This window comes from Chiloscyllium punctatum, chromosome 25, assembly GCF_047496795.1.
Source record: "Chiloscyllium punctatum isolate Juve2018m chromosome 25, sChiPun1.3, whole genome shotgun sequence".
Taxonomy (NCBI): Eukaryota; Metazoa; Chordata; class Chondrichthyes; order Orectolobiformes; family Hemiscylliidae; genus Chiloscyllium; species Chiloscyllium punctatum.
Window position 1 is genome coordinate 3589234 of NC_092763.1, and position 72089 is coordinate 3661322.

The window sequence follows — 72089 nt, forward strand, 5'->3', positions numbered from 1 at the left end:
CTCTGTGTAAGGGAAATCATGTCTCACAAACTTGATTGAGTTTTTTGAATAAGTAACAAAGGGGATTGATGAGGGCAGAGCAGTGGACATGATCTATATGGACTTCAGTAAGGCGTTCAACAAGGTTCCTCATGGTAGACTGGTTAGCAAGGTTAGATCTCATTGAATACAGGAACAACTAGCCATTTGAATACAGAACTGGCTTGAAGGTAATAGACAGAGGGTGGTGGTGGAGGGTTGCTTTTCAGACTGGTGCCCTGTGACCAGTGGTGTGCCACAAGGATCAGTGTTGCCAGGGTTAGAGGATTTGAACTATAGGGTGAGGCTGAATAGGTTGGAGCTGTTATCCCTGAAGCGTCGGAGGTTGAGGGGTGACCTTGTAGAGGCTTATAAAATCATGAGGGGCATGGATAGGATAAATAGACAAGGTATTTTCCCTGGGGTGGGCAAGTCCACCCTAGAGGGCATAGGTTTAGGGTGGGAGTGGAAAAGTTTAAGAGGGTCCTCAGGGGCAATTATTTCATGGAGAGTGTGTTGCATGTATGGAATGAGCTGCCAAAGGAAGTGGTGGAGGCTGGTATAATTGCAACATTTTAAATGCACCTGGATGGGCTTACGAATAGGAAGGGTTTCAAAAGGATATGAGCCAAGTGCTGGCAAATGGGACTAGATGAGGTTAGGATATCTGGTTGGCATTGACAAGTTGGACCAAAGGTTTTGTTTCCATGCTATACATCTTTACAACTTGAATACAACCATAGCTTATTCAATCTTTCCTCAGCTGTAGTTTTTAAACCCTGGCAACATGTTACAAATACCTTCTTATGCTCTCTGAATCAATTCTCTCCTTTCTTAATGTTGTCAATAGAAATGTCCACAAAATGCCAGCTCTCGCCTAACTAATGTCATATTTAGAAAGTTCCAGCATTACAATTTATCAACTCACATTGTTGTTTTTCCAAATGTTGGCAGAGATGACAGAACCTTAAAGGTGACTGAACAAAATGATCAAGATGGCAGGGGAATAAAGCTCCTAGTCTGGGGATCATCTAGTCTGACCACTTTTCTTTTTCTTTTCTCATTTCTTTCTTTTTATTCACTTCTTTCCCAAGTATAGATGGCATCAGCAAGGAACCCCAGCATGGACTCAAGTGGAGAGAGTGAGGACTGCAGATGTTGGAGATCAGAGTCAAAACTTGTGGTGCTGGAAAAGCACAGCATCTGAGGAGCAGGAGAAGTAAGATTGGGGGCATAAGCCCTTCATCAGGAAATGGGCTCAGTGTGGGCTCGAGTGGGCCCCTACTTATTTTTCTGGGGCGAGTATGGGACCTAGCATTGGAATTGGTGACTGCTACATTGGCAGAGACGACATGGGCCCAATGGAGCAAGATGGAGCCTGCGGATCAGCAATGTTGGTAGGGTCCGGAACTAAGGCTGGTGAAGCAATGGCGAAAGGGAATCATAATGACATCGATGAGGTGGGCCGAGTCGAGAGAGATGTGACTCTGATATTGGTGGTGCCGGTGTAGGTGGTAGTGAGACAGTGGTAGAGGAGAATGGTGGTGAGGTAGTGGAGGAGGGATAGCAGTGCAGGCATAGTTGATGGTGAGGTGGCTCAAGACTGATGGATTCTCTTTAAGCTATGCCTTTTTTTCCTTATTCTTAAAACTATTCAGATCATGGCAACAATGAAAGAAAGCTTTTCACTGTATTTTTACTGTGTTTTCACTGTAAAAGACTTGTGACAATAAAATCACTCAGAATGCAATGAGTTTAATCTTGAACGATATTTGATGTTATCACCATCAAATCAATCATGACTGATTACAAACATTATGCCAGGCCCTATTAAATTTAATTAGAGATTTAAGGCAGAGTATAGCTTAGAAGTTACATAGCAAAAACATATGACTGTGACAGGTAGTCAATGTCTTTTCAGGTCAGGGACAAAGTACATGCCAGTCAAATAGCTGAAACAAGCACAGGGAATGTTGGGGAAACTCAGTAGGTCTGGCAGTATCTATGGATAGAGAAAGAGGGTTAATGTTTCAAGCCTGATATGCCTCTTGCTCCAAAGGTGGCTCATACCAAACTCAAAATATTAACTTTGTTTTTCTCTCCACAGATGCTGCCAGACCTATTCAGTTTCTCCAATATTATTTGTGCTTGTTTCAGATTTCCAGAACCCACAATGTTTTGGTTTTAGATGTACAGATTGCTTCCACTTCTTACTTTCTCTTCATCTCAGTGCCACATTTCTTTATATTTTTCTCAAATTACCTTAGTTTTGACATGAATATGAGAGCTTTTCTCAATCAACTACTACACCAAGGTCTCTCACAGTCTCTTACTTTCTACTTTTTTTCAAGGGCAGATACCTGGATGGATTATTGACAGATCTAACATTCCTATACTTAAAAAAAACACTATTATGAATTACCCTTCTGACGATACCATGGCTTGAAAAGGTTATTTTGTCTTTTTTTTTGTGGAGAGGTTTTAAGGCAGAGATGTAGAACAGTCTACTAAAACTACTAGACTAAACAGCATGTGAGGCCTTTTTTTTTTAAACGGTTGGAACAATAGAGACAGCCTGATTGGGTGGGATAGAGTTCTCACAGAAACAGGATTTTTAGTTTTTCAGCAGTTATTGTTGTTGGTGCCTCAGAGGGTTGGAAGCTGCAGTGAATCTCTTCCAGCTGCTAACTGTCTCTCTCTCTCTGACTTTTCTTTGGGTAGTATCGCCTCTGATCTGCTGGAGTTGCATGTGAGAAAATTCTGTTTACTGAATTTGCCTTTTGCTAAGCTTGTGTTTATGGGATTTAACTGTATTGAAGCAGTTAATTAGTAATAGTTACTGTCTTTATTATTTCCAGTAGAATTAGGTAATTCCAATTCCTTCTTTCTTTTGTTGCATTTTAACTGTAGTGGATGAATAAAGTACTTTGCTTTGAATCTGATAGTTTGACCAATTGAATTGCATCTGGAATGCAAGACCCTACATTTACCGTTTAAAATAAGAAAAAAAGTTAGAGTCTAGACTAGCTTCTGAATATATTTAGGAAGTCTGGTCTTAACCCTTCATAAAATTGAGTTTTTAATATCTAAATTTGTGTTGGAAAGGCTGCCCTTAATGTCATTGATCTGGTATTAGCTTCAAGCCTATACTTAACATCTTCTCACTCTCATCAGTTTAACATGGCTAGTTCCAAAACTCCTTTCAGGACTATCCTTACAAACTTCATTCTTTACATTGGCTACTAATGAATGGTTCATAACACTGATCTAGTCTATCCTAAATCCTATTGAAACTGAAAACCATTGAAATATGGAATAATCCACTAAAGTAACTTCTATTTTACTTTCACAAATTAAATAAAGTACATATCTCTGCAAGTAATCTAGTTAAACAAGACTGATTGAAAATTCCAATACATTTTTGTAGAATGGTTATTTATTTTAAGTATCTATAAATTGTTCTCTCACTATTAATGCCATTTTTTCTGATGGTGAAACAGAATCTTGGGATGAAGAATCAAGCAGTCTTTCATGAGGCCCTGATGGAGATGGTCATGTCACCTGACTCCTGATCATTGTAATTATGCCCAGTTAATTAAATGCTACAGTGACTATTGCTATGATGCAATGGATTATAACGATCAGTCTATCGTTTACCACTAATACTTAGACAGTGCCTTGGACTCCACGTTGAAAGGAGGACTGGTGAAAATAAATCATAAGCATCATTGGTTCACATCCAGAAATGAACATAACAACCTTCTCTGACCAAGGGTTCCACTTTGGGTAAGCTACCGTTGTCACCATCAAAGAATACTTATTCCTTTGGTATATTTCTGCAGAAAAGATGTTAAGCGGTTCCCAGAAAATGAAACTTACAGCTCAACCTGTTTCATGATTTGGAGATGCCGGTGTTGGACTGGGTTGTACAAAGTTAAAAATCACACAACACCAGGTTATAGTCCAACAGGTTTAATTGGAAGCACACTAGCTTTTGGAGCGACGCTCCTTCATCAGGTGATAGTACCTGATGAAGGAGCATCGCTCCGAAAGCTAATGTGCTTCCAATTAAACCTGTTGGACTATAACCTGGTGTTGTGTGATTTTTAACTTTGTACAACCTGTTTCAAGTTGATAATATATATACACTAGATGTATAGGTTTTTATGAAGCATGTTTCTCATTAGTTACTCAGCACAATAGAATTTGAATATTGCTGAAAAGCATGATAACATCCTTTTTCAGTAATACTTATATTTATCATTCCTGAAAGGAAGGAGGCTTTTTTTGCCAACATATTCCTGTCTGTTTGTTGTCCAAACAATTCAGGACTAATCTCACTTTCTTTTTTTTTGCTCTTTGCCTTTAAATATTTTTTTAACCAGGTTTTTCTTCATTGATACATAGTTACTGGCAGCAAAGTTGAAGGATTGGGGGAACCTGATTGCTACTGGCATTGTGTTCCTTTGGCCCAAATTGTCCTGCAGATGACACATTCCTGTCACTTGCTAAAATACAGCCAATTCCCCTTCATCAGTGACAGTACATAAGTCAAAGCCTGCAGATAAAGATTGCGGCAGCACATTAGGTATGGAAATCTAGTTCTGATGCCTATTGATCTCACTGGACTGTCATCTTTCATCTTGTACTAACTTTAACTATTAACTACCATACATCAAAACTGCACCCATAAATATGTTATGTCCGTATTTTTTCATGTATCTCTATACTATTAAAGTATTCAATAACAGTTGGACCAAATCTTCCTTGCTGTCACACAACATAAATATTGTACTAAGAACAAAATAATAAACATGAAAGAAATAAATAGCTAAGAATGATTAAAAATTATTAAGCAATCATGACATAATAGGCAAAATGTTTTTTGCCCTTTAAAGAGAATTATTATACATCCTTTGAGTCAGGCCAGATGTGTTCAGAAAGCAAACTGAAAGCAACTTAGCAAGAAAAGCAGGAAATCACACCTTTGGTATATTTAAATAATTTTACATAAGTTTATATCCCTTAATGAGGCTTTCACACATTTTGTGCTCACTCAATCTATGCCTGCACAACTGGCAAAGCAGATTGTGAAATGTATCCTTTTGGGTTCAAATTAAAACAAAAGTACTTTTAAAATAATGGATGGTACAAATATGTAAAGTTGCAAAGGCATCTTCCTTCTTGCAAATGATGATCTTCTGCATCCTATGGTTACTTTATTGCTGGTAATATGCAAAGTAAAAAATACAGTAGCTTTAAAAATATTGTTAATATACTTATCTTCATCAGTGGTCTGAACCTGTTGTATATCCTTAATTTTCCTGGTTATCTACTGGTTGCTATGATGTTGGGATGAATTTAAACACTGAACTTGAATTCACTTAACCACAGTTTTCATAATCAGTGTAACATAAAACCACTCTGTACCAATACTGCATCTTAAAATGCACCTTAGGAAGCTGGGCTGGTAGGTTGATCCCACTAGACTTAGTTGGTCATATAGTTGGCCACAAAATTCCACTTCATCTCGTACTGCTGATGCCAATGCTGCACAAGCCCAAAATGGTTTCTGAACTGCATTCCTGAAGAAGGGCTCATGCCCGAAATGTCGATTCTCCTGCTCCTTGGATGCTGCCTGACCTGCTGCACTTTTCCAGCAACACATTTTCAGCTCTGATCTCCAGCATCTGCAGTCCTCACTTTCTCCTCTGAACTGCATCTGGCAGCCATTTGACATGGGCATATTGTGCATGTAATGGAAATATGGACAGCAGCAGATGTGATGTCAAATAAATATTAATGCTGAACTGGTGAAGATATGCAATTTGGAACCATTTGGTCACTTTAACACCCTGTCTTAACCACTCCTCGCTTAAGACTGTTAGATGTTGGGATCCCTTTAAAATGGATTTTGTCCAGTATTTCCTTTTTAGCCTGGGACCTCATGTAATTGCTGCTATAGCAGTCACTTCTATTCCACAAACTAGAACAATGTGTTAAACATGGATAAAAGGCAAATTAAATATAATGACTACAAAGGCTATCAGGTCTCTGACGCCTAGTACCCGAAGCTGTGCAGAAGAAACAAAATGCATTCTTGTTAGGAAAAAGTGAAACTGACCTTAACAATGGTGGTGGACAAGGGGGATAATAGTTATTTGGACTTTGTGAGTAGCTGCTCTGTGCCCTTGGCCTAAAACAAAATAAGAAAATTTTAAGAAGTGCAGGAGTAGGCCATTCAGCTCTTTGTCACATTCAATAAGATCATGGCTGATCCTTCCGAGGCCTCAACTCCTTTTGTTTGCCAGCTCAGTGTGAGTGTATGTAATTTTCTTCCCTTCAGAGTGATTAGTCCTGATGAAACGTTCCAACCTGAAATGTTGAATCCCCTGCTCCTCAGATGCTGCGTGACCTAGAGTGCTTTTTCCAGCTCATTACTTTATTGACTCCAATTTAAATAAACCAGCAGTAAGCTTTTGTGTATTTAAATAAAATTTATTTAGTTTAGGCTTTAGACAATTTGAATGAGTGGGCAAACACGTGGCAGGCACTGGACAATGTGGCTAAATGTGAATAATAGAAAGGAAGGGTATTATTTAAATGACAAAATATTGGGAAACGAGGATGTTCAAAGGGTGTCCTTTTACACCAGTCAATGAAAGCAGACAGGCAGGTGTAGTGAGCAAGGCAAATGGTTTATTGAATTCATAGAACATAGAACATAGAAAAATACAGCGCAGTACAGGCCCTTCAGCCCTCGATGTTGCGCCGACCGAAGCCTACCTAACCTACACTAGCCCAATAACCTCCATATGCTTGTCCAATGCCCGCTTAAATGACCATAAAGAGGCAGAGTCCACCACTGCTACTGGCAGGGCACTCCATGAACTCACAACCCGCTGAGTAAAAAATCTACCCCTAACATCTGTCCTATACCTACCACCCCTTAATTTACAGCTGTGTCCCCTAGTAACAGCTGACTCCATGCGTGGAAAAAGGTTCTCACTGTCAACCCTATCTAAACCCCTAATCATCTTGTACACCTCTATCAAATCTCCCCTAAACCTTCTTTTCTCCAATGAGAAAAGTCCCAAGTGCCTCAGCCTTTCCTCATACGATCTTCCTACCATGCCAGGCAACATTCTGGTAAACCTCCTCTGCACTCGTTCCAATGCCTCCACATCCTTCCTATAGTATGGCGACCAAAACTGTACACAATACTCCAGATGAGGCCGCACCAGAGTCTTATACAACTGCAACATGACCTCAGGACTCTGGAACTCAATTCCTCTACCAATAAAGCCCAGTACACCATATGCCTTCTTCACAGCACTATTTACCTGGGTGGCAACTTTCAAAGATCTGTGTACATGGACACCAAGATCCCTCTGCTCATCCACACTACTAAGTAGTCTACCATTAGCCCAGTAATCCATCTTCTTGTTACTCCTACCAAAGTGAATGACTTCACACTTAGCTACATTGAATTCCATTTGCCACCTTACTGCCCAGCTCTGCAACTTATCTATATCGTGCTGTAACCTGCCACATCCTCCTTCGCTGTCCACAACTCCACCAACTTTCGTGTCATCTGCAAACTTGCTCACCCAGCCTTCAAGCCCCTCCTCCAGGTCATTTATAAAAATGACAAACAGCAATGGTCCCAAAACAGATCCTTGTGGAACACTGCTAGTAACTGCGCTCCAAGATGAACCTATACCATCAACTACTACCCTCTGTCTCCTTCCAGCCAGCCAATTCCTAATCCAAACCTCTAATGCATCCTCAATGCCATACCTCCGTAGTTTTTGCATTAGCCTGCCATGGGGTACCTTATCGAATGCCTTGCTAAAATCCATATACACCACATCTACTGCTTTACCCTCGTCCACTTCCTTGGTCACCTTCTCAAAGAATTCAATAAGGTTTGTGAGGCACGACCTGCCCTTCACAAAACCATGCTGACTATCCTTGATCACATTATTCCTATCCAGATGTTCATAAATCCTATCCCTTACAATTCTCTCTAAGACTTTGCCCACAACAGAAGTGAGACTCACTGGCCTATAGAAGTATTCAGAAGTAGGCATTACAGTATTACAGGGTTTTCATGAGACTACAACTGGATTATTACATGCAGTTCCTACGTAAGAAAGGATATGCCTGTAACAAAGTGCAGGGGTTCACTACACTGGCACCAGGGATCGGGGACATTGTTCTATGAGGAGAAATTAGTTCAGCTGGGTCTGAATTCACTACAGTTGAGAAGGATGAGACGGCATATGATCTAAACACATTACATTTTTCACAGGGCTGGACAGACAAGATGCAGGACCGATTTTTTTTTTTCCCTGGTTAGGGAGTCGAGAACCAAGTGACACAGTCTCAATAGATAGCATAGACCATTTCGGACTAAGATGAGGAAACATTTCTTCATTGAAAGGGTGGTGAACCTGTGGAATTTTTGTCACCACAGAAAACTCTGGAGGCCAAGTCATTGAATGTATTCAAGGAAGAGGTAAATTTCTAGGTTTGAAAGGCATCAAGGGATTTGGGGAGAATTCCAGAATATGGAATTGAGATGCAGGATGAGCCTTGATTCTATTGAAAGGTACAGCAGGCTCAAAGGGCCAAATAGTCTATTTCTCATCCTAGCTTATGTGTTTCTATGACCTTGTAAAAGATCACTCGTCATTAACTAACTAAGGAGATACATGAGTTAATAGGCATTTTGTGATTGTGAATGTTCACACCTTGAAATTTTCAACATCTGATTTGTGGTTTTGTTTGGAGGAAGGCCATCATAGTATAATGAAAAGTCAATGAAATTCATTTACATTTGCCAAACCACACATTAAGTTCTGTTGCATCTTTTGTGTCTGAATAATGTTTTTAAAATTAGTTTCAGGAAGAACACTGAATCAACATCAGTCAACAATGTTCCCCATGTTTCCTCTTGAAATAACATTGTTTGTTAACTCACTAAAGATGTCTACTGGTTCAAGGTATCCATGTTGATTTTCAGTCTTTGTTGCCTTTAGAACATAGCTTTAAAGATTTATAATATCGTCATGCTGATATTTGGTGCGACAATATATTTGCTTTGGTATGTTTATGTTGCCCATTTGTAAATGTGCTGGCTGGCATAAATCTCTTTAGGTGGCCTTTCTAAAACACGATCTAGTTATAGATATTATATATTATTTTGCCGTGAGTACCCTCAGGGAAATTTCACTTGACCTGTCTGTTTGCACAGCAGATCAAGGAACAGGAAGCATAACTGTCGGTGCATTTTCTAACTACTTTCATAAAATACATCCATTCCACAAAATAAAATGAAAATATTAATCTATAAAGCTTGATCTAAAATAAAACATTAATAAAAACTCACTGTTAGTCAGTATGAGTTACTGGGAGAAATGATTGGCAGACAGAATGTGAGAATGCATAAAATGAAAGTGTGATGCAATGGATGACCTTTTCAACTTTGCGCAGTTACCTTTTCAATATCATAAATTATGAAGTGCTCTCATCCTGTGAGCTATAAATTAAAGCCAACATGACAGTTGTGCAAGGTGTGCCATTTGCAGGAATAAAAGAGTAATAAGCTTCATTGGTCCTTATGAAGAGCTTAACATTTTCCTGATAATTGTGTGCTTATTAAAACATTAAGGAAACATTAGAGGGAAGCTTTCTATGTGGCTGAAAATAAGTAAGTGACAGAGTAGCAACAAGGGTGCATGAAGCGTGACATTTCATTTTCAAGAAATAACAGGTTGTTGAATGGACTCTGATATTGATGGAAAGGAGATCACTTTCAGACTTCCATGTCGTCACATTTTGTATTGGGAAAGCACAAACGTTTACATAGAAATGCTGGTAGCAGCCCTAAATGCAATACTTGCATTTTGATATTTTATTTTTAAAACTAACAATATTTATATGGTTCTGCCCTATATGGCAATGCCATACAGTCAGTTCTGCTTTAATGCTGTATTTCTGTTCTCATGCAATCCTGTGTTATAAGAAAATCGCCGAATAGCAGTATCATTTAAACTAATGGGTTCAGAATTATGTAATAAGCAATACACACTTTAAAAGTTCGCTCTGTCAGAAAGTGTCCCCAATTCATCAATTGCGTGATAGCGAATTTGCATGATCGAAATTTGTGTTAGAGCAGAACAACTCATGTATCTATATAAAAGGATGATAACTTAATAAGAAAGCTTCACATTTTTTATTTTAGTGCAGTGTTGCATTGACTTTAATCATATGACAAAAAAAGTTCTCTACTTATTATACAAATATTACACAACATCTGAACATGCTATTGACTGACTATATTTTTAAGCAAATTTACTGAATTTCTCTTGTTCCCTTCTACAGAACCAGTTTATTAATGTTATAGAAATAAAAGTATAACAGTCTTAACTATCTGGCAAGTGCTGTTTGAAACAAGAGAAAATCACTGACGCTGATTTAAAATAATCATTTAGAAAATGTTGGAATGGTGTGGTGAAGTGCAGATATAGGCAAGATAGAAAGTTATTAATGCGGCAAATGATAATTAGGCCATGACAAGAAGAATTGTGTGTACATACCTGAGAGTATATTGACAAGCTAGATGCTACAAAATTAATAGCAGGACAAAACTAAAGGCTCTGTATTTGAATGTATGTGACATGAAAACAAATAAACTAATAGCTCAAGTAGAAGTACGATTTGATGGCCATTACAAAGATATGGCTGCAAGATTAAATAAATTGGGACCTGAAATTGACGGGACATGACATTTAGGAAGGACACAGATCAAGGATAAAGGTAGAGGGGTGACTCTGTTAATTCTTTATGGGCTGAATCTTATGTTTATTTAAATGAACTACAAGTTGTACCAATTCTCTTGGAGGGATTCTCATTGTGAAACACAGCAAAGTTCTCACCTATGTTACAAAATGTGCCTGATTATCTTTCTACCATGCCCCTATGGTATCCATCAGAGTATAGCCACATCTTACTATGAGCTACTCCCAAAACAATTTGCCATTCAGCAGATATCCACTGAAAGACCAACACCCCTTGTGCCTGTACAATCTTTAAAAGCCCATTGTATATTCAGACAAGTCATGTCGGCCTAAGTTGCCTTGCATGGTGCCTGACTTTTGCTCTGGACATGGCAGGGAGTGGGAAGTTGGTGAGCAGAGACCTTGAAGTTCCACTGGATGAGTGAAATGGGGCTTCTCTTCCAACCAGGACCAAAGGGGATAGCACAACATTAGACCATGCCTGCCTGGTCCGAGATTAGCATCCTTTACTCATTCACAGAATGAGGACATCTGCTGGGGCAGCATTTTATTCCCCATCCCCAACTGCCCAGAGGGCAGTTAAGAATTAATCACATTTCTGTTGGTCTAGAATCACACGGAGGCTAGACCAGGCAAGGATGGAAGTTTCCTTCCCTAAATGACATCTGTGAATGAGGTTTGTTTTGCTGACAATTGGCAATCGTTTCATGTCATCATTAGACTCTTAATTTCAGATTTTGATTATTGAATTCTAATTCCATCATCTGCTATAGTGGGATTTGAACCTGCATCACCAAGTTATTGCTGGACTCTCTTGATTAATAGTCTAACAATTATACTATTAGGCCATTGCCTCTCCTAAAAGCATTCTCAGCTCTCTAACGTGCTGCTCAGCACTGTTTAAAGATCAATTTCCTTCTCCACTCCAGCAGATAAAGTGACGCTGTCTAACTTGCTTGCTCGCTCTGTTATTGCCCACAGCTCCCAGCAAACTTCTGCTCCACTGCTCTCACTGTTGCCTCCAACATCTTTCTTCACTCACTCTCACCCACTGCACCCTCAAACCTGGTCCTCTGTGCCGTCCACACATTTGTTTGGATCAGCTGCACCGAAAGTACCAGCTGAGCCACCCACTTTAACACCTGTCTTTTCCTTTCTCTCTCATTGCAGGAGGAAACAGCCTGAAATAGGGCAGAAAGATAGAAGAATGGTGATGGCTTGCCCAACATTCAGCTGCTCACCCCCTGTGTGGAGAGCATCCTGACTCTTGCAAACAGTGTGTCTCTTTATATTGTGCTTTTACAAAGTATAGACTGAAATGAGAAAGAATTGTTTTAAAATCTATGGATTTACAAGGATGGCTGCATGTTTTGAAAGCATGGAAGTTGATACCTCTCACAAACTCTGCATAGCTGCTTGTTCCAGCAATGTGCAGATCAACTGGAGCCAAGGGTTTGTTTTCAAGTGAGGCTGATTGCTTTGTAGACTGGGGACCAATTAATAATGAAAAGGTTAATTTGCCTGCCAATAACTGTGTTCGATTCAGCAGCTAAACAGCTTGGGCTGAGAACAAGACAGGGAAGTTAGTCAGACCAAAAGTGAAACTAATAAGTATGCAGCCTGTTTTGGAGCCAACCAGAGAGCCGGCTATATTAGACCTGGTATTTTGCAGTTAAATCAAATTAATTGATGACCTCATAGTGAAAACATTGCTAGCTTCAGTGATCATATAATGATTGAATTTTATATTCAATTTGAGGGAGAGAAGTATGCATGAAAGATGAGTAATTGAAATTAAAATAAGAACAATCATGACGCTGAAAGCAAAGTTAGTTAAAGTGAAATGGCAAATTAGATTAAGGGATAGGTCATTGGAGTTGCATTGGCAGACGTTTAAGGGGATATTTCAGAGTACACAAAATGGATACAATCCAGTGAGAGAAAATTTCCAAAGGGGAGAGCCACTATTTACGGTTAACTAAATAAATTAAAATAGCATCAAATTAAAGCAGAGACCATATCATTGTGCAAAGAGAGATGGCAGGTCATAAGATTGGACATAATATTTAAAAAGGCACAGAATGACTAAAAGGTTAATTTGGATGGGGAAATCAGAGTTTGAGAGAAAGCTAGTTAGAAATGTAAACAACTCGAAGAGTTCCTACTGATATTTGATAAGAGTTAGCAGAGTGAGCACTGATTCCGTAAAAAGGAAGTCTAGTGAATTGATAATGGAAAATAAGGAGATGGCAGATGAATTGAACGGTTAATTTACATTGATCTTTACTGAATTGGAGACGCCATGTTGGACTGGGGTGTACAAAGTTGAAAATCACACAACACCAAGTTATAGTCCAACCGGTTTATTTGGAAGCACTAGCTTTCGGAGCGCTGCTCCTTCATCAGATGGTTGTGGAGAATAAGATTGTAAGGCACAAAATTTGTAGCAAAAGTTTACAGTGTGATATAATTGAAATTATATATTGAGAAAGAACTGGATTGTTTGTAAAGTCTCTCATCATTTTGAATGACCATGTTGGTTTCAGTTCTTTCATATGTAAATTGCAAAACTTTTTTAGAAGTAACATTCACAAGTGAACTTTAACAATTGGTATCATGTCAGACCAGATAATGCATTGAAAGTGTGAGATTCCCTGTGTGAGGCTGTCTGTGCCATAATGGTCAGACTGATTTTAACCTAAAAAAACGGATTTACAGAATCTCACATGAATTCAAGCAGTTTTTGAGCAAAGTAAAATGTAATGCTGCAAATTCAAATTCACCCCACAAACCTATATGCGTGTACGTGCATGTGGGTGTGTGTATATATGGGAGGGGGGGGCGGAGTCATGAATGTCTGGGAGACTGTGTGTGCATGTGCATGAATGTGAGTGTAAAGGGGTATAAGTCTGTGAGAGGCTGTGTGTGGGAGTGTATGTGTGAGCGTATGAGAGAGGGTCTGTGTGAGTGTGTGTCTGTAGGAGAGTGTGTGTGTATGAGTGTGTGTGTGTGTGTGTGTGTGTGTGTAGGAGTGTCTGTGTGTCTGTCTGTATGTGTCCATCTGTCTGTGTGTGTGCATAGTGCAATGGGGTCACCTGTAGTGTGACATGAACCCAAGGCCCCAGTCGAGGCCATCCCCATGGGAACTGACCTTGACTATCAACCATTGCTCGGCCATCTTTTCGTTGTTGCCTATCCCGAAGTGTGCCTTGGAGAATGGTCACCCAAGGATCTGAGGTTGAATGTCCTGCACCGCTGAAGTGTTCTCCGACTGAGAGGGAACATTCCTGTCTGTTGATTGTTGTGGGGTGTCCATTCATCCATCGCCGTAGCCTCTGCTTGGTCTCGCCAATGTACCGTGCCTCAGGACATCCTTGTCTGTAGCATATGAGATAGACAACATTGGCAGAGTCGCATAAGTACCTGCCACATACATGCTGGGAGATGTCCCCATGTGTAATGGTGGTATCTGTGTCGACATTCTGACACGTCTTGCAGTGCCTACCATGACAAGGTTGTATGGTATTGTCTTGAAAGCCCGACAGTTTGCTACGAACAATGATCTGTTTGAGGTTTGGTGGTTGTTTAAAGGTGAGAGATGGAGGCGTGCGGAAGGTCTTGGCAAGGTGCTCATCCTCATTGCAGGCTGCAAAACTTTTCGGCTTCAGGGAAGTGCTGGACAACAAAGTCTTTACTGAATGGGAGGTAAGAAACATCCCAGAAATGGCTATAAATGGAAGGGAAGGAGGAGTTCAAGAAAATTATTAGCAAAATAATAGTGCTGAAAAAATATTTATCTGTGGGCTAAGAATTATTTGAGTTCAAGTTAGGTATCAAACTAAGTGTCTTAACAGAAAGGCTGGGTGAAATAATTGATGCATTGTTTTAATTTTCAAAAGTCCCATAATTCTGAAAAGTTGTGACTATAATCACACTTTTTCAAAAAGCAAGGCACTACAGGTCAGTCTGCTATATGGAAGATGTTAATACCTATTATGACAAATGTCCTAACGGGGCACTAAAAAAAAGCTCAAGGTAATCAGAGAGTCAACATGGAGTTGTTAAGTTAAAAGCATTTAAAAAAATAAAAATGTTTTGGAATTAAAAGTTTAATGATAACCAGGAATCCATTGTTGATTGTTGGAAAAACCCATCTTGTTCAGTAATGTCCTTTAAGGAAACTGCTATCCTTATCTGGCCTAGCCTACATGTGATTTCAGACTCACAGCAATGTGGCTGACTCTTAAGTGTCCTCTGGACAATTAGGGATGGGCAATAAATGCTGCCTAGCCAGTGAGGTGCTCATCCCCTGAATAAGTAAACATATACACTACTGAGCCCATTGTCAGAAGTTATTTCATGTGCACCAAAAATATTAAAAGTCACAGTCAAGCAGTCAACTAAGTGCACACTAGAATAGTTATATAATTAAGCACAAAATAGGCCATGAAAACTATGAAACTTTCAGATATCTGACTCAATAAGAAGCTGAATGTCTGTGGTATGTGTCATATGGACCTCAATATCAATTATATAGTTTCTCATACAGCTTACAATATTACATATGCAGCCTGACCAAGGGACCTGTAATAATTGCAGTATGACATCCATAATTCTGAATCCAACATACTCATCAGTGCATGAAACAACTCAGTCTCAGCCCTGATTGCATTTAATACTCAATGCTGTGAAGTTTCTTTTTTTTCTCTATTTTTGGAATGCTTCAATAGGTGTTGAGGCAATGTCGTTATCTTTTCCAACAATTCTGCCTTTGAAAATTTACATTTGTTGTCCTGATTACAACGGTCTGTTGACAAATTGATCAATTGATTCACATGACTTTTGCCTATAGGATATTAATTCTAACTGATGAATTCTAAAGTTGATTTTGAGATTCAGCTGGTCTTCTCCGAACTTCCATATCTTTGCTGACGTTTTCCTTTCCTCTTTAGGTAAATTTGGGGGATTGTCTTTGTACAACCTCTCTTTACTAACTGCTATCAACACGTTCCCAAATAGTTTAACTGAATCTGCAACAGTTTGGTCTCTGAATCTCAGTTGAACCCTTCATTTAAAAAGTTTGAACTTGAACAGCAGAATAAATGGCTTTCCAGTTCTTTCATCAGGATTTGGTATCCATTTTTCTGCTTCTCTTTTGTCTTTTCACTTCATATGTAACCTTTTGCACTCTGTTTGTGCTTTCTGCACTGTCTGCAACACTCCTTTCTATTTTTGCCTTGAAACTTTTAGGGTTTGTTCTGTTGGGCTCTACTATTCCTCAATGCAACCTGTTTTTTCCCCATTGTTTAAATTTATTTGTGCTTTTCCTTAGTTCAGCACTTGCTGACTCCTAATGACCATTCAAATTTGAAATAGTCTTTAGATAAGATATGTTTAAACCAGCTGGCTGCCTGAACAAACCTGATTAACTAATATACACATACAGTGTAATATCCATTCACAGCTTGTGCTTTGAATTCTGCAGATTAAACATAGATATAGAAACATAGAAAATAGGACTATGTCATTCAACCTATTCAATTTGGTCATAGCTGATCATGCAATCTCAGTATCCCATTCCCACTCTCCCCCATTCCCCTTGGTTTCTTTAGCTGCAAGGGCCATGCCCAGCTCCCTCTTGAATATATCTAATGAACTGGCCCCCCAACAGCTTCCTGTGGGACAGAATTCCACAGGTTCACAATTCTCTGAATGACTTCTTCATCATCTCGATCTTGAACAGCTCATCTCTTAATCGTAGACTGTGACACCTAGTTCTGGACTTCCCTGACATCAGGAACATTCTTCCCACATCAAGCCTGTCCAGTCCAATCAGATTTTTATGTGTTTCTATGACATCACCACCCTCCCTCATTCTTCTAAATTCCAGTGAATACAAGTCCAGTCAATCCAGTCTCTCCTCATATGTCAGTCCTGCCATCCCGGGAATCAGTCTGATCAACGTTCGTTGGACTCCCTCAATAGCAAGAATATCCTTCCTGAGACAAGGAGACCAAAACTGCCAATAATACTCAAGGTGTGGCCTCATTAAGGCATTGTGTAACTGCAGCAAGGCATCCTTACTCTGAAAATCAAATCCTTTTGTTACGAAGGCTAGCATGCCATTAACTTTCCTCACTGCTGCTGCACCTACATGCCAACCTTCAGTGACTGTCCCACTATGACACCCAAGTCTTGTTGCACCTCATCTTTTCCGAAACTGCCACCATTCAGATAATAATCTGCCTTCCAGTTTTTCCAAGTAGACAGCCTCTGATCATAGACAACATCCAGGTAGGTACTTGACTCATTTATATATTGACCTTTTAAAAGGACATCATCCGAAACATGAAAATACAATATACAATATTAGGTGGCAATTTTGTAAGCAAGGAAGTTGAATATTGATAAGGTGAGTTATACAACTTATAAGGTGTTTAATCCATCTTTACTGATAGCCTAACTCCCAACATCAACATAAGCTTCATTGGATTTCTCTCTCAAATCTCACCATAGCCATTTCATTCAGTCTCCTAAAAGATTTGGCTCAATGTTACTTCAATGGCAACATCACTCAGTGACAACATCATTATACTCATTATTTTATTTTCTAGCAGCTTGCTTCCTGAGATGTGCCCATGTTGGCTAATACACCAGCTAGCATGGAGAGAAGCTTCTTCCTATTTGCATTTCAATTTAGCCATATCTCATTGACATGTTTGATTGCCCCCCAATGTTCAGGGGAGATAGATGGATGCTTCAATGTAGATTAATATGGGGCAACATGTGGAGTCATAGGGCCATAAGAGATAGATAGTTGGGCAAAGAACAGTGAGGGCTCTACGAAGGGGTCTGTACATTGGTTGATAGACATTAGAGGTAAGAGGCCATGAGGAAGGGTACAAAAGCATGGGTTGGCATAAGGTGCTTGAGTTTCAATGGGGGATAAATGAAGGGCATTAGCTGCCATGGGTCAGCATGGATGGGGGATGTTGAATGAGAGTTATGAGATGATGAAGTTGTTAGGTAAAATTAAATAGTTAATAGTAAAGTAACGTGGTTAGCTTATGTTCTGTCAAAATTAGATTAGATTACATTATAGTGTGGAAACAGGCCCTTAGGCCCAAAATGTCCACACCCCTAACCTAACACTACAGGCAATTTAGCATGGTCAATTCACCTGACCTGCAAATCTTTGGACTGTGGGAGGAAACCCACGCAGACACAGGGAGAACGTTCAAACTCCACACAGTCAGTCGCCTGAGGTGGGAATTGAACCCAGGTCTCTAGCACTATGAGGCAGCAGTGCTAACCACCGTGCCACCATGCCACCCACAAAATGTGAAATCTAGTTTAATTGTTGCCTGAAATAATTAAATATTTGACTGCTTAGAAGCAGTCAAAAGGGAAATCTCATCATAGGTCATCTTGGAATCATAATAGAAGACTGATGTGGATGCTAAAAGTAACTGAACACATGGTGCTTTGATTAAAAAGTAATTGGAATAGTTAGGAACTGCAACAATTGAAAGCAGAGAGGTATGTGTGACAGAATGAAAAGAGTGACTTCACCTTTTCCAGTTTCTTCCTGTTTGCATTTCAATTTAGCCATACCTCATTGACATGTTTGATTGCCCCCCCAGTGACTGGCCTGTCAGGTTTTTTTTTGCCATTTCTCATTTTGATGTGCTACTTGTAAAAGCAAGCAGTTTCCAGATTTCCCACCACTGCTTTCACAAACTTTCTAAATCTTTTAGTAACCTTAGGTCAGCTTGCGAGTCTTTGACTCAGTCAGTTGACCTTCAAACACGTTGGCTCAGCCTTATCATTCTACAATGTTCCTCTCGGCTGACTTATCCACCCAATCTCCTGACCCTGTCAGCTCATTAGCAAACTTTACCAAGGCCTCTGATCCTATGTTCCAACTTGTTAAACTCATTCACCCAGGTTAAATCCAGTTAACCTGAGAATTTCCAGAATCTGCTGATTTGTTACTTCCTTGTCCTGACAATACTGAGTTGATGCATTAGCATTGCGACCCTGGCATCCCACAGCTCACGATCTCTGATCTTGATGACAAACTGTATCTTTAGGGTTTTACTGACTCTTTCCATTATTTTCTTCTTTTAAGGTACAAATTATGTTAAAGGTACAGTGACTAGGTTTTTGTGTTTTTGAATTTTAAAAGAGGGATCAATTTTAAACAGAAAACTCTATATTGTATATTCTTTCCTTTAAGATGTGAGAAGGCTTGATTCAAAATCTTCTATTGTTGTTTGTCTTGAGTCATCTTTACATAGCAGCAATTTGTGAATCCATTTTGAAATTGCAGTATTATTTTACTTTTGTATATCTTAACCATCTCTGTTATGATGTTCAACATATATACTGATAGGACACCTCTGCTCAAATCCTGTTTTGATTCCGAACCATCCTGAGGGGATGTAAACAACTCTGACCCTTGTAAAATAGTAAAATCTCCTGTGTCTAACATTAACAAGCAAAGGTTCTCTTGCGAGACAAAATCAAATGTCTTCTCCCAATCATGAGGCCCACATATACTGACTGCTCATGCTGTTGAAGTTAATGCATTAAGATTCTAAAATTAGTGACTCAACCTCTTGTTCCTCTTCCACATCGAAATCTGGCTTGCTCAGCAACAATCTCCTTTTGCCTTGTTCTGGATCTGCTTCTAAATGATCCAGAGTAAGACTTTGTTAATGTGGGAGATGAAGCAATTACTTATGATTTATGCTGTGTTTCTTATCACTTTTTCTTTGAAAGAAGAATAAAGTTAGACTCAGACCAGTCATCAGATCAATCAACGAATGGAAACCAAGAGGGAGAAAGTGTATGATGATGTTAGGCAAGTTGGAATTGAAAAGGAAAGACTCCCACAAACAACTGAATACAAAGTACGAGCCCGAAAGACATGGAGAAGTGAGTAAAAGACCTACAGTTAGGCAAACCATTATTACTAAAATTAGTATTATATAATAATCTAATAAGCAAATAATTCAATCCGTCTTTTTGAATTGCAGTAATAATATCACTTAGGGGGCGAGTTCATCACTCCTTAGTCCCCCCGGAGAATGGGGAGTCCCCCCGGAGAATGGGGAGTGTGAGCAGGGATTCTTTAATTCTCTTCACTTGGTAATAACAGGGTCCTAGATGAGTTGAAGTTAAAACGCTATTATTTCCAACGTCATAGAAATGATACATCAATATGGCTGATTCAGAAAGAAACATTATTAACTTATATTAATTATGCTCCTGTGTCTATTATGACTCTGATGGGAAAAGGGCGTAGGAATGTGTGCCATCATTCCATGAGTTGTGCCAAAACTGTAAACTTATTTATTACTTTATCACTGAAATAGTTGATTTATTTGCTTTTATTACTGCGAAAAGGAAGTAGAAGTAATACTACTACTTTCACCAGGTTTATTCAATAAACTCAAAAAAGTTAGATTATTAAGAAAAAGACTCATTCTTTAAACAAGTGGCAAGATCATTACTAACTAAGATACGATGCAGCCTTAAACTACATCTCCCTTAATCTTAACATAGATACAGTTAAGTATAAAAGAATTGGGGGAGAAGCAAACACCCTGGTGGAAAATGGGTTCAAACTAAAAAAGGGTAGAATGAGTTAACTTCTCACACTTACTTTGGTTTCCTGCTGACAAGATCAAAATCAAGATGCTCTTGGCTATTAATTGGTTACATATAGACGGCTCAAATGACCCAACATATTTAGATTCCAGGCAACATTATCCCCTATTCACATAAAATTGTATTAGGGTTGCAGACAGGCAATAGGTAGGCAGGCATAAAATATGATAATGATATTAATCCTAAATTTACACCCCAACACACCTGAGATCACATCCCAGGAGAGCACAAAATTCTGCCACATAAAAAATACAGATCTGAGAAATAATCTGTTTTACACGGGTTAGATTGTGCCATGATAGATGGTGTACATGAAGTCATAAGGTACATGTTCAGATAGAAAAAGAATATAGGGGAGGAGTCCATTTTGCCCTTTGACCTTGCTCCAAAATCATTTTGGTTATGGCTGATCATCCAACTTAATGGCCTGTTTCTGCTTGGCCCCCACATACCCTTTGATCCCATTAATCCGAAGAGTTATATCCAACTCTTTCTTAAAATGATATAATGTTTTGGTCTTGACTGCTTTCTGTAGTAGCTAATTCCACACGCTCAACACTCTCTGGATGAAGACATTTCTCATCTCAGTCTGAGGTGGTTTACTCCCTATCCTTAGATTGTGAGCACATGGTTCAGGAATCCCCCATTATCGGGAACATCTTCCTTGCATATCTCATTTTGTTCTCTTAGAATTTCATTCTTTTGAATTCCAGCATATATAATCCTAACAGATTCAACCCCTTTTCACACATCAATCCTGCCATCCCAAGAATCAGTCTAATAAACCTGCATCTCTAGAGCAAGAACATTCTTTCTCAGACAAGGAGACAAAAAAAGCACACAATATTCCAGGTGTGGTCTTAACAAGACCCTGTATATTTGCAGCAAGCATCCTTGCTTCTGTACTCAAATCCTTTCACAATGAAGGTCAACATATCATTTGCCTTCTTCGCTGTCTGCTGCACCTATATGCTTATATTCAGTGACTGGTGTATGAGCAAACTCAGGTTGCATTGTACTTTCGAGGAGAAAGTGAGGACTGCAGATGCTGGAGATCAGAGCTGAAAATGTGCTGCTGGAAAAGCGCAGCAGGTCAGGCAGCATCCAAGGAACAGGAGAATCGACGTTTCGGGCATAAGCCTGAAGAAGGGCTTATGCTCAAAATGTCGATTCTCCTGTTCCTTGGATGCTGCCTGACCTGCTGCGCTTTTCCAGCAACACATTTTCAGCTTGCATTGTACTTTCCCCAGTATCAATCTGTAGTCATTCAGATAATAATCTGCCTTCACGTTTTTGCTCCCACAGTGGATAATCTTATTTGTTCTTATTATGCTGCATTTACCATACAGTTGTTCACTCAGCTTCTCCAAATCACATTGAAGCATTCTGCATTCTCCTCACATCCCACTCTCCCACCCAGTGGCCTACTGTCAATAACCTGTATTTATTTCTAATAATAACAAAAAGTTGATTTTTAAAAAAATCACTGAAGCTACTAATCTTCAGGAGAATTTGTAAAGTATCACAAGAATAACATAAAGAGTAACATAATTAAGTTAAAAATTAGTTGTATGGTATTACTTAAAGAAGTAGATGCTGGTGCTATATTTCTTACAATGGAAGTATGATCCATAAGTTAAAGTTTAAATTAGTACTTTCCTCAAATACAAAGCAAACTAGCAGTGACAAGCATATATATAGGGTGGCATGGTGGCTCAGTGGGTAGCACTGCTGCCTCACAGCACCAGGGTCCTAGGTTTGATTCCAGCTTGGGTGACTGGGTTGGTGTAGACTTGTTGGGCCAAAGGGTCTATTTCCACACTGTAGGGAATCTATGTAGTTTAGATTTTCCTGAAATATTGAGTTCAGAAAGGTTTTAACTATCACTGCTGTCACAGGTGTTTATTTTAAATGTGCTATACAGTGAAGCTTTTATAGCAGATTCAGCAAATTAAAAAGCTAAAATGTACTAAACTTAGATGCATAGAATTCCAAAAGTTTTTAATAAAAGAAAACCATTTAAACTTTATTGATATTTTTTGGGTGGTAAGAACATACAAATAATGTTTAATTAAATTGCATTACACTTTATGAAAACTTTGTGATACAAATTCTCCTGAGGTTAGTAGCTATAGTGTTTTACAAAAGAATAATATTTTTGCTATTATTAGAAATAAATACTCGGTTATAGACAACATTTTACTGACACTGTAACTTGCATGTGCCTGTTTCAGCAATGCCACAGAGCAGCATGATGTATTAATAAAATTATTTGCTGATTTGCAATGGAGTGCAAATTAATGCAAGACATTATACGTTTAGGTTTTCAGAGAGTTTTTATCGATATGTAAGCTTCAATGCCTTTATGTGAAAAAAAGAACAAGTACCTCACTCATTAAGTTCAGAGTGAGATTGTTCATAGGCATCTTTCTTGACCTACAACCAGTTAAGGCCCTTATGAAGTCATTTAACGGCACTATCTCAACTACATTTCTCCATGATCTACAGGAAAAGTGTTTCTATTCCTGACTGGGCAAGTTGGGTGATCTGTTTGGGGTGGAGGATTCCAATTTCTCTAATCTTGGCCAGAGGCACATCTGAGGGGTTAGCGGGTGGTTTCTGTAAATCATGTCCCTGGCTGTGCCTCAGGTCCCCTTGATATTCTCTTCCTGTGATACCCACATCATAAGAATATAAAAAATGCACAACTTTCCGCTACTGGATCTCCAGAGGACAGGTCTCAAATGGTGGAATTTAAGATCCAGAGGTAACTTCTCTAATTGGCTGGGATTCTAGGATCTGTGTTGAGACTGAAGTTTGTCAAGAAACTGCTCTGTGCTCTACTTGTCAACTCTTAATGAGTTTGTTGGCAAGTGATAGGTCACAAAAATTCAAGAAAATGCGATCTGACAAGCTTGTCCCCATACTTCAAAAAAGGTGAATTATACTTTAATTGCTGCTTCAAACATCAAACAACAAATATTTCTAGAACTGCATACTACTCATAGTCTGCTTAATATTTAGACACAAATTGAAACTGACTGCGTTCAAGAGACAAAAATTGAGCTTAAATTGTTTACAGTTCAGTTGAAATGACAAAAAAAAGCATTATTCCCCATCTCCTCTCACTTGCTCACTTACCCTCTCTTACAAGAATGCAAAATATAAAAGGAAGTGCAAGAGAGAGTGATATGAAGCTTTATGTCATTGAATAAGCAAAATATGTATGTAGTGGAATTTCTGTCCAAACATTGTCATTATTCCTTTGCCTATATTTATTTTCTCTCACTTTCCATTTTTCAAAATGCGTTGCAATCGCAAAGTAGCCGTACGTATGGTGAACAACTAAAAACCATATTTCTGGCATTTAGTATTGCAAAGCCTACCTGATATTAAAGAAGGTCCTTTGTTTTTTCTCTCATGTGGATACATTAGAATTTTGCTAGTAATTGTTGAAAGTTGGGATGGAAATTTTGCTCGCTACGCAGGTGGGCGTTTGGACTAGATTTTCAATTAGGAAACCGAAGAGAGGTCTAGTTCAAGTCTTGCACTGTGCAGCATGATTTAGTCACACTCTCTAGGATATTCAAGGCTGCAACTAGATGAAAACCAAGCAGTTGAGTTGCCATTCAATCAAAGACTGTGAGCACTTTGCTTACGTTGGTAGGCCAACAGGAGGGTCTGTAGCGCTCTCAGATAAGGAACCCCATCATATCATGAATGTTCACTTCTGCACTTCATGTTGTAGGAGCTGGATGGACCTTTGTTCATCATAAGACAGATTTTTTTTGTCATAATCCTTTTTTAAGTCTGCAATGTGGTACAGGAAAACATTACATAATAGGAGAAAAGGTCTTGTCTTAAACGAGACGAAGTTTATTGTTTGATAGTGATCAGATACAAATTACATTGGTATAATAGAGAGTATTACCAAGACTATGAAGAGATGGAGATGGTAGGTATCTATATTTCAATATCCAGAGCTGCACTCTCTACTGAAGTCCATGTAACATTATTGTATTGGGCTGAAACGTTTTGGCTAAGTGCAAGTAGCATCAGGCTTTTGGGGGGCTTTATTGTCATGAGGCCGAATGAGTTTTCTCACTGCATCTTACCAAATGCATCTAATTCACTACCTACCCTTCCCCTTCCCCTCTGGAATTCCTCATCTGATTCTAGCCATGTCTTACTAAGTCGAAAGTGTGGCACTGGAAATGCACAGCAGGTTTAGAAGGGCTTATGCCCGAAATGTCGATTCTCCTGTTCCTCAGATGCTGCTTGACCTGCTGTGTCTTTCCAGCACCACACTCTCGACTCTGATCTCCAGCATTTTCAGTGCTCACTTTCTCCTATGTCTTACTAAGTGTCATTCATGAAACAACATCAGATATCCTAGAATTGATTGGTATCTTAGCAATGTTGCGATCTTTAAAAGATCATTGTGCAACCAGACAAGTAGTGAGAATCTGAAGCTGCCCTGCATAGTTCCTGACATTTTCCCTGGACATGACAAACAAGGGCAAATTGGCAACACTTTTTGTGGGCATGAAGCTCCTGCTGGATGAGGTGAGCAAAGGTGGATTGTCACTTTCTCCCAGGACCAGCAGTGTATGCTGTGACATAATAGCAGGCTGGTCCAAGGTTGTTACCTTGGTCAATGCAATTTTAACTGTCTGATGGAATGAATAACAATGTAGGAAAAATTCAATGTCATTGTCTAATTTGTCAGCATAGATGCCACCATCTTCTCTCTACTACCCCAGATTGACTCAGTTTTTGCTGCTTACCTATCACAAATGTTCACGTTCTATCACTTTCAGTATTGCATGCAGTATCTTCCCGAATTGTTCTCACCCAATAGCACTAATCCTGCAAGCCCTCTGCACTGTTGATTCACCCACTCAGGACACCTCCCCCCTGCACCAAAGTAGCAGTAAAAACAACGCCTGGTTTGTCTCTCTCATTTGCCTCTCTCATTCCAGGAAGAAAACAGTTCACAATAAATTGGAAAGAGTTAAGGCAGGCTGTCTGATATTCAGCTTCTCATCAAGTATGATTGCCCCAAATAACTGACTGTCCATATCCAAAGACCTAGCACAGTTATTGGAATCTGTCCTTGACATATTGTACTGGCAACTTACAAGTGAAGCTTAACCTCTTGACTGGGGATGGGGCTTGTTCACAAATATTTCTTTCAGACCTTGTGTTTGCTCTAACTACCATGCCAAGATAGAAGTCATGGAAGCCTGGTATCTTGGGCTAAGGCAACAAAGCACAAAAAAGCAATGCAAAGCAATGCAAGGCAGGGAGGCTGTGAGCAACCAGGTAGGTTCAATGAATAAGTGAATGTTATGCCAGTGAGTGAATAGGCTAGAGATGCACAGTTCTTGAGCTGTGTGGCATGTTCTTGAATGCACAGTGTCCTTACAGCAGCATTACAAAGTGACCTTTTTTGTGAAACATGTACATTCTGTCTGCAAAATGATCCTGACCTTCCAGTTGCCTGTCACTTCGACGCATCAACTTCCCATTCCAACATTTCCATATCTGGTCTACTACAGTACTCCAGCTTGTTTATGAGAATGATCTCAGGGCTGAAGAATTTGTCATATGAAGAATGGTTGAGGACTTGGAGGTGTGTACTTGAGATGGAGTTTAGAAGAATGAGGGTGTCTCATTGAAACTTACAGAATACAGAGAGGCATGAATAGAGTGGACGTGGAGAAAATGTTCCTACAAGTAGGAGAGACTAGGACCTGAGGGCACAGCCTCAGAGTGAAGGTATGATCCTTTAGAATGGAAGAAGGTGGTGAATCTATGGAGCTCACTGCTGCAGAAGGCTATGGAGACCAAGTCATTTCGCGTGTTTAAGACCGAGATAAATAGATCCTTGACTAGTAAGGGGATCAAAGATTTTGGAGAGTAATCAAGAGAATGAGGTTAAGAAATGTTTCAGCCATGATCAAATGGTGGAGTAAACCTTGATGGGCTAAGTGGCTTAATTCTGCTGCTATGTCTTATGGTCCAGCTAGGCTCAGTGCAACATATTTCATCTTCTACCTGGGGATCCTGCAGCTTTCAGGGCTAAATGTCGAGTTCAATAATTTTAGAACCTGAACATCTTCCTTTATGTCCTTTACTCAATCCCACACCCCCAGGCCTGTCATGGCATGGGGCTGCTTTCATCACCCATACTCATTTTCATCTACGTCTGGTCCCATTACCAGCATTTCTTTCTTCCTGGCTTCCCAATATCCATCCCTTTGCCTGTCTTTGTCTCACACACGGGTCCTTTCCCAAATATTTGCTTATTCCTTTCCCCTCCATCTCCCTACTGCCTTCAGCATATATACCACCTCGTCATAGCTACTAATAGCTCTAGAGAAGAATCACTGGACCTAAAACATTTTTACTCTGCTTTCTTTCCACAGATACTTCCAAACCTGCTGGGTTTCTCCAGCAATTTCAGTTTTTTTTATTTCAGACCTCCAACATCTGTAGTTCTTTGTTTTATTTTGTTATAACATTACAATGATAGTTACTGATGCTACCCAAGGTACAACATTAAATTACTGAGGTGTCCTATAAGTAGATCAGAGATGTATCATTGGGGGTTCTCAGAGGCTGGTACATTTTGGATGCTGATACCTGTGAATGTGGAGTTGCATGTGGGCAACGTTCAATTTATAGATCATTTGGAGCAAGTAGTGAGCTGAAGTCACCAAGTACCTTTTCTGATTTTCATGTCTAGAATTCTCACCATCTAGCTTGGTGGCATTTGGAAACAGAAGAAGCTATATGTTAATGAGGTGAGTTGTGGCATGAAAAGGGTGTTTTACAAGCTAAACTATTCTTTACACAAAAACTTACCACCTGAAACTTGATTACCATGAAGCCTTTGCGCTCAGCAAATGCATAAAAGAATCATCCAGTTACTTCCACCATTGAAGTGGGCTCACCAGATATCTCATGCAAATCTGTCATAAATCTCACATTAACCTGTGTTGCCAAAGCTATTATAAGATTCTGGCCATTTGATGCACCTTAATGCGTTCCTCAGCACTAAACTTTTCAGAACCAAACATTTTACACAACATCTCCTCCCAACGTCTTTTTCAAATATTAACAATTACATCCTTGTATAGCACTGCTCCACTTCCCTCAAAGTCTCTGATTTCACAATTGCCTGTAGCATCTTGCAGGCTGGACCCTTCAGTTTCCAGAACACGTACTCTTTGGACTTGGAGGGATGAAATGTCTTGAGCCTGAAGATTGTTGTCTTTCCCTGTAGTTGACCACGTGAGGTCCATGAGCCAGTTCAAACTGGTGGAATCTTTATCACTTGGATGTCCTTCACAGAAGATGTTTTTGCTGTTCAACTAGGAAATGTGTTCATATCATCATCTAGAGGACTGTTACTCTGATTTGTCTTTGCAGACAATCTATTTAATACTGAATTTCATAATCTCATTAACTTCCTTTATGAAACGGTTGTTCTGCTAAAATAGATATTTTCTTCCTTGTCTTATCCAGAATCCTGAAGCCAACCAATTCCTCATTGACTGTGTCCTGAATCTCTGGAGCTTAGTTATTCAACCCCTGTGGTAGCTACCAGAGAGTTGAATGCAGCTCATCTTCAATGCTGCAGATATACCTTTATTTTCAACCTCCTGAACAATGTGTTCTTGAAGTATATGTACTTCACACTTCAACTTATTGGTTATGTTGGATGCTTACAGTCTCCCTTGTAGTTGTTTTACTGGAGACTCTAACATTCTCTCACTGGTGAATCTTCAGTCATGCTTGAGGATGGTTGCTGACATAAAATGGGCCTCTGCCACTGGTAGTGATGATTTCCCTTTCGAAAATCAGATGTTCTGCTGGAACACCCTGAATTATCTCAGCATTTAACATCAGATTCAAATCTGCCATAACAACTTATTCACCAGGTTATATTGCTTACTGAACAACTTCAATTAAGCGTTTATTATGAGCCCAGCTAGATTATACTGTTCTTCAATTTTTCAACATCTTCACACAAATTTTACTGATGTTTGATAGGAGTGGAAAATATTTCTGTCAACCCTGTGTAGTTGTAGATTTTCATTATGTTGACATAATGAAACAATTCACTTATACAATCAGAGGTAGCCTCAAATGAATTTGGTCTTCTTTTTAGTTTCTGTTGTGATTCTAGGATGCTGCTGTATGAAATCTGCTGATGATTGTCTTTTGATCAGTCTCCTTGGCCTATTCACTGTCGATTGTAACTAGTTTAAGTCCTTTGGCTATTTGAATAAGACGAACGTCAAAATGTGCACTCAAACTCAAGAGTAAGATTCCTGAATCACAAAGTAGATATACTTTTAAACTCTGACAATCCTTGAATTGCAAAGTTGTTCATAGTACATCTTAAACTTGCATTGTACACAGGCTAAATCATCTAGTTTGCCTAATATTGGCTTTTTCATCATCCGTGGTTTATGATATAATAATATTGTGACACTTGTAGGAGCTTAAGTTAACAATAAGATCATTGATGTAAATCTCTTATTTCCAAAATGCTTGGTTTAGATGTCCACTTTCTCTTTGGAGTACATTTGATTTCTCTTCCATTTCCCTAAATAAATCAGGCTTTCTGTGGCCCTGTTTTAATAAGGTTTTGAAACTCAATCCCATTCTATTTGTTGGTTCACTGAATGGATATCACTATCTGTCTTAATAAATTCTTTGTACATTAGCTGAGGTTTCAATAGTGGATCTTCCAGTCTTACTGTTGTCTCGATAGTCTCCTTACTTTCTTTTTCCATGATTCTCTGTCTCCTTTGGCTTCTAAAGTCTGCTTTATCACTATGACTCAGGCTTTGTAATGTTATAATCATGTAATCTCATTTCTAAACTATTTCTGTAGCCCTTGATTTCCCTTACTATAGCCATGCTTCTTGATGTTTCCTACTATGATGGTGATGCTTTCGCTGAGCTGTAAGTACTCCACTTCTAGCTTTCTTAGTTTGCAAATTTTCGATTTTTAAAAAAACAAAACCCAAACTCTCCCATTGCGCTCAGCGTTTTTCATGGAACATTGATTTTCCATTTACTCTCCAGTTGTACTTGGGACAATTCCTATTGTGCCAAAACTACTGTTCTGTGGCAATCTGTAACTGCCAAGTGTAACTAATATGCCAGTTCCACGTACCTTCACTTGAGTCTCCATTTCTTTGATCAGGTCGAAATGCTTTCACTGCTTAATGTTGACTCTGGCCTGTTGAGTTCTGCCATGAGTTGCTTTTCAGTATGCTTCCTGAATGCTAAGTCCTTCCAGCTACTGAGTGACTGCAGGCCTTACTCCCTTCAAGCTTTCTTTGGAAAATCCTTCAGTATTCACTGCAATTTGCCCTACCCTTTACCCTTTCCTGTTGTGCAGCTAAACTGAATTCCAATCAACATGACCGCTCACCATGTTGTCAGACAAATCACTGCACAGTACCGGTACCATGTTTCATGATGAGTCCTCAACATTGCTCACCATATTATATGGACTAGCTGGTCTCTCAGTTAGATTCACAAGTTGGTTTCACTGCCATCATCTTCCTTTTATGTTGGGATCGACAAGACCTGCTTTATCCTGTGGGGTAGAGCAAAAATATGTATTAATCAACAAAGAAAAGGCTCTTTTCTTAAACAAGATCTAGCTTATTGCAAGATAACCATTCAGTATATTGGTATGATAGACAAAGAAGCTCAGGAGGGCCACATGGGTATGTCCTTGAATGGGGAGAAAGTAAGGACTGCAGATGCTGGAGATCAGAGCTGAAAATGTGTTGCTGGAAAAGCACAGCAGGTCAGGCAGCATCCAAGGAGCAGGAGAATCAACGTTTTGGGCATAAGTCCTTCTTCAGGAATGAGGAAAGTGTGTCCAGCAGGCTAAGATAAAAGGTAGGGAGGAGCGACTTGGGGGAGGGGCGTTGGAGATGTGGTAGGTGGAAGGAGGTCAAGGTGAGGGTGATAGGCCGGAGTGGGGTGGGGGCGGAGAGGTCAGGAAGAAGATTGCAGGTTAGGAAGGCGGTGCTGAGTTCGAGGGATTTGACTGAGACAAGGTGGGGGGAGGGGAAATGAGGAAACTGGAGAAATCTGAGTTCATCCCTTGTGGTTGGAGGGTTCCTAGGCAGAAGATGAGGGACTCTTCCTTCAACTGTCATGTTGCTATGGTCTGGCGATGGAGGGGTCCAAGGACCTGCATGTCCTTGGTGGAGTGGGAGGGGGAGTTGAAGTGTTGAGCCATGGTGTGTTTGGGTTGGTTGGTGCGGGTGTCTCAGAGGTGTTCTCTGAAACATTCCGCAAGTAGGCGGCCTGTCTCCCCAATATAGAGGAGGCCACATCGGGTGCAGCGGATGCAAAAATTATGAGTGTGGAGGTGCAGGTGAAGTTGAGGCAGATATGGAAGGATCCCTTGGGGCCTTGGAGGGAAGTAAGGGGGGAGGTGTGGGCGCAAGTTATGCATTTCTTGCGGTTGCAGGGGAAGGTGCCGGGAGTGGAGGTTGGGTTGGTGGGGGGTGTGGACTTGACGAGGGAGTCACAGAGGGAGTGGTTTTTTTGGAACACTGATAGGGGAGGGGAGGGAAATATATCCCTGGTGGTGGGGTCCGTTTGGAGGTGGCGGAAATGACGGCGATTGATACGCTGTATATGGAGGTTGGTGGGCTGGTAGGTGAGGACCAGTGGGGTTCTGTCCTGGTGGCGGTTGGAGGGGCAGAGCTCAAGGCCGGAGGAATGGGAAGTGGAGGAGATGCGCTGGAGGGCATCGTCGATCACATCTGGGGGGTAATTGTGGTCTTTGAAGAAGGAGGCCATCTGGGTTGTACGGTATTGGAACTGGTCCTCCTGAGAGCAGATGCGGCGGAGACGACGGAATTGGGAATATGGGATGGCGTTTTTACAGGGGGCAGGGTGGGAGGAGGTGTAGTCCAGGTAGCTGTGGGAGTCGGTTGGTTTATAGTAAATGTCCGTGTTGATTCGGTCGCCTGAGATAGAAATGGAAAGGTCTAGGAAGGGGAGGGAGGAGTCTGAGACAGTCCAGATGAATTTGAGGTCGGGGTGGCAGGTGTTGGTAAAGTGGATGAACTGTTCGACCTCCTCGTGGAAGCACGAGGCAGCACCGATTCAGTCATCGATGTAGTGGAGGAAAAGGTGGGGGGTGGTGCCAGTGTAGCTGCGGAAGATGGACTGTTCCACATATCCGACGAAGAGGCAGGCAAAGCTGGGGCCTATGCGGGTGCCCATGGCTACTCCTTTGGTTTGGAGGAAGTGGGAGGATTGGAAAGAGAAGTTGTTCAGGGTGAGGACCAGTTCAGTCGAAGGAGGGTGTCAGTGGAAGGGTACTGGTTGGGTCGGTGGGAAAGGAAGAAGCGGAGGGCTTTGAGTCCTTCGTGATGGGGGATGGAGGTGTACAGGGACTGGATGTCCATGGTGAAGATAAGGCGTTGGGAACCGGGGAAGCGAAAATCATGGAGGAGGTGGAGGCCGTGGGTGGTGTCCCGAACGTAGGTGGGGAGTTCTTGGACTAAGGGGGACAGGACCGTGTCGAAGTATGCAGAGATGAGTTCGGTGGGGCAGGAGCAGGCTGAGACAATGGATCCGCTGGGGCAGTCAGGTTTGTGGATTTTGGGCAGGAGGTAGAAACGGGCAGTGCGGGGTTGTGGGACTATGAGGTTGGAGGCGGTGGATGGGAGATCCCCTGAGGTGATGAGGTTATGAATGGTCTGGGAGAAGATGGTTTGGTGGTGGGAGGTGGGGTCATGGTCAAGGGGGCAGTAGGAGGAGGTGTCCGCGAGCTGGCATTTAGCCTCAGCGGTTCCTTCAACGTCCAGAGCTGTCCTTTCTACCCAAGCTCTTATGCCCTGTTCATGACAGTTGGAGCTTAATACACTCAGCTATAACCCTTCTCAGAACAAACATCTTACAGAATAAAACTCTACAAACCAAGGTGGGAGCTACTGATCTGAATTTGGAGGGAGAGAGCAAGAAGGATTGGTAAAATGTTTCACTGCCAACAATGAAACATATCAGGTTGGCTATGATACTCAAAGGGCATGATCACCAGGGGATCATCAGTAGCTAAAGCCTGGGACAGGCAACTGTCATTAGTTGTGGAGGTGGGAGTACCCTTGTTAGATTCATCATACCCTCTTCTCTTCATGTCCTAGCCAACAGGCTGTACTCATCACCCAATTAATGTGGGCTACTTACATTGCTGACTTAAAAAATCAGTTTACTGAACTAGGAAATGACCTTAATAGATCCTGTAGTTAACAATATTTCTCCTAAATAGTTGAGGAAGTGGCAAGCTTATCATGAGCAGCATGTTACCTCATTGAAAATGGCTCATGATCAGGATAGTTGGGTTGAATTAGCATGAAGCTGAAAATGTGTTGCTGGAAAAGCGCAGCAGGTCAGGCAGCTGCGCTTTTCCAGCAACACATTTTCAGCTCTGATCTTCAGTATCTGCAGTCCTCACTTTCTCCTTGAAATAGTATGAAGCCCAGTGAAGACAGATTGTCTGTCTTCAATCCAGACTCCTGACTACTGTCTACCCTCGTCATGGTGTCCATCAACAGCCACTCTGGGAGTAAGTGACATGGTATTAATTGTTGGCTTCTTTGAAGTGATCACTTGAAATTTTAAACTCATTCCACAACTCTCCAGCTAAAACTGTGGTAGGAACAAATAAACATCGAGGAACTTGCCAGGCTTTTTCTTAAGCAATCAACATTGCTCAATAATGAACTGTACTAACATGCTCACTGTATCAGTTGATGCTCATGCTCCTGCAAATAATAGGCAAGCACAACAACTTTCATGGTACGCAAAACATAAATCTCTTTAATAAAAGCGAATGAGATAAATAAAGTAATACAATCATAGTGCCATTCTCAGAGAATAATTTCCCTATAAGCTCTGTAGCAATGTTTGAATTTTTTTTAAATTTCCAGTGTGTTTCACATCGTCTTTAACCAACTTGACCTTTTTTGTTGTTTACCTGAAGGCTGACTGCTTGCTTGTTGTTGCTTGTTATTTGAGCAGGTCATACCCTGGGAGCTGCGCCTACACACAGAAAACAACAAAGACAGAGAGGCTGAAAATTGTTATTTTAACCTTAATTGTTTTTTTCTGCATCATGCATCACTTGAAGCACTGCTAATGTGTCCCTGACCTTGAGTCATCCAAAGTAATTGTGGATCAGATGGTAATGCTCCAATAGTAAGCGACAGCACTTCGAGCTGACATTTTTCCTGAGAAATAGATTGAGGCACTTCATCTTTGATGGAAGACTTCACTTCCATTTGATTGATTTGGCAAGGCTTGGCAGAGGCCCTTTGTAGGACAGGGTTAGGAATTCCATCATTCTTGAAGAAAAGGTAGTGACAGAGCTGTACTACTTTGACTATTTGTATAGAATATCAAAGAATATCTTGCGTGTAACAACACCTCAGTTGCAGGAAACGTGCATCATTGGAAATGAATATAATTATTGCTTGCTTTCAGAAGAGGTACAATATATATCCAGCACAGGATGAAATAAGAACCAATCGTGTTTGTGCTGATCAGGCCACTTCAAGATTGATAGAGTCATTTTCCACACATCGAAAGGAAACATTTGAACAGAATAGTTAACTCGAGCCCCATTTTCTGAACTAGAATGAGACTTATCTCTACACTGGAATTAATTAGTTTATAAAATGTTTTCTTTTAAACACATTAGCCCTTCTGTTATCCACTGTCACCCATTCTCACTTGTTCATACACAATTATCTTCTTTTGCTAACTTCAAAAAGAAAATTTGGGACATTTAAACTTTATTTGCTTAACCAAATACACAGCAGTTATTGTTGGAAAAAGGTGACATGTCTCCAATGAAGATTCTCCACATTACTACTTATGAGGATGGCTGCAATGAGACAGTTAGTAAACAGCCTGCAATGAGGCTTGAGCCCAAAAAATTGTGTGATGGTAAATATATAACCTTTTTTTCCCTGACCTGGGTTGGAAATCAGATCAAAAGATTTGGGCCAGTATTTATTTGCATTTATTATCAAAGGAATAGTACACTTGCCCACACTATCTTCCATCTTCTACTTAGATGACCACTCATTTCATATATGTTTTCATTAAAGCCTCATTGTGTCCCGTCCACAGCTTAAATTCCAATCTAACTCTGTATCATCAACAATCTCCACCGAGACTTGTATCATCTGTAATAAACTCTTACAGTAATTTTTAAAATAGAAACTATAATATTGTAATAATCAATTATATTTAGACTGAGCAACAAGAGGCTTTATGTAGCTAAATATTTGTTTATCAACTATTATATCTTGAAAATGAAGTCTCCTAATTAAAACTTCAACATTGCAGCATTTTAAGCAGATGGCATGCAACTAATACTTTTCCTCCAATAGAATCTCAAATTCACCAGTGCTATTGACCAACAAGTAACCAATTGAGCTCCTATATCACTTTGCGAACCTTTTGTGTATTTGTGAATGGTGGGATCAATGGTCTGTTTTCTTAAACAATGAAAATTAAGAACAGAGAAAGAAGCAGAGCAATGTCTTTAAAGAAAATTGATTTAATAAGATTCAATTTAGCATGGGCAGTACAAATACATAGGAAAAGAGAGAAAAAGACAAAGGAAAAGTAAGATGAAAAATTGAGACCTCTTTTATCTTATTTTTCCTCTTTCCTCTCTCTTTTCCTTTCTTTTAGTTTACTTGTAGTAGAAATGAGACCAATATTTTCTGTGGTCCTCTTAATGGGCTGCAGAGGCTGTGTCATTGCAGGAATCGCATTTAAAGTATCCTTATGTTGTTAGGTGCCATCATTAACTTTCTCTGGCAAGTTTCAGTTTTATTTATTTCACAAATTCAACAAGTTTGTATTGATGGGCAGTAGCTGTTTAGCAACACTATTGATGGTGTCGCACAAAGCATTTTGCAATTGATGGTGTTTTGCAATTTATGAAATAACTTGTCAGCAAAAATGTGATTTTTATTGATCAATAGAAAGTTCATTGAGTTCTGGACCGCGAATACCTTGCTGCAGGTAAAGTACAAAGTAGAAAAATCCTGATTATTTTCAGAGTATCCTCCGACAATTAGGAAGATCTCAAATCCAGTGGTCTGGCCCTGACACAGATGTTGAAGTCATAGCTCTAAACAGTACTGCGACATTATTCTGATTGAAGAGGTACCATGACGTGGTTTGTGTGCAAGCTTGTGCATAGCTAACCAGCTCTTGTAGTTGAAAACAAAATCTGTTTTAGTCTCTATTTCACTGCTTTTTGGCATAGAATTTGTGCTGCTTCACCACCTTCACAATCACATTATTTCTGCAGTATTATCTGTAAATTCAGTTTGATTGGCAGCTCCAAGTGGTTTTCAATTATCTGTCTTGGATGTGGGGCCACAAATACAAATATGTTTCAGAATTTGGAGGGGCCGGTGTTGGACTGGTGTGGACACAGTTAAAAATCACACAGCACCAGGTTATAGTCCAACACGTTTATTTAGAAGCACTAGCTTTCGGAGCATCGTTCCTTCACCAGATGGTTGTGGAGGTTAAGATCATGTTCACAGAATTTATAGCCAAACGAGTCCGGTGTCATGGAGATGTGATAGAGTAAACAATCCTAGATTAAAACTTTCATCTTTTAGAATGGGATATGCTGGACTGACAAATCCTCTGCATAGTTTTATAGAGTTTTACCTGAATTCATGTAGTTTTTGAGCAATGTAAAGTAATTGAAAAGAAAGTAATTTAAAAGAAATTCTGGATTTACATATCAAAGAACAGAAACCAGCATATCCTATTCTAAAAGATGAAAGTTTTAATCTAAAATTGTTTACTGTATCACATCTCCATGACACCAGACTCCTTTGGTGATAAATTCTGTGAGCATGATCTTAACCTCCACAACCATCTGGTGAAGGAACGGCACTCCGAAAGCACAACTTCTAAATAAACCTGTTGGACTATAACCTGGTGCTGTGTGATTTTTTAAACTATGTTTCATAAGGGATTAGATACTGAAGTAATTTTTTTTATTAAGGATGTAAATACAATCAATGAGGTTGTTATAATTAAAAATAGTGAAGTCTACAAAGACACTTTGAAGTATATTTTATTTCATCTCTCTACATTTGTTGATGTCTGCCGATGGTAGATATGAGATGGCATGGACATTGTCAGCATGGTGGTGGAGCATGGCATGAGTTGGCACTGAAGTACTATAGGTGGTTAAAAAGGTCTATGGAGGTGCATAGGTTGGCACGGAGGGTTTGAGTGACCTGGTGGGAAAGCTTGGGTATGGATGGAGTATGGGCCATGTGTGGGAGAAAGGGCTACAAGGAGTAAAGGCCAGAGGACTGTTTTATCATGTTATTGTCACCGTTGTAACTGGAACAAAGGAATGTCTTTTAACCAGCCTGCCCTGGCCCCTGTGACCTCTTGGGGCTGCCTCTGAACTCTTTGAGGGTTCAGCAGGCAAGACCTCTACTAGCATCTGTGTCACTAGCATCACCATCTCATCCCTAAGAATGAAACTCAGATCATTTGGGGCACGTTCTTCACAATTTTCCCAACTCTGTGTTTTTGACTTGGGATGGGAATTTTTGCCATTGACTATTATTCTAAATCCTGTTCGATTTAAATACTTGACATTTTTAAAAAATCATTTGTGAGAATATGAATAACAGATACAGCAACTTGCATTTATTTAGCACACCTAACATGTCAGAATAACTCAGGTTTTGATATATTGTTGACACTGAGCCCAAGTAGAAGAATTAAGAAAGATGAATGCCCAGTGAAAGTCAGTAAGCAGAATGATGATGTGTAAATTGAGATTTGGATTGAGTTAAGATGTTAATATAGTTTTGGGTGGACAAAAGTTTGCTTATAGTGGAAAATAAGAGACTAGCAGGAATGTATTGGAATGGTTAAATCTCTTTGTAATAAAGACTTGGATAAGTGTTTCACCAGTAGATGGGCGGAAAGGACAGGCTATTTATTATAAAACAGTGTCACAAACAAATGCTTCTAAAGTGGAGAGTTGAGTTACAATACCCATTTTTGATTACCCTGATCTCAGTATTATCACAAAAATAAACCTTCCCACTACTTATCAAATCTATCACCATGTACCGTTCTGTAAAATCACATTCTAGATTCTGAAGAATTAAAAAAAACAGAAACGAATACTTCCGCAGTGCAAAAGCTAACCAGTATACTTTCTTTTAATGTTTCAAAACTAAAATTTGCCTGTTTTCATATTGAACAATATTGAAAACATAACATGAATTTGCCTTTAATGGTTTCCAGCTGTCCTTGATGGATTGAGGTTCAAGCTTACAACAAGCATTTAACCTTTTATATGGTAAAAAGGTGCTTTGTGGCTACAGTCAGCAAAATAATGCTTACATAATGCAAACATTTGACAACAGACTTCCTAACTTAAGTGCTAAAACAAAGAATATCAATATCAGGTGATGCCTCAGCTTACTTTGTCTTACAGTATATTTTACAGATGGCTGACTGTAAAAGGAACAACGTCCTTCCAAATGGACCATATTTGATTATATGAGAGAGAGATGTTCCTCTGTTTTGATATATTGTTAATTGTACAGAAACTGCACTCATCTTCAAATGTTTTTAATTTCAATTTCACTTTTATAGTTATTACACAGACCTTTCTTACATTTTATTTTGCCTGACAGTTCTTGATGAATTGTAAGAGTATAATTTTAAATATTGAATATTGGAACAAACTGCGGAGCATCTCAATAAAAAATCCTTTTGAATAATTTTAAACATCAGTATTTCCATGCTTGGTTTTCCTGTTTTGAAACATTCTCAATTCATTTTGTTTGTCTTGAATAGGTGATTATTCAATTGAGATCTATAGTTACCTCTGTAAAATTGCCAGTGAGCACAAAAATCAATCCGAATAATGTTGTCAGGTATTTAACTTTGTTGTTCACTTGCATTCAATCCAGTCACACTGGAGATCTCTCAGGGAGCCAGTCCAAAGAAGCACCCCAGTATTTTTGCTGTCTGCCTCCCAGCCTGCCTACACAGGGCTAGTAAAGTCTTATTTTTGAATGCTATGTGCACTTCGTATGAAACATGATGACTCACTTGGTAAATTATGCTATTTTTCAAGCCCCACTATTCTCAGGGTCACTGCCAGGGTTAGTGATTTAATCAAGGCACACAAAATCCTCATGTTACCTAACTATTTGAATGAAATCAACATAACATACAGATGAGGTTTTGATACTTAATGAGAACTATTGTTTATTACAAATAAATTAATTCACATCACAAGTTAACAACATATATCAACATATAAACATTGAAATATCAACATATAATTATTAATTAAACCCCAATCCAATTTAAAAATCCCTACACACACAGACAGATGTAGACAAAACAATGATATTGATATTATGGGTGTAGGGAAAACAAAGTGAGAAACAGGTTTATAGCAGCAGAATAGAGAGTCCCCAAGTGCCCTGATATGGTAAATTCTGTCATTAATTCAGAATTTGTAACACCAGAAGAAAATAAATACCATTTAGACAGTATGAAGATATACAACATGCTTTCTTAAAACAGGAGAATGTGTCTCCAATCAGGATTTTAATCATTGATAGAATGATCTTGCCTCTTTGCTGTTATTATTTCCCTTTTACTCATCCCATTCCTCCCACTTTTCCTTTCACTTCACAGAGTCCAATGATTGGATGCATATGACTCTATTATTTACTCTGAGCAGCAACTTTTCACATGTGAACTGCGAAAGATTGAATCAATGGTCTAGTCAGCTGTTCGATACACAGAAGCATCAGGGGATGAAGGATGCCATACTGGAAACCAATCTTGCCATCATCAATATTTGTGAAAGTTACTGGATATCATTATGGCCCATATTTCCTTTGTCAAAGGCAATTATTCCAAGATGATATGTAACAAGATCATAAGACAATAATATGCGAGAGCAGAAGCAAACCATTCCGCCCAAGTTTACTCCAGTATTTATTGAGATCATGGCTGATCTGATAATCTTCACTCCACTCCCCTGCCTTTTCCCTGACTGATTTTAAAGCTGCCAAGGTCATAAGATGTAGGACCAGAATTATAAAGATAGAAAAGATGTCAATCTGTGCTTATAGAACAATTATATTTTTGCAATTGGATTCTAAATGCAAGGTGAACACTGAATTATAAGTCAGTTCAGAGCCCTATCTTTGCATAAGTTTTACTCATTTCCATTGGAAAAGTGGAATTTATATATTTAAGAATGCTGACATGGTTAATGCAATGGTGTCTCAAATCATAAAGAAAAAAATATTTAATATAGTCCATAATGAAAATAATACAGAATACCTCTATTTACATTTTCATGAGTTGATCCAAACCGTGTAAGATAATGATAAAATATGTATGAAAATATTAAACATGATCTTTAATCAAGCATCCCCAGTGCTCCTATTTGACAGGTGTTGAATCTGAATAGTTGGCTATTACTCACAACTAGATAACTGTTTCTCACTAATTGGAAATATCTAAATTGTTCTTGCATTTAGAATGTAGCTAAGAATTATTCAGGATATTGAATCATGCATTAAAACTGTAGCAGAATCGGTTTGAAGATATCTGTTCCCACTTAGGCTAAAATTCAATTAAAATAAAGTCGACATTGAAATATCAGAGCAATTTAGGTCTACTTTTTTAGAAGAATGATAGTCATTCCCTTGACTCCAGTTCTAATTTTAAGTTGAGTTGATTAAGTTTAATTTTTAATTTAAAAAAAAGAGTTCATGGGTAATAGGTCTCATTAGCTGAGTTAGTATTCATTGCCTCGCCCATATTACCTCTGAACCAAATGGGTTCTGAGACCATTTTAGAGGACAGTCAAGAGTCAACCCCATTACATTAGGTATGTAGTCACATGGATGAGGATGTCAGAGTGCCTTCCTGAAGAGGACATTAGCAAACCAGACGGATATTTACAACAATCAGCTTTCAATTCTAGACTCTTTTTAATGAATTCAAATTTCACCATATCCTACTTGGATTCAAATCTATGTCCCCAAAACATGAGCTTAGCAGCTGGATTACTAGTTAAGTGACACAACCAGTACACCACTGCCTCCCTGATTGTATGTTTTTACTGTTCATATTTTGATTACTACAATGGTAATTTTGAAGTGAGCAGAGGTTTCATTGTTGCTAAACGCGTACTTCTTGGTCTTTGATCACGCCGTTAAATAAACTTTGCTCTGGAAGTATTGAAAACTCAACTAAAGCCACATCTGAGCTTGTAGAACAAGTGTGTAAACGAATACATCAAGGGACTTTATTGGAAAATTCATGGCTTGGCAGTTTATAATTTCCATCCAGGTTTCCAAAATTTGCAAATGTGGTAAGTCATTTAGACACATTTACTTCTGTTATGGATTATAAACTAAAGCTTATACCTTACCTTCAATGCTGACCAACTGCTCAGTGAGGCCCTCTAGGACTGCCATTGGACTTATTGCTTATCTTAGCTGTTAGTTAACTAGCTGTTCTTTTGCCAAGCCATCAAAACATCAGCAAAAATGATCATATCTCAATATTATCAAATACCAACATTTAATATCTATATTTAACATCATACATCATTTAGAAGAGAAAGAAGCAACACTTACACAGCACCTTTTGTGCCTTCAGAATATCCCAAAGATTTCACAATTGTTTCACAATTGAACACATATTTTTAATGTGCACTGTACAAAGTAAACTGGTACACAGTCTGCACACAGACAGAAACTCCATCAACAATGAAATAAATGACCAGGTAATCTGGTTTAACCTTTAGTGGTTGAATGAGGGAGAAATGCTGGTCAGATGAGATGTACTCTTGGATTCTTCCTCAAATTCTGTCATGAAATTCATAACATCTGCTTAAAGATAATGCCTTGATTTAACATTTCATTTAAACAGTAAGTATTTTGATAGAGCAAAACTAAATAATCTAAAGCACAGTGCAACCAGCAGAGTCTTTAGCATCACTGAAAGTGAGCATGAGCCAATCTCATCATTTGGAGGATATTCAAGAGATACATACAAACATGAGCAAGAAGCTCCACTTGTCATAGAAAGATAGAAAATCGAAACAGCCCATTGAGCTCGATCTGCCATTCAATATGACCATGGTTGATCACCCAACTCAGTAACGTGTTCCTAATTTCTCCACATACACCTGGATTCCTTTAGCCCCCGGAACTATTTCTAACTCTTTGAAAACACTCACTGTTTCGACCTCATCTGCTTTCTGTGACACAGTATTTCAGAGAATCACTACTTTCTGGCTGAAAACATTTCTATTCATCTCATTCCAAAATAGCTTACCTGTATCTTTTGATTTGGACCACAGATTCTGGAGTTTCTGGTCACCAGGAAGGTCCTTCCTGCACTTACCCAGTCTAATCTAGTAAAGCTTTGTTGCACTCCCTCCATAGACAGAACATCCTGCTTCTGATCAGGAGACCAGTACTCCACACAATATTCCAGGTCTTGGCTCACCAAAGTTTTGTTCAAAAGACACGTCTGCTCATGCACTCAAATCCTTTCACTGTGAAGGCCAACATACTATTTGCCTTCTTCAATACAGCACACTTGCATATTAACTTAGGTGTACAAGGAAACCTGGGTCTAATTGGACCTCCTATAAAACTGCAAAGCTGTACAGACAGTGAGGCCAATCTTGATACTCAACCACCCGCTGTCTGGATTTGTTACCAAACACCTTGGCCAGGTCCAGTTGCAAACTGCCAGCAGTTGTCAAGCTTAGAATGAAAATGTCGACAACGAGCACTGAGAAAGTTTCACTAGTGGCAGAGATGCAGGAAATTCACCAAAAATAAAGGCCAAAGACCAAGGTACAAATCCCTACATGAAGATGAATACTGAAGCACAAAGTGTTTCAATTTCCAAAACTTGGTTATTTGGGAATACAAATTCGTGCAATTAATGAGATACAAACACATACTTATTAAATTTTCACCATCCAATGGCAAGAAGATTATCCTGCCCTCAAAAGAGGTGGGGCTTTATTGTTCACCTTAACTTAAAGTTTATTGTGATAACAAAAATCTGACTTTGAGACTCCTAATCAATTTAATTCTCATGTCAGCCATTCGGTTCACCTCCTCTGCAATCAGAAAATCACGTATTTCATAAATAAGTCAACCCGTGTATTTTGGAAGAGCTTTTTGAAGCTTCCAAGATTGACTTATACCCTGTGCTTTGTGGTACTTTTAAATAAGTAATTCTGGCATAGTGAGGCTCCATGGGGCCATTACTAATTAAACTGTGAATTTTTGCCAAAAAGAAAGTGCAACCAACAAATCAAATTATTTGCTTATTCATATCCTTAATTAATTGAGTAAAGATAATGTTTCAGACAATCCTATATTTAAATAATTTTTCCTTGCTCATTGGCCCTATAATTTCCACAGATGATTCACATCACGCAATGGAGAAGCCTGCAAGAAGCAGGCTGCAACCACGGCCAAATGAGAGAATGAAGTGAGGAGTCAATGACATTCCTTCTGTTTGTTTTCACATACTCTGGCAGTAAAGTCTCTGTTCTCTACTTAGGTCCTTCTCACAGCACCAGAGATTTAAATAAAGAATGTCGAGTAATGGTTGTTTGTGTTACAGCACCAGTGTGCACGGCTGCCAACCTGTCTTATGTTGTATTTTTAATGTTTCAACTGTGTATTTTGATCATGTTTTAGAGGAGTTATTTTAACTGCATATACAATGAATTCTAGCTCTCTCAGGTGGTCCAATCTGCAGATATGCAATTTCATCGATCACTGTCTGTCAATCAAACCCTCCAGCAATCAACACAAGACATGTAGAATTGACCATGCAGTCTTTGATAAATATTAATTGTTTCAGCAGCCAATGCAATTCAAATTAGCCAAGACTGGTCTATTTCTTTAGGTAGTTCTCAGTTTTAACAAGCATGTAGAATCACATTAATATCATTCAGAATAATTGTGATTTTTGAAAAAAAAAGATATTTGGAAACAGATTTCCTTTTTACAGGAAATGGAATGAAGTTTGATCATTTGAATATCCAATGACTTGCTCTTTTTAAATTTGTGTTCAGACTTGATTACATTCCTCTCACATTAAGTAAAATATCAAAGCTACGTGGCAGTATATAACATTCATGTAAAGTTTATGATTTATCCTTGTCTCTGTTTGCATGGCATAAGACTCACATGGGAAAGTATTATTAGATCCCTACTGAAACTTGCACATGATATTGAGTTTCAATTTCCAGTGAAATAAAATTTAGATAGTTATCGGAAGTTGATCTAATTCTGTTTATTATTGTGCAATATCACTAAGACAATTAAAATTTCTGTAAACTCATTTACAGGAAGTGTCATGTCCATTGTTGGCTGCTTTGTGTTGGAGATAGACATTTAAGTGTCACGTGGAAGCCATCCCCTTTCCTTCTTTCATCTCAAGATTCATTTTCTCCAGAACTGCAAAATTGCACATCCTGCCCTTCTTCAATCATTTCATCCTCCTACAATCTAGAAAAACTTTATCATGATTTCTTAATTTAACTGATTTATCAATTCCTATTAGGTTTAACCTTGACAGAACAATAAACTATATATCTTGAGTCTTCATGATTGAAGAACTGACATTTGAAAGGATCAAGATAATAGTATTTTGCCTGCTGCTGTTATCAGTTTCCTTGCTGCTCTTTCATTTCTGTAAACAATAGCTTGATTAATATCACTTCTAAAAACTGAAGATTCAATGCAGAAGTAGCATGTACTGATTGTGTCCAGTTCTATTTTATACATATGTACCAACATTCTTATTTACTAATATGTTTAATTCAGCATTATTACATTCATCTAGACTTTTTTGTCAAAAATGACAACTTCTCAAGGGTAATAAGATAATTCTATGTCAATTCTTTAATCTTATCCTGTGAGTAGAATCTGTTCATTCATTTTTCTCCTGGAAAAGGAAAAACAAATGATTTTTCATTGATCGATCCCATCAATAATTCACAGCTTACCTCCTTCACATAGTAGACGAAATTCACTAGAACCATCATAAATTTGCAAATATAATTATTGTGAAGGAAATATTTATTTATTTTTGTCCCATGCTTTAAATACATTGGTGAATTACAGATTTAACAGTGGGGTCCTACAGAGTGTTGCAATCAATTATGAAATTAATTCAACAAGTCTTTCTCATACTGTTTGATCCGGTGAGGAAGGGGACATTGCTGGTTATGATTCTGCGGAATGAGCAAGGCCAAATGGATTAAGGGTTAGCTGAGGAACCTTCAGAAAACTTTTCAGTATGTAAAAAGGTTTAGGTAAGTTATGTAAAAGGATAGTATGTAAAGTTATGCAAAAGCTATGTAAAAAAAGTGACTTGAAAGAAAAAAATGCTAATCATTAAAGAGCCTAATTCAGTGGGGTGAGAACAAATTTGTCAAAATTAAATTCAATTCAATATTTGGCAGACTAACTACAATTAAACAATGGTCTGCCTTTGAAAAAATGTTTGGGTAATTCAAAATGCTTTCTCATAAGGAAGTAAGATAGAGCAACAAAATCATGTGCCATGTGCCGTCTAATGCAATATCCCAGCATTTTTGTTCACATTTGTCTCTCTGCTGCAAATTCTATTGGAGAGCTGTAAATAAAGTTCATTGACAAATAATTGCCTGTTGTTGAACACTAGGTTATCTTACATAGTGTAACCACAGAAAAACAGAAATGAGGATGAGACAGAAAACAATTTTTGCATTTTATTTGAAAAATTAAACAACTAAAGAATTCCCTCATTAAAAGCAATTTGAGTGCCCTTGTACCATGTGGATTACAGAGGTACGAGAAACTCCAGTACCATCTTCTCAAAGGTAATTCCAATACTCATCATCACAGAAATTAATTTTAAAAGTATTAACGTGCAACGACTGGTAGGTATCTTTTCCCTACAATGGGGGTTTTCAAGACTAGAGGACACATTTTTAATATAAGAAGAGAGAGACTTAAAAAGACAGGAGGGGAACTTTTTTGACACAGAGGTTTGTGTGTGGAATGAACTTTGAGGAAGTAGTGCATGGGGGCACAATCACAACATTTAAAAGGCATTTGGATAAGTGCATGATTCAGAAAGATTTGATTTAGAGATGCCGGTATTGGACTGGGGTGTGCAAAGTTAAAAATCACACAACACCAGGTTATAGTCCAACAGGTTTAATTGGAAACACGCTAGCTTTCGGAGCACCGCTCCTTCATCAGGTGGTAGTGGAGGACTACCAAACTGTCCTCCATTTGAAAAATTTGGAAGATTTGAAGAGGTATGAGCCAGAAGCAAGCATGTGGAACTACCTTAGTTTGGGATTATGTTCACCATGGACTGGTTGAACTGAAGGGTCTGTTTTCATGCTGTATGAGTCTATGATTCTATGAAAAGCATCAGATATTTTGGAACTCAATATTGAATTTAAGTATGTTTAGCAGTTTGAAAATTGCTCCATCTGCAGATAACATTCAGTTACAAAATAGCACTTAAGACATATTTGGGAACAGTGGGGGATTTTAATTGTAAAAAGGAAGATTGGTGTGATTATGAACTATGGTTTCATGTTTGACTGGAAGCAAAATAGAAGATAAGGACAAAACACATGTTACTCACCATCATGGAGCCAGATGCTTGAAAGATGGTGTCGAAATATTGTGCCCACAAGACCTCTGCACTATGGAATGTGTTGAAATTATTACAATTCTATACTTATGTTGTGGAATGATTAACAATGACATTGCCCAGAAAGTTACATTCCAGCAATGGAAACAATTGCCAAGTGGGAATTGCAAATTATAAGCTTGAACAAATGTATCAGTCTCAGTGGAAAAACAGCACAAATTTGAGAATTAACTTTAGAGATATGTTTATAGAAGACCTAAGGAACAATAAAATCCAAGCTAAGCATTCGACTAAAGGCAAAAAACTGACAAAGGAGATGTGCATAGCCATGAAAACAGTAGACAGAAGTGGTTGCAAATTGCAAAGGAGATTTTTGTTTTAGATGAACAGGAGAGATCCACCTGAATTTAGTGAGATCTAGGCTAAGACAAAGTTCACAAATTCCTTTCCTTTAAGAGGTCCATTAGTTTAGCACAGCAGGCCTGTTTAAAGTGATGGTGGCCATTTGTGATAATTGTTCCTTGTTAATTTGTCTAGCCAATTAATAACTTAACTTGCTGAAATTGTCAAAATGAAAGACAGCACAAAGTTGGCATGCTACCTTCATTGTAATCAGTGTGTATGGGTCACAGAGGAACAAGTAGCCATTCAAGTAGGTCATTCAGCCCCTCAAGCCTGTTCCATTATTCAATAGGAACTTGACTAATTCAATTGTAACCTGATGTTCACATTCCCACCTCCCTGATAATCTTTCACTGCCTTTCTTAACAAGAATCTACCTACCACAGAATTAAAAATATTTAAAGATTCTGTATCCACGATCTTTTCAAGAAGAGAGTTTCAACTCCTCATTACCGTCAGGGGAAAAAAAACGTTCGTCATCACATTCTTTATTTTAAAATGAAAACGACACCTTGTTTTTAAACATACACTTAGTTCTTGATTCTCAATAAGATTCTCTCCTCATTCAACTTGTTAAGACCCATTTGGATTTAATTTCCTTCTATCAAGTCATCGTATTCTCTTTTCAGCTCAGTGGATACAAGCTGAACCTATCCAATCCTTCATCATAAGATGACCTGCCCGTTTCCAGGCTTTCTTGTAAATCTCTGAAATGCTATCAACAAATTTACATCATTCCTAAATAAGGCGATGAATTCTGTACACCATACTTGATGGGTCTCGCTAGTGCACTGAATGAATGAAGTATAAACAAATTGGAGTGTGACAAGAGTAGTGGGGAGGCTGGAGCTGACTAATGCCATGACCAGTCTTTCAAAGCACTTCATGAGCACCGAAGTTAGGGCCACTGAGCGGTAGTCATTGAGACATGCTACATGAGCTTCTTAGGCACAGGGATGATGTTGGCCCTCTTGAAACAGGCAGGGACAGTGGCCTGCTGCAGGGAGAAGTTGAAGATGTCTGAGAAGACCTCTGCCAGTTTATCTGCACATGCTCTGAGTACACAGTCTGGTACTCTGTCTGGTCCCATCGCTTTCCTTGGATTCATATGAAGGAAAACTAATCTGACCTCTGATGCAGTGATGTTGGGATAGGTTCATCAGGACTTGTTGGAATAGATGTTGCTTCTCTGCTAAAATTCTGCTCAAAGCGAGCATAGAAGGTGTTGAGATTATCTGGGAGCGATTGTGTCATCACCTGCTATCTTGCATTGTCTCTTTTTAGAACCTGTAATGTCATTCAGTCCTTGCCATAGTCGCCGGGAGTCTGTCTGGTCTCTAGTTTGTGTCAGTATTGGTCCTTGGCTCTGCGAAGGCCATACTTGATTCCTTATATTTGAGTGGGTCTTCTGATATGAAGGCCTCCCGCCTGGCTTTTAGCAGGTTCTGTATGTCCTGATTCATCCAGGGTTTCTGTTGGGGAACACCCGGATTGACTTCCTCGGTATGCAGTCTTCCACACATTTGCTGATAAAGTCTGTGATGGTGGTGGCATCCTCACCCAAGGTACCTGCGGACTGTTTGAACATGGCCCTATCAGCTGATTCCAGACAGCACCGGAGTCGATCCTCTGCTTCCTCAGGCCAGCACTGGACCTGTATCGCGAGGGGGTCTCCTGCTTGAGATATTGCCTGTAAACTGAGAGAAGAAGCACGGCATTGTGGTCGGAGTTCCCGAAAGGAGGGTGGGGGATGGAGCAGTAGGCATCCTTCAAAGTGGTGTAGCAGTCGTCTAAAATGTTCAGGCCCCTAGTGGGGCAGGTAATGTTCTGGTGGTACCTGGGCAAAACCTTCCTTAGGTTGGCTTGATTGAAGTTCCTAGTCACAATAAACAGGGTCTTGAGGTACTCCATTAGTGATGATGTTAACAATTTGGCAACCATAACTTTCATTGCTCCATCCAAGTCACAGACATAAATCATAAACATTTGAGGTTCCGGCATCGACTCCTGGGCCATACCACTTGTTACATTTTATACACCTGACCGAAGTGTGCCTACTCTCTGCTTCCTAATAATCAATTGATTTTCTATTCATGCAATATGTTATTGCCTACACCCTAAGGTTTTATATTCTGGAATAACCTTTGGTATGCCACCTATACAAATGTCTTGTGGATATCTAACTGTGGTATACCTTTTTGGATCTTCTTCATTCCTAACACATTACTTCTTCAAAGAACTCCACCAGATTGATTGAATATGATTTCCCTTTCACAAAACCACTTGTCTCTGCTCAACTACCTTGAACATTGTTAATTGCCTTACAATAACATATTAGACATCGGACATTTTTCCATTAGAGATGTTAAGCTAATTAACCTGTAGTTTCCTGCTTGCTACTTTCTTTTCTTTTTGGATGATGGAGCTACATTTTCTACCTTTCATTTTAATGGGATCAACCCCAAATCAACCCCAAATCAACCCCAAATCAAGCTAGTTTTAGAAAAGTAAAATTAATGCATTAATTGTTAGTCATTTCTTTGAAGACCAAAAGGATGACATCTATCCCAGGTGCTGATCAGCCTGCAGTTCCAACAATTTACTCCATACCACTTGTCTGGTGATTGAGATTTCCTCAAGTTCCTCTGTCCCTTCCAGTTGCTGATTTATAGTTGCCTGCGGGAGAGTACTAGTATTGCTGAGACATTAGCTTCTGCAATCTGAGGATACGTACTACCAAATTCACTCTGTTCTTGTCACATTCATTGTAATTTTATCATCGTATCCACCTCCTTTGAAGCTAATGGTCAATCACTCTCAATGTTACATGCGACATTTCCACACAATAAGATGAAGTAGTTGATGAGAACCAAATTACTATATTTCCTACTCCCATGGGAAGGTGATGGGCAAAAACTTGAAAGGTGGCATAATAATGTGGAACAATTAATGTTATGCAATTTGGCAAGAAGAGTAGAAGAGCAGAATATTATTTAACCAGGGAAAGACTGCAAATGGCCAGAACACAGAGAAGTTTGTGGGTCCTGGTGCATAAATGCAGGCCCAGCCAGTGATACCCACATCCTATGAATAAATAAAAAAAATCAATTCACTCAATCCATCCTTTAACTGCAAAATGTTCCAAATATGGTGGAGAGCTAAGACAGATGGCTGATATGAAAGCCACCCTTATGACAAGTTTCTTGAAATAGCAGGATAGGAATCGTGACTAGTCCTGTGGGATAGTTAAGACCATAAGTTTGAAGCAAAAACAAGTTTATGTGATGCTGCATGGCTTTCCCACAATCATGACTGTGATCTTTTCGTTACAGGCTCAAGTGTTTACACTATCTGTGCAACTAATGACTTCAATTCTCTTATGTAAGTACCAGCAGCATCTGCATAGCTTCTGCCCTGAAGACACCAGCCACTCTGCCCATTAACTCCTCCTTCAAGTCCTCCTGCACCCTCTACCAATTCAGAATCTTTCACCTCAGTGGGTTCTCCTTATATATTAGGTTCAGGAGCACAATCTGGCGAACACAGCACTTTCACATCATCATTAAGGAATAAATGCCCCAGCTTTCTGGCACTTGAGAACTTCTCCATTCCAGGCAAAAGATGATGCCATGGTGTCAGCCATTGGTGACATTGTGCAGATGCAGAGAGAGTCACAGCAGCAGCAGGCAACCTTGTTACAGCAATCAGGAATCTGAATCAAAGGGTGGAGTTGTCCACCAACACCATTTGTATCATGCAGGCTTTGGCATATGTGCATCCAACTGTCTCCAAGACTTAAGCAACAATGCTTTAACAATTAGTGCTCAATTAGTCCTCTAAAAGGAGGAAAGTGGTTAATAGGCACCCAGATGGAGGGGGAAATCACACATTCGCCCCATGCCCCTATCTCCCAATCTCCTCTCAGGATACTCCAAAATGTGCCAGGCTCCTCTACCATGTGTGATCAACTAGGTAAAAACAATGACTGCAGATGCTAATCTAGAGTCCATGCGTGATCCCCAGTCCTGTGGAGGCTACAGCTGAGGACATTGAACCTGTGCCTGAGATGCTCTCAGCATGTTTCAGTTCTCTATCCACTGACACACCCAAATCTCATAGGGCTGACAGGTTCCACTGCAGTTCAAGCTCCTTCTATCCCAGCTACAAACCCTGAGACTGTGCCTCAAAGTAGTAAGAGGCCAAAAGGGAATATAAACCTTCAGAGGGCATGTAGGTGACATGGGTGACACACACCTGTAAATGTTTATGTACTTGAAATCATCACATGTGAGCATCGCCTGGTTATGTAACCTCCACTTCTGGAGGGTCAGTACCCTTTTTATACATCTCATGGAGAATAGACGTCAGAGTGATATTGCATTGCTCATCAGTGGGATGATTCCTGGATACCAACAGATTTCAGCTATCTTCCAAACTTTATAGTCACAAGTGTATCCAAGACATAATAGGCTCTTCCCTTCACAGCTGCCCTAAATAGATGTCCCAAACCCAACTGATAGGCAAGCAACGTAGCCACCTGGACTCACTCTGTGTGCTGCAGAGAACTCAGTCAATGCCTGACAATACCGTCATTGCTTCCTTTCATTTATCTCCACCTTCCCCATTCAACTTGAATGGTTTTCAGTACCACAGTGCCATGGTCAATAAGTTCATCAACCCTGCAACCTCTACTCACATCCAGAGAAAATGAAAGAACTTCAGACTGTTGGGACAATTGGAAAGGCTGAGAGTCTTATTCTCCTGCCCCCTTACCTGCTACACATGCAGTCACACTCACCTGTCCCTGAACACTGACCAAACCATAAACCTAGTCCTGAGAGGTGCATCTGCCTCCTGGTACAGGCAATTTTCCCCACTGTCTGATCCAAAGTGAATAGAAGTCAGTCTTCAAATCAAACTCTCAGCTGAAGCTGTTTGAACTTCAAGAACTTAATGCAGACATGTTTGGTCTGGACAAAACTGACATCCAGGAGCTGCCACATGTCAGTTTGCCAGATTGTTTCACATTGGCAATCACACATTGTGATCCCCAGGCACATTTTTGGGTATTGCTCAATCTAGCTCCAGCACTTTAAAAAGTAAAGTCTTCACAGACCGAGGTGCAATGAAATGATTTTCCAGAGAGAAAGTGTGAAAGATGAGATGAAAATAGTAATGTAGTCTTGCAAAGCTTGAATATCTCCCTTATCTCTTAGTAAAAATACTGAGTGACATATTTGTAGCCCGTCTGGCCTTCATTTTCAGGTTAAAGCATTTCATGCTTCCCTTTTCGAAAATGTCAAGTCTTACTACGATTTTGCAACTAATAACTTTTACAATATTTCTGATAATTTCCCACTTAAATTTTAGCCCATTACACTTTTCTTGCTTTAATGCTTGCACACATGCAAATAACAGTGACTGGCAAGTTAAAGAAGCTGATTCGTAATGTAAAATGTCCAATGTTCTCAGCAAGTCCTCTCCTTCGGGTTGTCTGTCGCATTTCAATTATGCTACGAGATTCAGCTGGCTGATGACCCTGTGTCCTCAGGACAGAGGGCGGGGGGTAGGGTGGGGTGGGGCATGACATATGATGTGGGTAGTTTGGCAGAAGGTATTACAATATTGTTCTTTTTAAATATCCTTTCTCTCTCTCTTTCTCAAAGCATTCAAGTCAAAATTTTCTCTTGATATTTTTAACAAAGGCTTTATCCATTTAAAAGAAATAATTAATGCTTTAAAAGGACAGCATTTGAACATTTCACCAAATAATTTTCAGATTAGAATTCAGAAATTAAGCCAACCAATGTATTTAATCTCTCGATCTATTAGGGTGACCACATTTAGCCTGTGCTTGAAGCTTGTTCGATATAGCAGTACTTAAAACTTTTATAGTCAATCCCTTTCTCATCTATGCAAAGCAAGTCAGTAATACTTTACATTCTCCAACATACACAGATCACATTATGACCGTTATGAAATTATTTTATCTTTTATTTCCTTTAAAAATGCATAGAGATAGTGGCCTTTTTTGGTATCAGTTACATTTTTAACATTCCATATTCCTGAAACGTCATAGTATATTAACCAGCCCTTTCAATCAGGCCCATTATATAATGTAATCAAAATGGAAATTTTTAATAGTTCAGGAATGAATTCAAGAATGTAAGGTACTTATCCACAATATCAGTTTCACAGATAATGTAGGAATAACTAATTTGTGTAAAGGACACATGCTCCATTAAAATTGAAATCCAAGTATTCGTGTCAGGCATTCTTTAACATGCAGACAAATAGCAAGAAAATCTTAATATTATTATTCAGGATACTGAAGATGACCTTTGTATGTCTAAAATTTTCCATGATGTCATACCATACTTGACTCATTTGTGTTGTTCAATATAGACCTACCCAAAAAATGTGGTTGGAAAAAATAAGCTCTGCAAGAGGAAAGAAACAAGTACAATGCAACATGGTTTTGAAATATTTTAATTCATAATTTTGACCAATTTTCAAGAAATTACTGAAGATAAAATAGTATGAAACAACAACATTTGTACCAAACTCATATTATAAATGTTTACGAATGGCAGAGAATCCCATCAACCTGCATTTTGTAAAATTGCAGGTACAGTAGCGCCTCGACATACGAATGACCCTGTTCACGTACAAATCGGTTTATGAACAGGATTGTACGTAAAATTTTGCTTCAACATGCGCATGAAATTCAAGGTACGAACGCAAAAGGTCCGTGTGCAACCACGTGGTTTCATTGTTCTGCTTTGCTTATGCGCTTGTTGAACGCAAAATCTCTCAGGTCCCGTGTGATCTCATTCAGTTCGTCTTTGGCATGTGCACTGTGAACAGCTGTCCAAGCATTCTTATACTATCCGAACAATGGGAAAAATTGATTCAGTTCACGAACTTTTCGGTTCACAAACCAGGTCCCGGAACGGATTAAGTTCGTAAGTCGAGGCGCCACTGTATATTGTTCATAAATTATTCTGAATTTTCCAATGTGTTCGGCTCCTGTGTGGAAGGAGCCTCTTTCCTTTACTCCATGCTCAGGCTGGTGTCTGGGGCTCACTGATTACTGTGGTGGTCTCAATCCAGCAGGGTCTGAAACTTCAAACACCCGGAATGGTGCACCCGGGCCACTCTGCTGGAGAGAAAGCGCTGAACCGAACTCACTGTTTATATCCTGACCAGCGAGCCGGAATTATCTCCACACAGTAATTGCAACCGCCACCAATGCCTGGACGATTCCCTCTCTTATTGGTGGGACAACGGCCACCTGGTACCTACCCACTCAGGCAGTACCTCCAAGAGAAAAAAGAGAGATCAAACTACTTATGCTGGCCAGCAATCCCCCTTGAGTGAGCGGTTCAAATCACCTGGATCATCTTTCAGTCCCTAACACTGGAATTATAGTCTGGGATCTGCTGTGAACTCAATCAGAATTTGTGTACCCAAACAGACTCAAATATGAGTTCAAAGTTACCAGTGAATTTTATTACAGAAACTTGTACAATCCATACAATACTTTAATGAAACTTATACTTACTGTCTCAGAGGGACTTGTTGCTTGCCTGGTGGGGCTCCCTCTCTGTCTCGGATGTTGTTGCAGACTTCCAAAGTCCAAGGTCGCAGACAGGGCCAATGTCTTCAGCCCCAAAGTGTTGATGTCCAGAGACACAGTGAGCTCAGAGCGAGGAGAGTGAAAAGGTAAACAGCCTGTTAGCTGGCCCTGCTGCCCCCTTTACCCAAAGGGCTGGCTGACTCCACCCCTCAGGCAATTGCATTTCACAAAGCATCGCCAGTGATTGCTGGGACCGGTTTAACCTCATCATTCGTGGAAACAAAAGGGTCGGTACCATTCCAAATTTACTTAACTGTTGTTTTGATGACTTCATGGAGCCTCCTAAATAGTTTTTATATTGGAGTAAATCGTTATTCCCATTAACAAGGTAGGCTCCATTGTTCATTTCCATTATCATATACCTGTCCCTTGATACAATGTTTCTCGAATTATCTCAGACGTCTGAGGATCTCTGTCCCCAGCAGAAGGTGGGTCCTTATTCTGGCAGGCCTGCTGGGAAATCCTGCCTACACAGACACCAGGTTGACCAGTTTTTCACAAAAGGCCATTTTCTTTCAGTATTTACTTTTAAAACTGGGGATTGTCCTGAAACTGCTACACTTGCTGTATTCACAAATCTGAGTTTGTATAGCTGGCATTGCCAACAGATTGATAACAGTAACAATAAATGCTTTTAGTACATCATAATTTAGAGATGCCAGTGTTGGATTAGGGTGTACAAAGTTAAAAATCATACAACACCACGTTATAGTCCAACAGGTTTATTTGGAAGCACTAGCTTTCAGACAACCACCTGATGAAGGAGCAGTGCTCCAAAAGCTAGTGCTTCCAAATAAACCTGTTGGACTATAACCTGATGTTGTCTGATTTTTAATTTTAGTACATCAGCAGCATATCAATTTATTTGGACTGAAGAGATTTTCTAGTTTTGAGCATTAAAGTATGGTATCAGTGAAACAGTTATGGTCTTTTGCTTTGGAAATGGCTGGACATTTAGTCAAAATTAATCTGCCTCTCCAGATTCTCTCTTTCACCTCTTTCTGCATGGGTTTTGGCAAAAGTGAGGCCTTTATGATCGATGCATAAAGAACCTCTTCTGATTCTTTTTAGCATTATAGAATTAATTATTAATTGTCTGGTTGGTTATTACCTGGACTGAATAAAACCTATTTGACTTTTTAAACATCTACTTCTGCACAATTTTTTTTCAATTTCTACAATAGTTTGTTTTTTCTAATTGCCTTTTTTCACAGACTGCTACATTTTTGGCTAAATCAGAGTATTCTTTGATCTCTGGAGACTGCTTTCAGAATTGCCATCCTGAGAAATCTGTCGTGAGTTTTAGGAGTGGAAGGTGGCTTGAGTGAGAATTAGTACTACTTTCTGGGGGAGCACAGTGAAGCCAGCTGCATGTTATAAGTTTGTGAATTTGTACGCTGTTCTAATGGCATGCAGTCAAAATGGATGATGCAATAGCAAGATCTCAAATTTTCATCAAACCAGTGTGTCACTCTCAAAGATTAGATATGAGACTACAACAGGGACCCTGCATTATAACATGCCTAAATAGTTATATTCATGGACTTGACTATTAAAAACAAAATGGAGAATTGACAAGCTACTCTCAAGCACCCACTAAAGCAGCTACAATGGCTTTAAAGACTTCTTGGCTGTGGATTGGAAATCTGCATAATGGGTGCAAGAAAAGCCAAGTGACACCATAAGCTCGTTCATGACCAGCAGCACGTTAATGCTCCAGTCATCATTGACCATTTGTGAGAAAAGTAAAAAACAGATACCAGATTACAATAAGGAACTTGTGTCAACACATATCTTAGAGAGGCACGTGAGTCAATTTGAGATGAAAGAGAAGGACAAGAGAAAGAAGGACCAATGTAAAATCCATTAACAGAGAGAGATTCGGACCAGCTCCACATACTTATTTGAAGATCCCAACTGCAGCTCTCCTGCAGAGTTCAGAAATCAGTAAGCCACAGACAGTGAAACCATCATCAAAAACTTTCAATGTCCATTTCCTCAAGATCAAGACGATAAGCAACAGGCCTTAAATATTTCAAATCTCCATCTCAAGAGCCTTAAGAATAACAGTGAATGTTTTGATGCTCTGTCTTTAGTAATCATCCCTTTTTGTGTGTTGTGAATTTGTGTGTGTGTGTGTGTGTGTCTGTGACTAAATGCTGTTGCAGAAATGTTTTGCTTTTGAGAAATAAGAACTTACCGTCCTTTCGTTTCAAGTTTTTAAGAAAATCTATCCTTATATCTGTTCTTGAGGCTGACAACTCTAAAGGAGTTAAAACACTTTTCTTTCGAACCACCTCCATCTGCAGTTAACCAAGAGATGGAAAAAACCCTTCTCCCATCTCCAAAACGATTAGCATTCCTTGAAGAATCAGAAACCCTAACTGCATATGAAGTAATAGTTTGCAACTTGCTCTAATGTGAAGTACTTAAAGTACTCTGGAATGTTTCTGAAGGCTTTTATATTGAGCTCCTGAATTTCATAGAATTTCCTGAGAAAGGAAGTGACAGATGCATGTAACCTGTCTATGTAAAGTGCAGCAGTGACAATGCTTCTGGTCTGGATCATATCAGAAAAAGCAGAGGCACAGAGAGGTCTGTGACATGGTATCGTCAACTCAGAACCACTCTACACTCTACACTCCTTCATAACAACACAAAGTTGAATGATTGACCAGCCAGCACATTTTGAAAATTTTCCAGCCCTGTCTACTTGGACTGCTAAACCAGGTAATCACTCCTTTCCAGCCCTAATGAACTGGAAATTGCCAAAACTAAACTTGCCATTCTGCTGGTATGGATCTTTATTTCTTCTTCTGAAATTAACCTGCTTGTGATTCTCAGTCTTGCTTTCTGAAGGCTATAAAAGCTCAACTTTGTAAATGCTTTTAAACATTGTTTCTTCATATTTTTCTTTATTTCTGTTTGTGAACAGAAATGGAAAAAAGAAAATGCTGTTTAAAACCCAAAGGATATAGAAAGGATGACTGCACTTTTCCAAAACAAGTTATCTGACAGGAAAATGTAAGTGTTGTTCACAGTGCCATTTGTTCAAGCAGTGGGGAAGTTTATCACAGGCATGATGGAGCCAGGGAGTTTGCACAATGTGGCATTCATCTGATAGCAAGTAGCTAACTGGTCTGTCGAATGATAGTCAATTGTCGATGACAAAGGCTTTCTGCCAGTTAACAATTATATGTTTGGCTCCCAGATAGCCGAATGGATTGTAGGTGAGTATGTCTGCCAAATTATTTCCTCTTAGCAGTTGCTGTAAACTGCGGTTCTTAACCAATAAGTTAGGGGCATTCTAGCTGTAAGCTAGTCACCTTGTACCTCCTGCAAAGTATGAAAACCATCTGGAAAAGAAAGACTGAAGGATGGAAAGAACTGACAGACCAAAGGATCAACTCAGTGAATCCTGTGGATGTGAAACATGGAACTGCCTTCCTCGTCTTTCCCTCCACTCCATGATACCCTTTTTATGCTGCTGTGTGTATGTCTGTGTTTTAGAAGGCAGTTGGAGTTTTAACTAATGCTGTTAAATGCTGACAGTTCATAATTATTTACCTGTGGCTTGAATCAATTTCCTTGCAATCAATTGTAAATCTCGTTAAGTAGAGAAACTTGGCCCATGCTCTTTATCAATTTGGGACTAACAGACTGGTAAAGTGGTGGATTCTGCAAACTTTTGTGCAATTCTTTAACTGTTACAATGACTCAAGAAGTAGCAGAGCTTGATTTCCTGTACAATAACCCAGTGAAGTGTGAAAATCTTAGCAAACCTTCACCAGGTAGCTTATCTCTCCATTTAGCCAAAGTCACATGTATTTCTTAAATAGTTTTTGAATGGACTGTTTGGAATGACTTTCTGACCTCAAGTTCCCAATATTATTAAGTTTTATCAGACAGTATGTTAACTCTGGATTAGTGGTGCTGGAAGAGCACAGCAGTTCAGGCAGCATCCAAGTAGCTTCGAAATCGACGTTTCGGGCAAAAGCCCTTCATGACTAGCCTATGCTTTAACAGTCCATCGTCATTTCTATTTGCCCGAAATTACTGTTTCCAAGTTTGAAAAGTTAAACATTATAAACACAAAGCAGCTGTAACATTTGATCTTTTAATAGCAACAGCCCTCCTGGTTGGATCATGTGGATTTTCGCATTTTATACTTAAAATCTACATGTTTACAACTACTAAATTTTAAATAAAGTGCAGCTGTTATCTTTTTAGACTTGTTGAAATGTATTTCAATTTCCCCCATTGAGGGAAAATCTAAAGTTGCATAGCAGACTGCAGGTTAATATTTAGATTTAAGCATGCAACAATTTGCAATCAGCAAGTGTATTAGACTATTGAATGTTTAAATCAGTTATCACAGCATATTAAGGCAGAATATACTCAAACCCCATTCTGAACCAAACTAAAATCAACAAATTATGAACATATGAACAAGGATTAAGGCGACTTGGCCCTTCAAGCCTGGTCTGCCATTCAATAAGATCATGGCTGATATAATTTTAGCTTAAAAATGTGTTGCTGGAAAAGCGCAGCAGGTCAGGCAGCATCCAAAGAGCAGGAGAATCGATATTTCGGGCATAAGCCCTTCTTCAGGAATGATATAATTTTAGCCTCACCTCTACATTCCTGCATATCCCAGATAATCTTTCATCCCCTTGATAATCAAGAATCTACTTACCTCTGCCTTAAAAACAAATTAAAGATGCTGCATCAACTGCCTTTACAGGAAAGGATTTCCAAAGACTGTAAACCTGCTGAGACAATAAAAATTTCTGGTACCTGTTTTAAATGGATGACCTCTTATTTTTAAACCCTTATTCCTAGTGTTAGATTCTCCTACTAGGGGAAACATGCTTTCAACATCCAACCAGTCAAAGTGCCCTCAGGATCTTTATATGTTTCAATTAAGTCACCGCTGACTCTTCTAAACTCCAAATTGTTACCAACTTGACTTATTCAAAAGAAGTGAATTGCCTGCATCATGATCTGATTTGGGTATTTTGCAGTTCTGTTTCTACTTTTATCGGACATTTCTGAATACAGAGGCTGGAATGTTAACCATTAAGCCAAGGATTTCCTCAATTATATTCAATCTAGCATAGTACAATTTATTTGAAAATTAAAAGAGAGCATATAGTAATGGTATTGTACTGGGCCACTGCCGATAGCAAAATACTGGCCTCAGCAGTACCTCTGTGATAACATTAACCTTGGGCAGATGATTCAGCGATATATTTAACCTTTTACTATATCCTTTCTTTCTAACACTAAAATACAGCACATTATGCAGCACATTGCTGTCAATAACTTAATACTGCAAAGATAAAACCACAGTAAAACTTTTAACTGTGATGATGTCTGTTCTTTATAAATATGAAGGTAAAGGTCAGAAAGTCCAAAGTGGTCACAACACTAAATCCTTCCACATTATTAAAATGTTGATTCTGCATGAGTCACGTTTTGGACAGATTGGAAGCTTCTGTCTCACTAAAATGACAGCCTTTAGGTTGTTCAGTAATTTCTGATTCTATTCAGCTTGATAAGCAGACTAATTTATCTCCAGGGATATTCAAAAACTATTGCAAACATTTTATAAGTTAGTCTTCAATCAGCTAAGTAAGAGTTCTTTTTTGCCTTAATTTATTTCAAAGTCACCTCACAGATTCCCAACAACGTCTAAGCCAAAGAAAATGTTTTTGAGTAAATCTCATAGAGGCTATCTTAGTGAGTGGAAGAAGGGGTGGGAAACCTTCAAAACCAGAGTCTGAATCTGGCCTATTGTTTGACTTCATCCAAGCTACCAACCCTCAGCAAGATCTTAGGGTAAACATCTGTTGCAAAGGTATACTTAGCCTCATTTGAAGTGGAAGCAGTATCTCAGTGCATTGTGGAGAAGAGCCTGAGAGCATGGGAACCACAAGCAAAGGAGCAGCAGCATGCAAGAACACTGAGGGAAAACAATCGGAGGATGCAGGAGTCACCAACAGAGATCTGTATTAGACAGTCTATTACAGAATGACCACAAAAGGGCTAATGCAAGCCAAAGAAAAGTGGATGTTGAGTGTCATGCTTTCAAAGAAAAATGGGCAAAGGTCATTTTTGTGTGGAAGAGAAATGCAATCCTATCTGCCTGACTTGCGGAGAAGCAGTTTTTTCTTATGAAAAGACCAAAACGGAATGGCATTACAGAACAAAGCAAATCAAAAATAAAGAATTTCAAGGAAATATGCATGCAGATAAATTCTGAGGACCTCAAATTTGGAAGGACAACAAGATAATTTCACACGAGAAAGGAGATAAACAGCAGTAGTCATGCCAGTTATGAGGTAAGTGGACTCATTGCATAAAAACCTAGACCTCACATACTGGGAGACTTTGTAAAGCCATGCATTGTGTGTTTACAACTTTACTGGCTCCAGAGAAAATGCATTATATCAGTGTGTGAGCTTGTCTCACAGGACCATGTCAGATCAGTTTACTGATATGGCTCAGAACATTGAAAATGTCTGAAAGATTCCACGGCTGACTTTGACTTCTAGCCATTAATGTGACAACCAATAAAACAAGCACTGGCTAACTGGCAATCATTGTGCATGGAATCACAACAGATTTTGAAATTAGAAAAGATTTGCATTATTTAGATAATACATGACACCACAAAGGGGAAAGTAATTTTCAAAGGATTCCATCAGTATGCATGGCCTTCAGTTATCCTTTGGAAAAAATAAGTAGTCTTAATTTTATCTGCATGCACTTGACCTCAATTCTTCATATTTCATGTGCTTAGTGCTGTAATTTCATTTCACTATGGCTCCTATGCATGGTTTTAAATGGTGCTGTGGTCACAATTAAACCTCAGAAGGAATTAGTTGCTCTAGTCAGGAAAGAAATGGATTAGCTCAACCTTGACCAAATGAGTTCATTGTATGCCACTGCCTCATTCATGAAGAGAATGTGCACGCAGCCACTGCTTCTGAGCAAGACAATGTCAAGAATTAACTTTATTAAGAATGAAATAGAAGCATGGGGTATGGTGGTTCAGTGGTTTGCACTGCTGCTTCAGAGATCCACATTTGACTTAAGCCTTGGGTGACTGTATGCTGTTCGTAATTTCTCTCCGTATCTGTGGATTTCCACTGGGTGCTCCGATTTCTTCCCAGAATTGAAAGATATGCAGGTTAGGTGGATTGGCCATGCTAAATTGTCCCATAGTCTCCAGGGATGTGAAAGCTAGGTAAGTTGGCCATGAGAAATGTGGGGTATGAGGATAAGGTGGTGGAATGGGTTTGTGTGCAATGTCCTTTGGAGGGTCCATGCAGACTTGATGGGCTAGATGGCTCTTTCTGTACCATAGGGTTTCAATGATAAAGTTTTAAACTGCCACGAGTTTAAGGAGTTCCTGAAACGCCCTTGAATCTGTTGTGAAATTAGATGGCTGAGCTGAGGTTGAATGCTGATGTGGTTGTTTAAGCTAAGGAATGAAATGAGAATTCTCCTGGAGATGATGGAAAAACCTCTGTTTGATCCCAGTGAGCACAGGTAGCTTTGCGATTTGTCATTCATTGTCAATATTATGCTGTACCTGTCAGATTTTATTGTGAAATTGCAAGGACGCAATTTTTTACTTCTCTTCTTTCAAGATGTGATATCATTTGAAACTCAGCTAAACCTGTGATAAATGCAGTTCAAAAGGGCAATACAATGCATTTTATTACCCTTTGAAGTAAAAAAAACTACAACAACAAAGGAATATTTCAGGGATGTGCAAATTTACCATGAGCAATTTTGTGTGTGATTTCAAAGCTGAAAATTCAAAATTGTAGAATTACCTATTTCTCCAATGTGGTTCAGTGATGAAGCTACTAATGCACTCGAGAACCTCCAACATGAAGTCACAGTGTTGCACACCAACAGTGAACTGAAGGTCAAATACAGTCACCTGCCTCTGCTCAAATCCTGCAGACTCTATGTAAATATCACTGATACCCAAAGTTCAGGAGAGACAGGTGGAGAATTGCATTGCTGTTCGGAACTGAATGCTACAAAATTTTCTCTGGCAAAGTTACAATCTGCTGATTAGGAGATGAGAATTTTGAATTAGTTGCAAGTTGCATAATCTTCATTGCCAGCAAGCACAGAATGGCTCAATAATGTAAAGCACCCTAAGCCATTGTATTTGCACAATGCTGAAAGCTGCACCTTTCTTTTACTAAATTAAATAGGAATTTTTGAGTACAGTCCTCAATTGATTTCATCCACCTGTCACCCACTCTAATAGGAAAAACATTCCATAGTCCTAGGTTAGAGCATTGTTGGAATAAAACTTTCTTACAAGCCAAAGTGGAAGGACAAGAAGCACCGGTTGAGTTGTAAGGGAGAAGTGATCAGGAATACTTACTTGTATAGATGGCAATCTATAGCTGAAGTAGACTGGAGGAAACTGCCTCATGATATGGTTCACTGATCCTTAAGAACCTATGATCGTTTATTTAATTATAGCCAGGGAGATACTGAAGTTCTGTGCCTTGTACCCAAACAGAAGATCAATAATTTAAATTTCACAGAGATTCTAAAAATATAAAAGCAGCAATGAGTACTGTGAGAGGAACAGGAAAGAAATTTTTAAAAGTCTCAATTTATGTACAACAGTTAGGGAAAATTCAAATAAAGATGGTTTGTATTGTAAAATACACGTGTAAAATAATAGTAGAAACAATGTAACACTAATGTTGAAACAATGTAACACACTGACAATAATGTAATACTGAACAGTTTATTTTGTTCAGGGCATGTTTTGCATTTGAATCCATGTTGACCATGGATGATTTAATAGGTCCATATAGTTGAAAACAAAACAAAATTAACAAACAAAACTATTCTAAATTGAGCTCCATTTTCCAGCAAATGGCACACAGCCTTGAATCTCATAACATTTCAAGTGTTCATCCAACTACTGTTTAATGGTTGTGAGGTTTCCTGCCTCAACTAACCGCTCCCCCACAACCCCCACCCCAGGAATTCCAAATTCCCACCACTGTTTTTGTGAACAACACTTTCCTCAAATCTTCTGTAAACCTCCTGTCTTTCACTTTAAAATAATCCCCCTGCTTTTGACACTTTAAGTCAGGGGAATGTTGTTTAATGTTGTTCAATTTCCGAGTTTATAAACTGAATTCAGATTCCCCGGGTGCTATGGTAGGCATGTGGATTACTCATTCAGTGGCATTACCAAGATGTCACCATCTTCCCTTATGACCTATTAGATTCCAATATTTGTACAAACATTTCTAATCTTTTCTGTTAATAACAAGAACATCTTCACGAATGCAAAGTGAAAAACTCAAATTATTGCAAGGTAATAGTTCAAGCAGTTTATGGCATTTTAGTCTAAAGTGTGATGATTAATGTTTAAGTGTTCCTGAATTCTAGTCAATGTAACATTGCAAAAATAGATATGAGACAAGTAGGGATTAGCAGAAGACCAAATTCACTGGATAGACTCAAGGAATCTAAAATCTGCTGTGTAGAATTAGAATAGTTGAGTGGTGACAGTCGTTAAGGTACATAAAGCATTAGCTGTTACAGATAAAGTAAGCACAGGATATTTCAACTCAGAATTTTACAGATAAGGTAAGCATGGGATATTAAGGCCAGGATATTTCTTTAATATAGTTGAAAACAAAACTGCTTTATTACCAAAATAAGTCTTGCTTTCATCAAAGAAGGTTAATTTGAACTGCCAGTTAGGGTTTCTTACACAGTCTAGAGATTCAACTGCACATGCATACAATGTCAATAAAATCCTAAGACCCTAGTTGCAATTAGGCTGAAAGTAGCAGGCTAAATAAGACCCATTCAACAGAGACATTCAAAGCAACACACAAATACGTAGAGTATGGTAATTCTGTACCCGGTCCAACATGTGCCAAGTAATTAATGCAACCTTTCCATTTATACCAAATTCTGATGCATTTCTACCTGCCACTAAAACCAACTGTGGATAGAACAGGCAGAAGCATATCAACAAGGTTGAATTCCTGTCAAAAGGGAGGATTAATGTCAGAATCCATTTCATGCAGTTAAAAATTTCCTGCTAGGAAGAACTCATGACTACCAGTCATTACGGAACCGACAATTCCTCAAAGTAAATCAATTAAAGTCACCCATCCTAAATTTGTTGCTATCCTGCTTGCAAATTTAACATAATTTAACACAGCCAAAGTTGATCAGTTTGTATGCTCCATTCAGAATTGTTTTCAAGGAATCTGTGGGAAAGAGTCTTCCTTTACTTAAAATTGAGAAACTGAAGGTCAGACTAAGAAACATTGGTATCTTAGAATCATTATAGTATGGAAAAGGCCCTTCAATCCATAGAGTTGACACTGACAAAACTACTTTAAATCTAGCTCCATTTTCAAGCAAATGGCGCTTAGCCTTGAATCTCATGACATTTCAAATGTTCATCCAACTACTATTTAATGGTTGTGAGGTTTCCTGCCTCAACTAACCCCACCCTCCTCCCTCCCCGGCATTCCAAATTCCCACCACTGTTTTTATGAACAATGCTTTCCTCAAATCTCCTGTAAACCTCCTGCCTTTCATTTTTAAATACTCCCCCTACCTATGACACTTTAAGTCAGGAGAACGTGGTTTAATGCCTATTTTTCACTTTCTGAGTTTATAAACAGAATTCAGATTCCCCGGGTGCTTTGGTAGGTATGTGGATTACTCATTCAGTGGCATTACCAATATGTCACCATCTTCCCTTATGACCTATTAGATTCCAATATTTGTACAAACATTTCTAATCTTTTCTGTTAATAACAAGAACATCTTCACGAATGCAAAGTGAAAAACTCAAATTATTGCAAGGTAGTAGTTCAAGCAGTTTATGGCATTTTAGTCTAAAGTGTGATGATTAATGTTTAAGTGTTCCTGAATTCTAGTCAATGTAACATTGCAAAAATAGATATGAGACAAGTAGGGATTAGCAGAAGACCAAATTCACTGGATAGACTCAAGGAATCTAAAATCTGCTGTGTAGAATTAGAATAGTTGAGTGGTGACAGTCATTAAGGTACATAAAGCATTAGCTGTTACAGATAAAGTAAGCACAGGATATTTCAACCCAGAATATTATAGATAAGGTAAGCATAGGATATTTCAGCCTAGGCACTTCTTTAAACCATGAGAAAAGGAGGAAGGCATCCAATCTTAATTGGGGAAAAAACAGGTGAAGAGGACACATAATATATCGCTTACACCTGACAAAGTGCTAATTCATGGTTATTATAATTATATAGATTTTGTTTGAGGTTTATTTTTCTCTGTCTGCTTGATTTGCTGAGAAATAAATTCTGAAAACCCATTTATTGAGGATATTCATCTTACTGAGATATCTCCATGTCAATCCACATTCAAGAACCTGCTGTGAGAACTCCGCTTAAATTTTGAAAGCTGTGACAAATTTCATCACAACAGCTGAGACAATCCGTAACATTCCAACAAATGCCAACATTGCTGATAACCCGATGGTAGAAGTTTATAAAAAAGACATTCTAGGATTTGGGTCAAAGACTTGGCATCTAAAAAGAAAATCCGATATTTTTAAAGATAAACTCTCTCTGTGAAACATGTTTCATTGAACTTTGACCTTTTGTTTTTGTTTAGGAATATTGAGTATACAAACCAACCAACAAACAGGGCAGGAAGCGTTACCTCTGCCAACTTTCAGTGGTGGAGGTAATAAATTCTTCATACAAATGACTGTAGTGCAGATGCCAGTGGCCAAAAGCAATTGCCAGGAAGAAATTCATCTTCCAGAAACTTCACAAGGTTTCCGTGCTACTATAACAATGAATACATTTTAAAAGTGGTCCACTGACTGTAAACATCACCAAGTTGTAAAGATACTACCTAAATGCATTTCTGGATTGCTGTACAAGCATAGATATTCTTGAAAATAGAAGGAGTTACCATTGACTCAAACATAAATGCAGATACAGTAGTTAAAATAATATGGCTTAGGCATTTTTAAAAAACACCAAAATACCAATAATATCAATCATTTTCATTAAATTGCATTATTTCTCGAAGGACAGTGAATAAGAGATTCTCATACACTGATCTATTATAACTGACAACTTATGTTATAGTCATAATTTACTCCACTTGCTAATTACCAGTGAAAAGGTTTACAGAGATTAAAAAACAAATTGACCAATTTCCTATTGACGGATTTCTTACTTAAAGAAACATATTTAAATTTGGTTTGCAATTCTGTTACTAAACACAGAATGTTCATTCCCTCTGTTCATTCAATATGATACATAATCAAAACAAATACACATTCATCCTTTTAAAAATAAACACTTTAGAATATTCCTCATTTGATGGTTGATCTACCATTTGCTACAATTTTGCCCAAGAAAATCTTAATTTTTACTCTAAATGTTGTTTAAAAATGTAAAAATAATTTAGTATGTAGATTTTCAAAGATATAACCGAATGTGTAAAGAACATGATATGTTCTAACTCATCCAGATGAGAGAAATAGATGAAATGAGTTATTCGTTTTGAAGCAATAGGGGTTTAAAATGATCAAAGCTAGACTGCATAGAGTAGACTTTTAAAAAAACAGAATTCTCCAAGATGCAGTACACAAACTTTATAGATAGGTTTGTTTTTCAATGCTTGTTGGAGCTTTGTTCTCAAAAAATTTGTAAACAAAAAATGTCAAACTGAAATAAAACTGGAAGTAAACAATCAAAAAATTACTCTCCACTCGGTCCAGAGAGAAAAAAGAAGTCATTGAGAAGTAAATAGAACACCTGAGAAAATTTGATTTTGTTAAAAGTGCTGCATAGGCTTGATCTTTCAGACTTGGAAAAGAAAATAATCAGTTGGACACAAAATAGTGATGCAAATCATACTACAACGTATTATCTTGTCATTTTTAGAAGTGCAGAATAAAAATGATACATGTTTTTTCTCTCTCCTCCTACAAGAACATATTTGGCAAACATTTATTTTCCCAAGGCGTTGAAATCTAATTATGAGAAAAGCAGCTTTTAGATATTTAGCAATAAATCCCACCCCATGTTTAAATACAAAATCGAGGGCACCATTCTTACAATTTCTAATATAGTCACTGGGCAAGATTGTTCACTGGCAACAGGAACTCAGAAAATTACTGCAATAATTCAAAGTGTCTTGGCAAGGGATTATTCACTTAAAAATGAAATGAGATACATTAATATTTATCATGTACTCTAAGAAAGATGGGCAGACATCTGGTATAAAATTACAACTGTCCCCTAACTCTCTATTCAAATATTATACATCACTTTTAAAAGATACTTTATCAATATGCTATAATAGCAAAACTTTTATGTTAACAAATGTAAAGGACAGCAAGTCTTCCTTAACGTTATTCATCCTAAACCCTAAGTGAGACAATAAAATGAGCCAATGTAACTAGGTATTGATGAGAAAAAGTTACTTTTCTCATCTAAGATTACCATGGCCTGGTTAATTATTTTGCGTGCATGAGAATCAAGAGACATTCTATTCCCGTTTTCTCTCCTCAAGCCACCTATTTCTCAGCTATTCTTATGCAACTGGTCATAAAGAACTGCACAGTTTTCAAAGCAATGTGAAGATAAAGCATTGATTATTCCAGCTGATTTAAGTTCCATTGAAGCTTAGTTTTATAATGCAGACAGAAGTATTATAATTGGTGAAGGTGTATCATCTTGTTGCTGACAGGGAAGCTGTGAAACATAGATATAATTTTAATGGTTATGCAGTTGTTGAAGTATAGTTTTAGTTTGATGTAAAATGTGTTATGTTCTGGCTTATACTTCTCTTGTTGCCACTCATGATTTGCAGTTATGGTGATAGCATTTTAAATGGTTTGGAGAATATAGATTACCTTGAGACTTTACCATAAGCATTGTACCTCAAGAAACTGATGGAAAAACTAGCATAAATAATCTAGCAGATTAAATGTGATAACTTGGATCAATTGGATAGGTAAGTAATCTGAGTCAGAAGTTTGTAACTTTAATATCCACTTTAACACTTAGAAGCACAATAGATAGGAGCTGGTGTAAATCATTTAGTCCATCAACACAAACTGTCTAGCTTAATGCCATTCCTCAGCTCTCCCGTCACACCCCCTTTCCAAATATAGCTTGTAGAAATCTATTTATTTCTTAAATATGTTCAATGACTTAGTCTCCACATCATTCTGTGGTAAAGAATTCTGTAGATCTGCCCTTCAGTCAAGTACAAGTGGTTGCTGCAAAGTGAGAACTGCTGTTCTACAGATGAGGCATAGATCAAAGATTATATGCCAACTGTTTCTGCAGTTTATTTGGATTCTAAAGACTTCACTGCATTAGTAAAAGAAAAAGAAATATTTCTAGTGTCTTGGCCAATCATCTTTCCTCAACAAAATCACAAATTTATTAACTGATCACAAAAGAAATGAGAACATTTGTATTTATATAACTGAAAGACATCACTATACAATTCATAAAAACATTATCAGGAAAGAAAGCTTTGATGGTGGACAGTAACAAATGGTAATCTTACTGGATTAGCAATTGAAAGGCCCAGAACAAAGGTGCAGAGGCCTGAATCCAAATCACACACAACAGTTGGGAGAATAAACATTTATTAATCTAATAAATCAAGATTAGTGATGATCAAAAAAATTCCAGATTGTTGTAAAAATCTATCAGATTCGCTATAGCCTTCCAGAGGAGGAAATCTGCTATTCTTATCGAATTTGACCTATATATGATTGCAGATGCCCATCAATGTATTTTGACTTCAGCAAGCACCTTTAATTTTACATTACAACTCACTGGAATTAATGCGTTGGAAATCAAGCCACGTGTTTCTGACCTTCATCACAAAAGCTAAATATTTTTTAAAATTCTCCAGTTTACCTGACTTGCAGACACAGACGGATTTAAAGCATTGATGAGGTTTCTGTACTGATCAACAAGCACTATTCATTGCAATAATTAAACCCGACACAATGGGTCAACTATTATAAACAATCATATAACACTATTATTTGAAACACTTTTAAACTCTCCCTTACACACACACGGACAAACATACTGGGTTAAATAGTTCATGAATAGAGGGAGAGACCAAAACACAATTCTGTAGTGCTGTTATTCAGAGCATGTTTATGACTTTTATACTGGTCATCTTTCTCCAGTTACTTTCAGCGATCTGTGAGAGACACAAGATGGCTGGTTCTTGTGTAAAGAGTCCCTGGTTTTTCAGTTAAAAAAGATGTATCTTGCAATAACTGTTCCTGGAATGATAGAATGATTTTCTTCTGGTTTACAGTGAGTTTTGACTGCAGAGAACAGAGAGACTGCACCCAAGCTAAGGAAGAACTAAATACTTCTCTCACTCTTTGGGATTTTTTTCCCAGCTCCAAGTTGTTCAGTTACCCAAGAAACAATCATTTCATTGTTGGAATATAAGAAAAGGTCTTGTCATTGATAACTGTCACTAGTCTATAGACCAATCGATGTCTTGTTCCTGGCTAAAGCTACATAGGTACAGTTTCTCAGCTCCAAATCATCTGCAACTCAAAATCCAATTGCTGCCTGTTCAAACTTGTTTATACAATGCCTGGCTTGGGTATCAAATTAAACAGTAAGAGAGTCATAGAGATGTACAGCACAGAAGTAAACACTTCAATCCAACTCATCTATGTCGACAAGATATCCTAAATTAATCTAATCCCATTTGCCAGCATTTCGCCCAAATCCCTCTAAACCCTTCCTATTCATATATCCATTCAGATGCCTTTTAAATCTTGTAACTGTACCAGCCTCTACCACCTCCTCTTTCATATACGCATCACTCTCTGCATCAGAAAGTTGCCCCTTAGGTCCCTTTTAATTCTTTCCACTCTTAGTTCAATCTATGCCCCCTAGTTTTACACTCCCCAAGCCTGGGAAAAGACCTTGACCAAGCACCCTATTCATGCCCCTCATGATGTTAGAAACTTCTATAAGATCACCCCTCAGCCCTGATGCTCTAGGGAAAATAGCATCAGCCTATTCAGCCTCTCCCTATAGGTCAAACCCCCCAACCCTGGCAACACGCTTGTTTCTGAATTTCTGAACCCTTCCAAGTCTCATATCACGCCTATAGCAGGGAGACCAGAATTGCACGCAGTATTCCAAAAGTGGTCTAACCAATGTCCTGTACAATTGCAATGTGACCTCCCAGTTCCTATACTGACAAATCAAGGTAAGCATACTAAATGCCTTCTTCCCTATCCTGTCTACCTGTGACTCCACTTTCAGGGAACTATGAACCTGGACTCTAAGGTCTCTCTATTTGGCAATAATCCACAGGACCTTCCCATTAAGTGTATAAGTCTTGCCTTGATTTACCTTTCCAAAATGCAACACCTCACATTTATCTAAATTAAACTCCATCTGCCAGTCCTTGGTCCATTTGCCCATCTGATCAAGATCCCGCTTGAAAACAGTCACGCTTTCAAACATAGAGCTGTTCTAAAATCATTCTTATTTCATGAACCATAGAAGAGTATATAAGTTCCCAGCATTTACATAAAAAAAGACTACCCTGAAATGTATCAAATTATTGCACAATTATAAATAAGATCAAAACCCGACTTACAAATTTTTATGGATCTAGGCACTGGAAAATCTGACAAGTCAGACCCAACTCAATCAACCTGCAAAAGTCTCTGGACTAAAATTTGTGAACTTCTATCAAAATTAGGAGAGCTCTCATACAGTCTGTTAAGCAATAACCTGGTATCTTCGTACTCATCACATCATGTCTTAGGGCTAATGTCCAAGCATCCTCCACATCTTGTCTCATCATCAAAATGGACCTACTAAAGGTGTCAGTGCATGTTATACAGTCAGGAGGGAAAAACCCTGGGATTTGCTAACATTGACAAAAAACAAATGAAGTCTAACAACATCAAGTCAGACATGAACATGGAAATTTTCTGATAATGACTATCTATCAACCTTCTTCATCTGATGACTCTTCATTGTTGGAAGAATGGAAGTTAACCACATCATAGAATGTAGTCTCTGTGGGGAACTTCAATATCTAATAGTGACCTCGATCACCCTGACAAGTGATTGAGTTAGCCAAATGTTGAAAGGTGGATCTGCCAGACAGAGACATGATAGGTGATGAGAGAGCTAACAAGAGGAGAAAAAAACAACAAGCTCACCTCATTAAAGTAAATAGATAGATTCATCTTCCATAACATTAAATGTAGGAGTGAGGACCTATTCCTTGTGAAGACAAAATCCCATTTTCAAACTGAAGAAATGTTACATTGTGCTTAAATGACTCAGAACAAATCTGGCAACCTTTCAGACTGGACATATGTGAGATGTTGAGAGTCATCAACAACAGTAGAATTATATTCAACAATCCTCTGAGATATTTTCTGTTCTATTTTTACTAGCAAGGCATGTGATCAACCCAAATTCAGAGTACTGTAGGATAGAATGGTAAGAATAGAACCCAGCATCTATAAAATTAGATCCCAATCCCCTAAAGCTACAACATAGAAACACATGTTTGCAGAATAATAATAAATGACAACATATGAGAGAGTAAAGTGATTCCATATTAGCAAATCTGATCAGAGCTCTGTAGTCACACCAAATCCAGACATGAATGGC